Below are 72,089 nucleotides of genomic sequence, written 5' to 3' on the forward strand. Positions count from 1 at the left end.
TGTTGTAATATTTTTGAGATGTTTGTAACTTATTTTTTTATTTTTTGTAACTTAGCTTTTTTTATTTTTTGTACTTTAGTTAGTTTATGTAATTGTATTTAATTGTAGTTATTTGTATTTAATTTATTTAATTAATGTAATGATAGTGTAGTGTTAGGTTTAATTGTAACTTAGGTTAGGATTTATTTTACAGGTAATTTTGTATTTCTTTTAGCTAGGTAGTTATTAAATAGTTCATAACTATTTAATAACTATTCTAACTAGCTAAAATAAATACAAAGTTACCTGTAAAATAAATATAAATCCTAAGATAGCTACAATGTAATTATTAATTACATTGTAGCTATCTTAGGGTTTATTTTATAGGTAAGTATTTAGTTTTAAATAGAAATAATTTATTAAAGTATAGTGTAGTGTTAGGTGTAATTGTAACTTAGGTTAGGATTTATTTTACAGGTAAATTTTTCTTTATTTTAGCTAGGTAGCTATTAAATAGTTAATAACTATTTAATAGCTATTGTACCTAGTTAAAATAAATTGAAAGTTACCTGTAAAATAAAAATAAATCCTAAGATAGCTACAATATAATTATTATTTATATTGTAGCTATATTAGGGTTTATTTGATAGGTAAGTATTTAGTTTTAAATAGGATTAATTTAGTTAATAATAGAAATATTATTTAGATTTATTTAATTAATATTTGTTAGGGGGGTGTTAGGGTTAGTGTTAGACTTAGGTTTAGGGGTTAATAATTTTATTACAGTGGCGGCGGTGTAGGGGGGGCAGGATAGGGGTTAATAAATTTATTATAGGTGGCGACGGTGTAGGGGGGGCAGATTAGGGGTTAATAAGTTTAATATAGCTTGCGGCGGGGTCCGGGAGCGGCGGTTTAGGGGTTAAACTATTTATTTAGTTGCGGCGAGGTCCGGGATCAGCAGGATAGGGGTTAATAACTTTATTATAGGTGGCGACGGTATAGGGGGGGCAGGATAGGGGTTACTAGGTATAATGTAGGTGGGGGCAGTGTCTGGGAGCGGCGGTTTAGGGGTTAATACATTTATAAGAGTTGCGGCGGGGTCTAGGAGCGGCGGTTTAGGGGTTAATAACTTTATTTAGTTGCGGGGGGCTCCGGGGGTGCCGGTATAGGGGGTAGAACAGAGTAGTTAGTATGGGTGCTTAGTGACAGGCTAGCAATAAAGCTGTCAAAAAGCCGAAGAGCAGCGAGATCGGATGAGTGATAACTCTCACAATCCGCTGCTCATCGCCCCGTACTTGGTGCGTGGCTTTTTGACAGATTTTTTGATAACTTAGGCGAAATTTTGCAGGTCCGCGGCGGTGATGGTGGGAGAGCTTAGGCGGGCGTATTGGGCTGGCGAAGGCAGGTAAGTTGACACGTTGATAACTAGGCCTCATTATGTAAACTTAGCTATGGTTATACTAGTTATGTACAGTATGTGTGTGTGTGTGTATATATATATATACATAATGTAAACATACCTATGGTTATACTAGTTATGTACAGTATGTGTGTGTATATATATATATATATATATACACATAACGTAGACTTAGCTATGATTATACTAGTTATGTACAGTATGTGTGTGTGTGTATATATATATATATATATATATATATATATATATATATACATAACGTAGACTTAGCTATGGTTATACTAGTTATGTACAGTATGTGTGTGAATATATATATATATATATATATATATACATAATGTAAACATACCTATGGTTATACTAGTTATGTACAGTATGTGTGTGTATATATATATATATATATATATATATATACATAACGTAGACTTAGCTATGGTTATACTAGTTATGTACATTATGTGTGTGAATATATATATATATATACATAATGTAAACATACCTATGGTTATACTAGTTATGTACAGTATGTGTGTGTGTGTATATATATATATATATATATATACATAACGTAGACTTAGCTATGGTTATACTAGTTATGTACAGTATGTGTGTGTGTGTATATATATATATATATATATATATATATATATATATATACATAACGTAGACTTAGCTATGGTTATACTAGTTATGTACAGTATGTGTGTGTGTGTATATATATATAAAACAAAGAAGTATATCCAGAACAAGAATGTGAAAATCAGTTGTAGCTTTATTCTTTAAAATTGTATGATGACCACATACAGCAACACAGGGTTAGTGAAGACAAAACTTCTGACCGGTTTCGGTCGTATTGACCGTAATCATAGAATAACACCTGTTGGGAGGTGCACCCTTTTAAGTCTAACACTATATGTTGATTGGTTAAAAACAACAGGACTTCAAAATTTAACCCTATACATACCATAATAACATTCTGTGCAGATAATTAACATTTAGTGAGTGAATAAAATAGATGAAGATAAATAATACAAATAATAATTAACATAAAAACTGAGATCTCAAATATTATAGACTTATATACACATTATGTACATTTGGGATGCCAATGACCTTGGAAATTGAACAGAGCAGAGCAAGAAAACACATTATAAACACATTATAAAAGACTGGACACGTTAAATGAAATAACTACATCTTAAGTGTATATATATGTATGCATACATGCACATGCACACCAGTGCATGTACATACATACACACAAACATACACACTCATTCATACCCTTGTATATGCATATACCTGTATAAGCTTGCAAACAATGTTACTATCTATTCTGCACATAAGATACATACTATATGCCTAATAAAAATTATTATTAAACCCAATTTAAACTTTGGGTAATAAGGCATATATTATCCACAAACAGATCACCATCAAATAAAATTATCTTTAACAAACCTAGAAAAGGGGATCTGTCAGTCATATAATAACTGAACAAATTTGTGTATAAGGATATGTAATATCCTATGCAAAGAAGCGATACTTGGATGAATTTCATAACCAATGGGGAAACTAAAGATTAATTAAGTATATGTAGTTTAACTTAAGTGTCTTATAACTTGCCATATTTTAGTATCCTTTACAGCAATAAGTAAAGCAACTTAATTGCAGTGGGGTAGAAATAATGGACAGTATTCTATCATAACGGTTTATTTTTGCCAGTAGTTAATAACATCATACTCTGAGTTATACCCATTAGGCAAAAGACACTTTGTTTTAAAAATCCAATAGATTTCTTGTTTGCTTAGGATGGACAACTTATCTCCACCTCTTGGTGGTGTGCCAATTTGTTCGATGGCCTGCCATTTGAAAGTTGTGACATCCTGATTATGAAACTCAATAAAATGAGTGGAGAGAGCCGAACATGTTTTTTTGCTAGAGATATGACAAGTGTTCCTTTATGCGTTTGCCTACCTCCCTAGTAGTCCTACCTGTATATTGCCTCCTACATTGGGTGCATTCTATGATGTAAATGACATATTTGCTCCTACAATTTATGCATCCCCTAGTTTGGAACTCCTCACCTGTTACATGGGATTTAAATGTGGGAGAAATATTGATGTGATCACAGGAGGTACATACTTTTCTTCCACATTTAAAGGTGCCATTATGTTTTAACCAAGATGAGCCAGAGGTGCCTGCTGTTTGTAACATACTGGGAGCCAAAATATTCCCTATTGTCACATTTCGTTTTGGTACAAACATGCACCCTTGTTTTACTTCATCTTTTAGTTGTTTGTCTCCCATAAGAATGGGTAAGTTGTTTTTAATAATACGACATACTTCATCATATTGATTGGAATATGACGTAATGAATCTCAATTGTTTTTTTGTATCACACTGGTGTTGTTTTTGTGTTTGTTTTTGTGACTCATGTGTCTCTATTCCATCTTTGATTTCAAAGAAGGCCTTATCAATTACTTTGCTGGGATAACCCCTCTTGAGCATTCTTGATTTCAGATCTCTGCTCTCTCTCTGGAAAGTATCTTCTTTCGTACAATTCCTTCTTGCCCGCAGGAACTGACTTTTAGCAATTCCTTTAAAAACGTGCCGTGGATGGCAACTGCGTGCATGAAGGAGATTGTTACCTGAGATAGATTTCCGATAGAGGGCTGAGTTGACCCTGCCTTCCTGGATATCTCCAATAAGGGTAACATCCAGGAAATTAACTGTTTCTTTCTGCCACTCATACAGACACCACGCTCCTAAGACTGGTTCGCCAGTCTATCTGTATATATATATATATACATATATATATACATAACGTAGACTTAGCTATGGTTATACTAGTTATGTACAGTATGTGTGTGAATATATATATATATATATATATACATAATGTAAACATACCTATGGTTATACTAGTTATGTACAGTATGTGTGTGTGTATATATTTATATATATATATACATAACGTAGACTTAGCTATGGTTATACTAGTTATGTACAGTATGTGTATGAATATATATATATACATAATGTAAACATACCTATGGTTATACTAGTTATGTACAGTATGTGTGTGTGTATATATATATATATATATATATATATATACATAACGTAGACTTAGCTATGGTTATACTAGTTATGTACAGTATGTGTGTGTGTGAATATATATATATACATAATGTAAACATACCTATGGTTATACTAGTTATGTACAGTATGTGTGTGTGTATATATATATATATATATATATATATATATATATAAATATATACATGACGTAGACTTAGCTATGGTTATACTAGTTATGTACAGTATGTGTGTGTGTGTATATATATATATATATATATATATATATATATATATATATACATAACGTAGACTTAGCTATGGTTATACTAGTTATGTACAGTATGTGTGTGAATATATATATATATATATACATAATGTAAACATACCTATGGTTATACTAGTTATGTACAGTATGTGTGTGTGTATATATATATATATATATATACATAACGTAGACTTAGCTATGATTATACTAGTTATGTACAGTATGTGTGTGTGTATATATATATATATATATATATATACATAACGTAGACTTAGCTATGGTTATACTAGTTATATACAGTATGTGTGTGTGTGTGAATATATATATATATATCTATACATAATGTAAACATACCTATGGTTATACTAGTTATGTACAGTATGTGTGTGTATATATATATATATATATATATATACATAACGTAGACTTAGCTATGGTTATACTAGTTATATACAGTATGTGTGTGTGTGTGAATATATATATATATATCTATACATAATGTAAACATACCTATGGTTATACTAGTTATGTACAGTATGTGTGTGTATATATATATATATATATACATAACGTAGACTTAGCTATGATTATACTAGTTATGTACAGTATGTGTGTGTGTGTATATATATATATATATATATATATATACGTAACGTAGACTTAGCTATGGTTATACTAGTTATGTACAGTATGTGTGTGTGTATATATATATTTATATATACATAACGTAGACTTAGCTATGGTTATACTAGTTATGTACAGTATGTGTGTGTGTGAATATATATATATATATATACATAATGTAAACATACCTATGGTTATACTAGTTATGTACAGTATGTGTGTGTGTATATATATATATATATATATATATATACACATAACGTAGACTTAGCTATGGTTATACTAGTTATGTATACAGTATGTGGGTGTGTATATAACACACACATTATAGAGGTTTGTACATTTTAAAAATAAATATTTTTAGTGGTCCACGGGATTCAAAATTGTCAGTTTAGTGGTCCCTGAGGTCCGAAAGGTTGGCGACCCCTGCCTTAAAGGACCAATAAATACAGTTGATTTGCATAAACAACAAATGCATGATAAACATTTCTGCCAAATTTCAAAGTTATGTCTATTTCCACTCCTCCTATATCATGTGACAGCCATCAGCCAATCACAAATGCATATAGGTATATTCTGTGAATTCTTGCACATGCTCAGTAGGAGCTGGTGACTCATAAAGTGTAAATATAAAAAGACTGTGCACATTTTGTTAATGGAAGTAAATTGGAAAGTTGTTTAAAATGGCTGCTCTATCTGAGTCATGAAACTGAGTTTCCCTTTAAAGGAGCTTTGTGATGGGGCTCAGATTGCAGTTAAAAAGATATGAAACACAATTTTTTTCTTTCATGATTCAGATAGAGCCTGAGATTTTAAACTACTTTCTAATTTAATTTTTACATCAATTTGTCTTCATTCTATTGGTATCTTCTGTTAAAAAGCAGGGACGTAAGCTTAGGAGCCGGCCCATTTCTGGAGCACTATATGGCAGCAGTTTTGCAAGAACGTTAACCATTTGCAAGACAACTAGAGGGCAGCACTATTTCCTGCCATGTAGTGTGCCAGATGCCTACCTAGGTATCTCTTCAACCCAGAATATCATGGGAACAAAGCAAATTTGATATTAAAAGTAAATTGGATTTTTTTTTTTAAAGGGTATGCTCTGTCTGATTAACAAAAGAAAATGTTTGTGTTTCATGTCCCTTTAAGGCTAAATGCATTATGGGGTTTTTGTCAGTCATTATAGTTCATGGCTGTGAGTGTGATTGTTGTTATTCTTCATTGCAGTTTAAGGGCATTGACTTTGTCATCAAAGGTAAAAGCTGAGCGGTTATGTTGCATTAAGGGTTAAATGCCGCAGGGTACTGGTCAGCATTTATAGGTTAATGTTAAATTTGGTTCAGTTTAGGTATTGTGCATAGGGGGATATAGGGACATTATGGTTAGGTATTGTGCATAGGGGGATATAGGGACATTATGGTTAGGTATTGTGCATAGGGGGATATAGGGACAGTATGGTTAGGTATTGTGCATAGGGGGATATAGAGACAGTATGGTTAGGTATTGTGCATAGGGGGATATAGGGACAGTATGGTTAGGTATTGTGCATAGGGGGATATAGGGACAGTATGGTTAGGTATTGTGCATAGGGGGATATAGAGACAGTATGGTTAGGTATTGTGCATAGGGGGATATAGGGACAGTATGGTTAGGTATTGTGCATAGGGGGATATAGAGACAGTATGGTTAGGTATTGTGCATAGGGGGATATAGGGACAGTATGGTTAGGTATTGTGCATAGGGGGATATAGAGACAGTATGGTTAGGTATTGTGCATAGGGGGATATAGGGACAGTATGGTTAGGTATTGTGCATAGGGGGATATAGGGACAGTATGGTTAGGTATTGTGCATCGGGGATATAGGGACAGTATGGTTAGGTATTGTGCATAGGGGGATATAGGGACAGTATGGTTAGGTATTGTGCATTGGGGGATATAGGGACAGTATGATTAGGTATTGTGCATTGGGGGATATAGGGACAGTATGATTAGGTATTGTGCATTGGGGGATATAGGGACAGTATGGTTAGGTATTGTGCATTGGGGGATATAGGGACAGTATGGTTAGGCATTGTGCATTGGGGGATATAGGGACAGTATGGTTAGGCATTGTGCATTGGGGGATATAGGGACAGTATGGTTAGGTATTGTGCATAGGGGGATATAGGGACAGTATGGTTAGGTATTGTGCATTGGGGGATATAGGGACAGTATGGTTAGGTATTGTGCATTGGGGGATATAGGGACAGTATGGTTAGGATTTGTGCATTGGGGGATATAGGGACAGTATGGTTAGGTATTGTGCATTGGGGGATATAGAGACAGTATGGTTAGGTATTGTGCATTGGGGGATATAGGGACAGTATGGTTAGGTATTGTGCATTGGGGGATATAGGGACAGTATGGTTAGGTATTGTGCATTGGGGGATATAGAGACAGTATGGTTAGGTATTGTGCATTGGGGGATATAGGGACAGTATGGTTAGGTATTGTGCATTGGGGGATATAGAGACAGTATGGTTAGGTATTGTGCATTGGGGGATATAGGGACAGTATGGTTAGGTATTGTGCATAGGGGGATATAGGGACAGTATGGTTAGGTATTGTGCATAGGGGGATATAGGGACAGTATGGTTAGGATTTGTGCATTGGGGGATATAGGGACAGTATGGTTAGGCATTGTGCATTGGGGGATATAGGGACAGTATGGTTAGGTATTGTGCATTGGGGGATATAGGGACAGTATGGTTAGGTATTGTGCATAGGGGGATATAGGGACAGTATGGTTAGGTATTGTTCATTGGGGGATATAGGGACAGTATGGTTAGGTATTGTGCATAGGGGGATATAGGGACAGTATGGTTAGGTATTGTGCATTGGGGGATATAGGGACAGTATGGTTAGGTATTGTGCATTGGGGGATATAGGGACAGTATGGTTAGGCATTGTGCATTGGGGGATATAGGGACAGTATGGTTAGGTATTGTGCATTGGGGGATATAGGGACAGTATGGTTAGGTATTGTGCATTGGGGGATATAGGGACAGTATGGTTAGGTATTGTGCATAGGGGGATATAGGGACAGTATGGTTAGGTATTGTGCATAGGGGGATATAGGGACAGTATGGTTAGGATTTGTGCATTGGGGGATATAGGGACAGTATGGTTAGGCATTGTGCATTGGGGGATATAGGGACAGTATGGTTAGGTATTGTGCATTGGGGGATATAGAGACAGTATGGTTAGGTATTGTGCATTGGGGGATATAGGGACAGTATGGTTAGGTATTGTGCATAGGGGGATATAGGGACAGTATGGTTAGGTATTGTGCATAGGGGGATATAGGGACAGTATGGTTAGGTATTGTGCATAGGGGGATATAGGGACAGTATTGTTAGGTATTGTGCATTGGGGGATATAGGGACAGTATGGTTAGGTATTGTGCATTGGGGGATATAGGGACAGTATGGTTAGGTATTGTGCATTGGGGGATATAGGGACAGTATGGTTAGGTATTGTGCATTGGGGATATAGGGACAGTATGGTTAGGTATTGTGCATTGGGGGATATAGGGACAGTATGGTTAGGTATTTTGCATTGGGGGATATAGGGACAGTATGGTTAGGTATTGTGCATTGGGGGATATAGGGACAGTATGGTTAGGTAATTTGCATTGGGTGATATAGGGACAGTATGGTTAGGTATTGTGCATTGGGGGATATAGGGACAGTATGGTTAGGATTTGTGCATTGGGAGATATAGGGACAGTATGGTTAGGCATTGTGCATTGGGGGATATAGGGACAGTATGGTTAGGCATTGTGCATTGGGGGATATAGGGACAGTATGGTTAGGCATTGTGCATTGGGGGATATAGGGACAGTATGGTTAGGTATTGTGCATTGGGGGATATAGGGACAGTATGGTTAGGCATTGTGCATTGGGGGATATAGGGACAGTATGGTTAGGCATTGTGCATTGGGGGATATAGGGACAGTATGGTTAGGTATTGTGCATTGGGGGATATAGGGACAGTATGGTTAGGTATTGTGCATTGGGGGATATAGAGACAGTATGGTTAGGTATTGTGCATTGGGGGATATAGAGACAGTATGGTTAGGTATTGTGCATTGGGAGATATAGGGACAGTATGGTTAGGTAATTTGCATTGGGTGATATAGGGACAGTATGGTTAGGTATTGTGCATTGGGGGATATAGGGACAGTATGGTTAGGTATTGTGCATTGGGGGATATAGGGACAGTATGGTTAGGTATTGTGCATTGGGGGATATAGGGACAGTATGGTTAGGTAATTTGCATTGGGTGATATAGGGACAGTATGGTTAGGTATTGTGCATTGGGGGATATAGAGACAGTATGGTTAGGTATTGTGCATTGGGAGATATAGGGACAGTATGGTTAGGCATTGTGCATTGGGGGATATAGGGACAGTATGGTTAGGTATTGTGCATTGGGGGATATAGGGACAGTATGGTTAGGTATTGTGCATTGGGGGATATAGGGACAGTATGGTTAGGTATTGTGCATTGGGTGACATAGGGACAGTATGGTTAGGATTTGTGCATTGGGTAATATAGGGACAGTATGGTTAGGATTTGTGCATTGGGTAATATAAGGACAGTATGGTTAGGCTTTGTGCATTGGGGGATAAAGGAACAGTATGGTTAGGATTTGTGCATTGGGGGATCATGGAACAGTATGGTTAGGTATTGTGCATTGGGTGATATAGGGACAGTATGGTTAGGATTTGTGCATTGGGGGATATAGGGACAGTATGGTTAGGTATTGTGCATAGGGGGATATAGGGACAGTATGGTTAGGTATTGTGCATTGGGGGATATAGGGACAGTATGGTTAGGTATTGTGCATTGGGGGATATAGGGACAGTATGGTTAGGTATTGTGCATTGAGAGATATAGGGACAGTATGGTTAGGTATTGTGCATTGGGGGATATAGGGACAGTAGGGTTAGGTATTGTGCATTGAGGGATATAGGGACAGTATGGTTAGGTATTGTGCATTGGGGGATATAGGAACAGTATGGTTAGGTATTGTGCATTGGGGGATATAGGGACAGTATGGTTAGGTATTGTGCATAGGGTGATATACGGACAGTATGGTTAGGTATTGTGCATTGGGAGATATAGGGACAGTATGGTTAGGTATTGTGCATTGGGGGATATAGGGACAGTATGGTTAGGTATTGTGCATTGGGGGATATAGGGACAGTATGGTTAGGTAATTTGCATTGGGTGATATAGGGACAGTATGGTTAGGTATTGTGCATTGGGAGATATAGGGACAGTATGGGTAGGTATTGTGCATTGGGGGATATAGGGACAGTATGGTTAGGTATTGTGCATTGGGGGGTATAGGGACAGATGGTTAGGTATTGTGCATTGGGGGATATAGGGACAGTATGGTTAGGTATTGTGCATAGGGGAATATAGGGACAGTATGGTAAGGTATTGTGCATAGGGGGATATAGGGACAGTATGGTAAGTCTTTGTGTATTGGGGGATAAAGGAACAATATCGTTAGGATTTGTGCATTGGGTAATATAGGCACAGTATGGTTAAGTATTGTGCATTGGGGGATAAAGGAACAGTATGGTTAGGATTTGTGCATTGGGGGATCATGGAACAGTATGGTTAGGTATTGTGCAGTGGGTGACATAGGGACAGTATGGTTAGGATTTGTGCATTGGGTAATATAGGGACAGTATGGTTAGGCTTTGTGCATTGGGGAATAAAGGAACAGTATGGTTAGGATTTGTGCATTGGGGGATCATGGAACAGTATGGTTAGGTATTGTGCATTGGGTGATATAGGGACAGTATGGTTAGGATTTGTGCATTGGGGGATAGAGGGACAGTATGGTTAGGTATTGTGCATAGGGGGATATAGGGACAGTATGGTTAGGTATTGTGCATTGGGGGATATAGGGACAGTATGGTTAGGTATTGTGCATTGGGGGATATAGGGACAGTATGGTTAGGTATTGTGCATTGGGAGATATAGGGACAGTATGGTTAGGTATTGTGCATTGGGGGATATAGGGACACTATGGTTAGGTAATTTGCATTGGGTGATATAGGGACAGTATGGTTAAGTATTGTGCTTTGGGGGATATAGGGACAGTATGGTTAGGTATTGTGCATAGGGGGGGATATAGGGACAGTATGGTAAGACGTTGTGCATTGGGGGATATAGGGACAGTATGATTAGGTATTGTGCATTGGGGGATATAGGGACAGCATGGTTAGGTATTGTGCATTGGGGGATATAGGGACAGTATGGTAAGGCTTTGTGCATTGGGGGATATAGGGACAGAATGGTTAGGTATTGTGCATTAGGGGATATAGGGACAGTATGGTTAGGTATTGTGCATTGGGGGATATAGAGACAGTATGGTTAGGTATTGTGCATTGGGGGATATAGGGACAGTATTGTTAGGTATTGTGCATTGGGGGATATAGGGACAGTATGGTTAGGTATTGTGCATTGGGGATATAGGGACAGTATGGTTAGGTATTGTGCATTGGGGGATATAGGGACAGTATGGTTAGGTATTTTGCATTGGGGGATATAGGGACAGTATGGTTAGGTATTTTGCATTGGGGCATATAGGGACAGTATGGTTAGGTATTGTGCATTGGGGATATAGGGACAGTATGGTTAGGTATTGTGCATTGGGGGATATAGGGACAGTATTGTTAGGTATTGTGCATTGGGGGATATAGGGACAGTATGGTTAGGTATTGTGCATTGGGGATATAGGGACAGTATGGTTAGGTATTGTGCATTGGGGGATATAGGGACAGTATGGTTAGGTAATTTGCATTGGGTGATATAGGGACAGTATGGTTAGGTATTGTGCATTGGGGGATAAAGAGACAGTATGGTTAGGTATTGTGCATTGGGAGATATAGGGACAGTATGGTTAGGCATTGTGCATTGGGGGATATAGGGACAGTATGGTTAGGCATTGTGCATTGGGGGATATAGGGACAGTATGGTTAGGTATTGTGCATTGGGGGATATAGAGACAGTATGGTTAGGTATTGTGCATTGGGAGATATAGGGACAGTATGGTTAGGCATTGTGCATTGGGGGATATAGGGACAGTATGGTTAGGCATTGTGCATTGGGGGATATAGGGACAGTATGGTTAGGCATTGTGCATTGGGGGATATAGGGACAGTATGGTTAGGTATTGTGCATTGGGGGATATAGGGACAGTATGGTTAGGCATTGTGCATTGGGGGATATAGGGACAGTATGGTTAGGCATTGTGCATTGGGGGATATAGGGACAGTATGGTTAGGTATTGTGCATTGGGGGATATAGGGACAGTATGTTTAGGTATTGTGCATTGGGGGATATAGAGACAGTATGGTTAGGTATTGTGCATTGGGGGATATAGAGACAGTATGGTTAGGTATTGTGCATTGGGAGATATAGGGACAGTATGGTTAGGTAATTTGCATTGGGTGATATAGGGACAGTATGGTTAGGTATTGTGCATTGGGGGATATAGGGACAGTATGGTTAGGTATTGTGCATTGGGGGATATAGGGACAGTATGGTTAGGTATTGTGCATTGGGGGATATAGGGACAGTATGGTTAGGTAATTTGCATTGGGTGATATAGGGACAGTATGGTTAGGTATTGTGCATTGGGGGATATAGAGACAGTATGGTTAGGTATTGTGCATTGGGAGATATAGGGACAGTATGGTTAGGCATTGTGCATTGGGGGATATAGGGACAGTATGGTTAGGTATTGTGCATTGGGGGATATAGGGACAGTATGGTTAGGTATTGTGCATTGGGGGATATAGGGACAGTATGGTTAGGTATTGTGCATTGGGTGACATAGGGACAGTATGGTTAGGATTTGTGCATTGGGTAATATAGGGACAGTATGGTTAGGATTTGTGCATTGGGTAATATAAGGACAGTATGGTTAGGCTTTGTGCATTGGGGGATAAAGGAACAGTATGGTTAGGATTTGTGCATTGGGGGATCATGGAACAGTATGGTTAGGTATTGTGCATTGGGTGATATAGGGACAGTATGGTTAGGATTTGTGCATTGGGGGATAGAGGGACAGTATGGTTAGGTATTGTGCATAGGGGGATATAGGGACAGTATGGTTAGGTATTGTGCATTGGGGGATATAGGGACAGTATGGTTAGGTATTGTGCATTGGGGGATATAGGGACAGTATGGTTAGGTATTGTGCATTGAGAGATATAGGGACAGTATGGTTAGGTATTGTGCATTGGGGGATATAGGGACAGTAGGGTTAGGTATTGTGCATTGAGGGATATAGGGACAGTATGGTTAGGTATTGTGCATTGGGGGATATAGGAACAGTATGGTTAGGTATTGTGCATTGGGGGATATAGGGACAGTATGGTTAGGTATTGTGCATATTGTGATATACGGACAGTATGGTTAGGTATTGTGCATTGGGAGATATAGGGACAGTATGGTTAGGTATTGTGCATTGGGGGATATAGGGACAGTATGGTTAGGTATTGTGCATTGGGGGATATAGGGACAGTATGGTTAGGTAATTTGCATTGGGTGATATAGGGACAGTATGGTTAGGTATTGTGCATTGGGAGATATAGGGACAGTATGGGTAGGTATTGTGCATTGGGGGATATAGGGACAGTATGGTTAGGTATTGTGCATTGGGGGATATAGGGACAGATGGTTAGGTATTGTGCATTGGGGGATATAGGGACAGTATGGTTAGGTATTGTGTATAGGGGAATATAGGGACAGTATGGTAAGGTATTGTGCATAGGGGGATATAGGGACAGTATGGTAAGTCTTTGTGTATTGAGGGATAAAGGAACAATATCGTTAGGATTTGTGCATTGGGTAATATAGGCACAGTATGGTTAAGTATTGTGCATTGGGGGATAAAGGAACAGTATGGTTAGGATTTGTGCATTGGGGGATCATGGAACAGTATGTTTAGGTATTGTGCAGTGGGTGACATAGGGACAGTATGGTTAGGATTTGTGCATTGGGTAATATAGGGACAGTATGGTTAGGCTTTGTGCATTGGGGGATAAAGGAACAGTATGGTTAGGATTTGTGCATTGGGGGATCATGGAACAGTATGGTTAGGTATTGTGCATTGGGTGATATAGGGACAGTATGGTTAGGATTTGTGCATTGGGGGATAGAGGGACAGTATGGTTAGGTATTGTGCATAGGGGGATATAGGGACAGTATGGTTAGGTATTGTGCATTGGGGGATATAGGGACAGTATGGTTAGGTATTGTGCATTGGGGGATATAGGGACAGTATGGTTAGGTATTGTGCATTGGGAGATATAGGGACAGTATGGTTAGGTATTGTGCATTGGGGGATATAGGGACAGTAGGGTTAGGTATTGTGCATTGAGGGATATAGGGACAGTATGGTTAGGTATTGTGCATTGGGGGATATAGGGACAGTATGGTTAGGTATTGTGCATTGGGGGATATAGGGACAGTATGGTTAGGTATTGTGCATAGGGTGATATACGGACAGTATGGTTAGGTATTGTGCATTGGGAGATATAGGGACAGTATGGTTAGGTATTGTGCATTGGGGGATATAGGGACAGTATGGTTAGGTATTGTGCATTGGGTGATATAGGGACAGTATGGTTAGGTAATTTGCATTGGGTGATATAGGGACAGTATGGTTAGGTATTGTGCATTGGGAGATATAGGGACAGTATGGGTAGGTATTGTGCATTGGGGGATATAGGGACAGTATGGTTAGGTATTGTGCATTGGGGGATATAGGGACACTATGGTTAGGTAATTTGCATTGGGTGATATAGGGACAGTATGGTTAAGTATTGTGCTTTGGGGGATATAGGGACAGTATGGTTAGGTATTGTGCATAGGGGGGGATATAGGGCCAGTATGGTAAGACTTTGTGCATTGGGGGATATAGGGACAGTATGATTAGGTATTGTGCATTGGGGGATATAGGGACAGCATGGTTAGGTATTGTGCATTGGGGGATATAGGGACAGTATGGTAAGGCTTTGTGCATTGGGGGATATAGGGACAGAATGGTTAGGTATTGTGCATTAGGGGATATAGGGACAGTATGGTTAGGTATTGTGCATTGGGTTATATAGGGACAGTATGGTTAGGTATTTTGCATTGGGGGATATAGGGACAGTATGGTTAGGATTTGTGCATTGGGGGATATAGGGACAGTGTGGTTAGGTATAGTGCATTGGGGGATATAGGGACAGTATGGTTAGGATTTGTGCATTGGGGGATACAGGGAGAGTATGGTTAGGATTTGTGCATTGGGGGATATAGAGACAGTATGGTTAGGTATTGTGCATTGGGGGATATAGAGACAGTATGGTTAGGTATTGTGCATTGGGGGATATAGGGACAGTATGGTTAGGTATTGTGCATTGGGGGATATAGGGACAGTATGGTTAGGTATTGTGCATTGGGGGATATAGGGACAGTATGGTTAGGTATTGTGCATTGGGTGATATAGGCACAGTATGGTTAGGTATTGTGCATTGGGGGATATAGGGACAGTATGGTTGGGTATTGTGCATTGGGGGATATAGGGACAGTATGGTTAGGTATTGTGCATTGGGTGATATATGCACAGTATGGTTAGGTATTGTGCATTGGGGGATATAGGCACAGTATGGTTAGGTATTGTGCATTGGGGGATATAGGGACAGTATGGTTGGGTATTGCGCATTGGGGGATATAGGGACAGTATAGTTAGTATTGTGCATTGGGGGATATAGGGACAGTATGGTAAGGCTTTGTGCATTGTGGGATATAGGGACAGTATGGTTAGGTATTGTGCATTGGTGGATTTAGGGACAGTATGGTTAGGTATTGTGCATTGGGGGATATAGAGACAGTATGGTTAGGTATTGTGCATTGGGGGATATAGGGAGAGTATGGTAAGGCTTTGTGCATTGGGGGATATAGGGACAGTATGGTAAGGCTTTGTGCATTGGGGATATAGGGACAGTATGGTTAGGATTTGTGCATTGGGTGATATAGGGACAGTATGGTTAGGTATTGTGCATGGGGTGATATAGGGACAGTATGGTTAGGATTTGTGCATTGGGAGATAAAGGAACAGTATGGTTAGGATTTGTGCATTGGGGATATTGGGACAGTATGGTTAGGTATTGTGCATTGGGGGATATAGGGACTGTATGGTTAGGTATTGTGCATTGGGGGATATAGGGACAGTATGGTTAGGCATTGTGCATTGGGGGATATAGGGGCAGTATGGTTAGGTATTGTGCGCTGGGGTATATAGAGACAGTATGGTTAGGATTTGTGCATTGGGTGATAGAGGGACAGTATGTTAGGTATTGTGCATGGGGGGATATAGGGACAGTATGGTTAGGTATTTTGCATTTGGGGATATAGGGACAGTAAGGTTAGGATTTGTGCATTGGGAGATAAAGGGACAGTTTGGTTAGGTATTGTGCATTGGGGGATATAGGGACAGTATGGTTAGATATTGTGTATTGTGGATATAGGGACAGTATGGTTAGGTATTGTGCATTGGGGGATATAGGGACAGTATGGTTAGGTATTTTGCATTGTTGGAGATAGGCACAGTATGGTTTGGATTTGTGCATTGGGGATTATAGGGACAGTATGGATAGGTATTGTGCGTTGGGGGATATAGGGACAGTATGGTTAGGTATTGTGCATTGGGGGATATAGGCACAGTATGGTTAGGCATTGTGCATTGGGGGATATAGGGACAGTATGGTTAGGTATTTTGCATTGGGGGATATAGGGACAGTATGGTTAGGATTTGTGCATTGGGGGATATAGGGACAGTATGGTTAGGTATTGTGCATAGGGGGATATAGAGACAGTTTGGTTAGGTATTGTGCATTGGGGGATATAGGGACAGTATGGTTAGATATTGTGCATTGGGGATATAGGGACAGTATGGTTAGGTATTGTGCATTGGGGGATATAGGGATAATATGGTTAGGTATTTTGCATTGGGGGATATAGGCACAGTATGGTTAGGATTTGTGCATTGGGGAATATAGGGACAGTATGGTTAGGTATTGTGCGTTGGGGGATATAGGGACAGTATGGTTAGGTATTGTGCATTGGGGGATATAGGGACAGTATGGTTAGGTATTGTGCATTGGGGGATATAGGGACAGTATGGTTAGGTATTGTGCATTGGGTGATATAGGGTTAGTATGGTTAGGATTTGTGCATTGGGGGATAAAGGAACAGTATGGTAAGGCTTTGTGCATTGGGAGATATAGGGACAGTATGGTTAGGTATTGTGCATTGGGTGATATAGAGACAGTATGGCTAGGATGTGTGCATTGGGAGATAAAGGAACAGTATGGTTAGGATTTGTGCATTGGGAGATAAAGGAACAGTATGGTTAGGATTTGTGCATCGGGGGATATAGGGACAGTATAATTAGGCATTGTGCATTGGGGGATATAGGGACAGTATGGTTAGGTATTTTGCATTGGGGGATATAGGGACAGTATGGTTAGGATTTGTGCATTGGGGGATATAGGGACAGTATGGTTAGGTATTGTGCATAGGGGGATATAGAGACAGTATGGTTAGGTATTGTGCATTGGGGGATATAGGAACAGTATGGTTAGGTATTGTTCATTGGGGGATATAGGGACAGTATGGTTAGGTATTGTGCATTGGGGGATATAGGGACAGTATGGTTAGGTATTTTGCATTGGGTGATATAGGGACAGTATGGTTAGGTATTGTGCATTGGGAGATATAGGGACAGTATGGTTAGGTATTTTGCATTGGGGGATATAGGCACAGTATGGTTAGGTATTTTGCATTGGGGGATATAGGCACATTATGGTTAGGATTTGTGCATAGGGGAATGTAGGGACAGTATGGTTAGGTATTGTGCATTGGGGGATATAGGGACAGTATGGTTAGGTATTGTGCATTGGGGGATATAGGGACAGTATGATTAGGTATTGTGCATTGGGTGATATAGGGACAGTATGGTTAAGATATTTGCATTGGGGGATAAAGGAACAGTATGGTAAGGCTTTGTGCATTGGGGGATATAGGGACAGTATGGTTAGGTATTGTGCATTGGGGGATAAAGGGACAGTATGGTTAGGATTTGTGCATTGGGGGATAAAGGAACAGTATGGTTAGGATTTGTGTATTGGGGGATATAGGGACAGTATGGTTAGGATTTGTGCATTGGGGGATATAGGGACAGTGTGGTTGGGTATTGTGCATTGGGGGATATAGGGACAGTATAGTTAGTATTGTGCATTGGGGGATATAGGGACAGTATGGTAAGGCTTTGTGCATTGGGGGATATAGGTACAGTATGGTTAGGTATTGTGCATTGGTGGATTTAGGGACAGTATGGTTAGGTATTGTGCATTGGGGGATATAGAGACAGTATGGTTAGGTATTGTGCATTGGGGGGATATAGGGAGAGTATGGTAAGGCTTTGTGCATTGGGGGATATAGGGACAGTATGGTAAGGCTTTGTGCATTGGGGATATAGGGACAGTATGGTTAGGATTTGTGCATTGGGTGATATAAGGACAGTATGGTTAGGTATTGTGCATGGGGTGATATAGGGACAGTATGGTTAGGATTTGTGCATTGGGAGATAAAGGAACAGTATGGTTAGGATTTGTGCATTGGGGATATTGGGACAGTATGGTTAGGTATTGTGCATTGGGGGATATAGGGACTGTATGGTTAGGTATTGTGCATTGGGGGATATAGGGACAGTATGGCTAGGCATTGTGCATTGGGGGATATAGGGGCAGTATGGTTAGGTATTGTGCGTTGGGGGATATAGGGACAGTATGGTTAGGATTTGTGCATTGGGTGATAGAGGGACAGTATGTTAGGTATTGTGCATGGGGGGATATAGGGACAGTATGGTTAGGTATTGTGCATTGGGGGATATAGGAACAGTATGGTTAGGATTTGTGCATTGGTAGATAAAGGGACAGTTTGGTTAGGTATTGTGCATTGTTGGATATAGGGACAGTATGGTTAGATATTGTGCATTGGGGATAAAGGGACAGTATGGTTAGGTATTGTGCATTGGGGGATATAGGGACAGTATGGTTAGGTATTTTGCATTGGGGGAGATAGGCACAGTATGGTTTGGATTTGTGCATTGGGGAATATAGGGACAGTATGGATAGGTATTGTGCATTGGGGGATATAGGGACAGTATGGTTAGGTATTGTGCATTGGGGGATATAGGCACAGTATGGTTAGGCATTGTGCATTGGGGGATATAGGGACAGTATGGTTAGGTATTTTGCATTGGGGATATAGGGACAGTATGGTTAGGATTTGTGCATTGGGGGATATAGGGACAGTATGGTTAGGTATTGTGCATAGGGGGATATAGAGACAGTTTGGTTAGGTATTGTGCATTGGGGGATATAGGGACAGTATGGTTAGATATTGTGCATTGGGGATATAGGGACAGTATGGTTAGGTATTGTGCATTGGGGGATATAGGGATAGTATGTTTAGGTATTTTGCATTGGGGGATATAGGCACAGTATGGTTAGGATTTGTGCATTGGGGAATATAGGGACAGTATGGTTAGGTATTGTGTGTTGGGGGATATAGGGACAGTATGGTTAGGTATTGTGCATTGGGGGATATAGGGACAGTATGGTTAGGTATTGTGCATTGGGGGATATAGGGACAGTATGGTTAGGTATTGTGCATTGGGGGATATAGGGACAGTATGGTTAGGTATTGTGCATTGGGTGATATAGGGTTAGTATGGTTAGGATTTGTGCATTGGGGGATAAAGGAACAGTATGGTAAGGCTTTGTGCATTGGGAGATATAGGGACAGTATGGTTAGGTATTGTGCATTGGGTGATATAGAGACAGTATGGCTAGGATTTGTGCATTGGGAGATAAAGGAACAGTATGGTTAGGATTTGTGCATTGGGAGATAAAGGAACAGTATGGTTAGGATTTGTGCATCGGGGGATATAGGGACAGTATGGGTAGGCATTGTGCATTGGGGGATATAGGGACAGTATGGTTAGGTATTTTGCATTGGGGGATATAGGGACAGTATGGTTAGGATTTGTGCATTGGGGGATATAGGGACAGTATGGTTAGGTATTGTGCATAGGGGGGATATAGAGACAGTATTGTTAGGTATTGTGCATTGGGGGATATAGGGACAGTATGGTTAGGTATTGTTCATTGGGGGATATAGGGACAGTATGGTTAGGTATTGTGCATTGGGGGATATAGGGACAGTATGGTTAGGTATTTTGCATTGGGGGATATAGGGACAGTATGGTTAGGTATTGTGCATTGGGAGATATAGGGACAGTATGGTTAGGTATTTTGCATTGGGGGATATAGGCACAGTATGGTTAGGTATTTTGCATTGGGGGATATAGGCACAGTATGGTTAGGATTTGTGCATAGGGGAATGTAGGGACAGTATGGTTAGGTATTGTGCGTTGGGGGATATAGGGACTTTATGGTTAGGTATTGTGCATTGGGGGATATAGGGACAGTATGGTTAGGTATTGTGCATTGGGGGACATAGGGACAGTATGGTTAGGTATTGTGCATTGGGTGATATAGGGACAGTATGGTTAGGCATTGTGCATTGGGGGATATAGGGACAGTATGGTTAGGTATTTTGCATTGGGGGATATAGGGACAGTATGGTTAGGATTTGTGCATTGGGGGATATAGGGACAGTATGGTTAGGTATTGTGCATAGGGGGGATATAGAGACAGTATGGTTAGGTATTGTGCATTGGGGGATATAGGGACAGTATGGTTAGGTATTGTTCATTGGGGGATATAGGGACAGTATGGTTAGGCATTGTGCATTGGGGGATATAGGGACAGTATGGTTAGGTATTTTGCATTGGGGGATATAGGGACAGTATGGTTAGGATTTGTGCATTGGGGGATATAGGGACAGTATGGTTAGGTATTGTGCATAGGGGGGATATAGAAACAGTATGGTTAGGTATTGTGCATTGGGGGATATAGGGACAGTATGGTTAGGTATTGTTCATTGGGGGATATAGGGACAGTATGGTTAGGATTTGTGCATTGGGGGATATAGGGACAGTATGGTTAGGTATTGTGCATAGGGGGATATAGAGACAGTTTGGTTAGGTATTGTGCATTGGGGGATATAGGGACAATATGGTTAGATATTGTGCATTGGGGGATATAGGGATAGTATGTTTAGGTATTTTGCATTGGGGGATATAGGCACAGTATGGTTAGGATTTGTGCATTGGGGAATATAGGGACAGTATGGTTAGGTATTGTGTGTTGGGGGATATAGGGACAGTATGGTTAGGTATTGTGCATTGGGGGATATAGGGACAGTATGGTTAGGTATTGTGCATTGGGGGATATAGGGACAGTATGGTTAGGTATTGTGCATTGGGTGATATAGGGTTAGTATGGTTAGGATTTGTGCATTGGGGGATAAAGGAACAGTATGGTAAGGCTTTGTGCATTGGGAGATATAGGGACAGTATGGTTAGGTATTGTGCATTGGGTGATATAGAGACAGTATGGCTAGGATTTGTGCATTGGGAGTTAAAGGAACAGTATGGTTAGGATTTGTGCATTGGGAGATAAAGGAACAGTATGGTTAGGATTTGTGCATCGGGGGATATAGGGATAGTATGGTTAGGTATTTTGCATTGGGGGATATAGGGACAGTATGGTTAGGATTTGTGCATTGGGGGATATAGGGACAGTATGGTTAGGTATTGTGCATAGGGGGGATATAGAGACAGTATTGTTAGGTATTGTGCATTGGGGGATATAGGGACAGTATGGTTAGGTATTGTTCATTGGGGGATATAGGGACAGTATGGTTAGGTATTGTGCATTGGGGGATATAGGGACAGTATGGTTAGGTATTTTGCATTGGGGGATATAGGGACATTATGGTTAGGTATTGTGCATTGGGAGATATAGGGACAGTATGGTTAGGTATTTTGCATTGGGGGATATAGGCACAGTATGGTTAGGTATTTTGCATTGGGGGATATAGGCACAGTATGGTTAGGATTTGTGCATAGGGGAATGTAGGGACAGTATGGTTAGGTATTGTGCGTTGGGGGATATAGGGACTTTATGGTTAGGTATTGTGCATTGGGGGATATAGGGACAGTATGGTTAGGTATTGTGCATTGGGGGATATAGGGACAGTATGGTTAGGTATTGTGCATTGGGTGATATAGGGACAGTATGGTTAGGCATTGTGCATTGGGGGATATAGGGACAGTATGGTTAGGTATTTTGCATTGGGGGATATAGGGACAGTATGGTTAGGATTTGTGCATTGGGGGATATAGGGACAGTATGGTTAGGTATTGTGCATAGGGGGGATATAGAGACAGTATGGTTAGGTATTGTGCATTGGGGGATATAGGGACAGTATGGTTAGGTATTGTTCATTGGGGGATATAGGGACAGTATGGTTAGGCATTGTGCATTGGGGGATATAGGGACAATATGGTTAGGTATTTTGCATTGGGGGATATAGGGACAGTATGGTTAGGATTTGTGCATTGGGGGATATAGGGACAGTATGGTTAGGTATTGTGCATAGGGGGGATATAGAGACAGTATGGTTAGGTATTGTGCATTGGGGGATATAGGGACAGTATGGTTAGGTATTGTTCATTGGGGGATATAGGGATAGTATGGTTAGGTATTGTGCATTGGGGGATATAGGGACAGTATGGTTAGGTATTTTGCATTGGGGGATATAGGGACAGTATGGTTAGGTATTGTGCATTGGGAGATATAGGGACAGTATGGTTAGGTATTTTGCATTGGGGGATATAGGCACAGTATGGTTAGGTATTTTGCATTGGGAGATATAGGCACAGTATGGTTAGGATTTGTGCATAGGGGAATGTAGGGACAGTATGGTTAGGTATTGTGCGTTGGGGGATAAAGGAACAGTATGGTAAGGCTTTGTGCATTGGGGGATATAGGGACAGTATGGTTAGGTATTGTGCATTGGGGGATAAAGGGACAGTATGGTTAGGATTTGTGCATTGGGGGATAAAGGAACAGTATGGTTAGGATTTGTGCATTGGGGGATATAGGGACAGTATGGTTAGGTACACAATGCCACAGTGCAGCCAGCAAGGCCAGTCAAATGCTTGGTTGCATTGGAAGAGGTTTTAGTAGCAGAAATAACAAGGTTCTTATGCCACTTTACAGATCATTAGTTAGACCAAATCTGGAATACTGTTTACAATTCTGGAGACCGTATCTTCAGAAAGATATAAATAAACTAGAAGCTGTCCAAAGGAGGGCTACTAAAATGGTACATGGTGTAAAATATAAAACGTACAAAGAAAGACTCTGTGTTCTAAATATCTATAGCTTAGAGGATAGAACTAGAGAAAGAGGTGACATGATAGAAACCTTCAAATATATGAAGGGACCTAATAAAATAGAAGCTGAAAGCATTTTTCACAAAAAAATAAATGCCAAAACAAGGGGTCACAATCTAAAGTTAGAGGATAGCAGATTCAGGAGAAATTTGAGGAAGCATTTTTTTACAGAAAGGGTGGTGGATTCATGGAATAAACTTCCATTTGAGGTGGTAAACACAAAGACTGTAAAGGAATTCAAAAATACCTGGGACATGCATAAGGCTATCCTATGGAAAAAGTAACATGTAATATGGGTAGACTTGATGGGCCTTTTTGGTTCTTATCTACCGTCAAATTCTATGTTTCTATGTTTCTAAATCAGGTTCAGAGTGAGTTTTCCTTCAGACATGCTCAGCAGTATGGGAGCATTTTTGCAAACAGTATGGTTAGGTATTGTGCATTGGGGGATATAGGGACAGTATGGTTAGGTATTGTGCATTGGGGGATATAGGGACAGTATGGTTAGGTATTGTGCATTGGGGGATATAGGGACAGTATGGTTAGGATTTGTGCATTGGGGGATATAGGGACAGTATGGTTAGGATTTGTGCATTGGGGGATATAGGGACAGTATGGTTAGGTATTTTGCATTGGGGGATATAGGGACAGTATGGTTAGGTATTGTGCATTGGGGGATATAGGGACAGTATGGTTAGGTATTGTGCATTGGGGGATATAGGGAAAGTATGGTTAGGTATTGTGCATTGGGGGATATAGGGACAGTATGGTTAGGTATTGTGCATTGGGGGATATAGGGACAGTATGGTTAGGATTTGTGCATTGGGGGATATAGGGACAGTATGGTTAGGATTTGTGCATTGGGGGATATAGGGACATTATGGTTAGGTATTGTGCATTGGGGGATATAGAGACAGTATGGTCAGGTATTGTGCATTGGGGGATATAGGGACAGTATGGTTAGGTATTGTGCATTGGGGGATATAGGGACAGTATGGTTAGGATTTGTGCATTGGGGGATATAGGGACAGTATGGTTAGGATTTGTGCATTGGGGGATATAGGGACATTATGGTTAGGTATTTTGCTTTGGGGGATATAGGGACAGTATGGTTAGGATTTGTGCATTGGGGGATATAGGGACAGTGTGGTTAGGATTTGTGCATTGGGGGATATAGGGACATTATGGTTAGGTATTGTGCATTGGGGGATATAGGGACAGTATGATTAGGATTTGTGCATTGGGGGATATAGGGACAGTATGGTTAGGATTTGTGCATTGGGGGATATAGGGACAGTATGGTTAGGTATTTTGCTTTGGGGGATATAGCGACAGTATTGTTAGGTATTGTGCATTGGGGGATATAGGGACAGTATGGTTAGGTATTGTGCATTAGGGGATATAGGGACAGTATGGTTAGGTATTTTGCTTTGGGCGATATAGGGACAGTATTGTTAGGTATTGTGCATTGGGGGATATAGGGACAGTATGGTTAGGTATTGTGCATTGGGGGATATAGGGACAGTATGATTAGGTATTGTGCATTGGGGGATATAGGGACAGTATGGTAAGGTATTTTGCATTGGGGGATATAGGGACAGTATGGTAAGGATTTGTGCATTGGGGATATAGAGACAGTATGGTGATGTTCAACACAGCCAATAGGATTTCAGTAGCTCTCATCCTATTGGGTGATTTAAACATTTCAGCCAATAGGAATGCAAGGTACCCCAAATTTAAAATGGCTACCTTGCTTTCAATATTCAGTGTGTGGCAACAATCGCATGAAGAGTATCCTCAACACTGGATGCCTCTGCGGCCGCTGTTTCTGCTCCGTGGCTGCCTTTGCCCCGTGCCACCTTCGCTCCGGATGAACAAATAAGATATCCCCACGATGGATGAAGATGGAGCTGCCTGGAAGAAGACGTTCGCCGCCGGATTTCAGGAATGGTACCTATTTCGGGGTTAGTATAATAATTATTTTTATTTTTCTGGGGTGTTTTTTTTTAGATTAGGTTTTTTTATTTTAATGGTCAGCAAAAGTGCTGATTGCCCTTTTAATGACAATGCCCTTACAAATGCCCCTTTGGGGCAACCGGTAGCATAGGTTTTTTTATTTTGAGGGGTTGGGTGGGTATATGGTTTTAGTTTTAGGGGGTAATTTGTAATTTATTTAGGTAAAAGAGCCGTTTGCCTTAGGGCAATGCCCTACAAAAGGCCCTTTCTCTTGTTAAGTGTAGTCAGTCCACGGGTCATCCATTACTTATGGAATATATCTCTTCCTAACAGGAAGCTGCAAGAGGATCACCCAAGCAGAGCTGCTATATAGCTCCTCCCCTCACATGTCATATTCAGTCATTCTCTTGCAGCCTAACTAAAGATAGGTCGCTGTGAGAGGTCTGTGGTGTTTTTTAACTTAGTTTATTTCTTCAATCAAAAGTTTGTTATTTTAAATGGCACCGGAGTGTGCTGTTTGTTCTCAGGCAGCATTAGAAGAAGAATCTGCCTGCGTTTTCTATGATCTTAGCAGATGTAACTAAGATCCACTGGCTGTTCTCATCTGAGGAGTGAGGTAACTTCAGAAAAGGGGAATAGCATGCAGGGCCCCCTGCAAACGAGGTATGTGCAGTAAATTATTTTTCTGAGGAATGGAATTGACTGAGAAAATACTGCTGATACCAATGTAACGTAAGTTCAGCCTTAAATGCAGTGATAGCGACTGGTATTAGGCTGATGAGTGTGTGTACACTGAATGTATTTTTCTAAGGAATGGAATTGACTCTGAAAATACTGTTAATACTGAAATAATGTATGAGCCTTAACTGCAGTAAAAGCGACTGGTAGCAGGCTTATTAATAACACTTCATAACTTTTCAAATGTATGTTTAAAACATTTACTGGCATGTTAATCGTTTTTTGTGAGGTACTTGGTGATAAAACTTATTGGGGCATGATTTTTACCACATGGCCATCTTTGTTTTCTGCATAGAAACAGTTATCTGAGCTTCCCCACTGTTGTAATATGAGTGGGAGGGGCCTATTTTAGCGCTTTTTTGCGCAGTAAAAATTCAGTCACAATCTGTCTACTTCATCCTCCATGATCCAGATCGTCTCTAGAGAGCTCAGGGGTCTTCAAAATTCATTTTGAGGGAGGTAATCAGTCACAGCAGACCTGTGACAGTGTGTTTTGACTGTGATAAAATCGTTAATTATTAAATTGTTATCCGTTTTTGGGTATTAAGGGGTTAATCATCCATTTGCTGGTGGGTGCAATCCTTTGCTAACTTAATACATTTACTGTGAAAAATTGGTTGCTATAACTATTTTGGTTCATTGTTATTTCAACTGTGACAGCTTTTTGTGCTTCTTAAAGGCACAGTAGCGTTTTTTTATATTGCTTGTAAATTTATTTAGAAAAGTATTTCCAAGCTTGCTAGTCTCATTGCTAGTCTGTTTAAACATGTCTGACACAGATGAATCTCTTTGTTCACTATGTTTAAAGGCCAATGTGGAGCCCAATAGAAATTTGTGTACTAATTGCATTGATGTTACTTTAAATAAAAGTCAATCTTTACAGGTAAAGAAATTATCACCAGACAACGAGGGGGAAGTTATGCCGACTAACTCTCCTCACGTGTCAGTACCTTCGCCTCCCGCTCAGGAGGTGCGTGATTTTGTGGCGCCAAGTACATCAGGGAGGCCCTTACAAATCACTTTGCAAGACATGGCTACTGTTATGACAGAAGTATTATCTAAATTGCCAGAATTAAGAGGCAAGCGCGATAGCTCTGGGTTAAGGACAGAGCGCGCGGATGAGGTGAGAGCCATGTCAGATACTGCGTCACAGTTTGCAGAACATGAAGACGGAGAGCTTCATTCTGTGGGTGACGGATCTGATCCAGGGAGACTGGATTCAGAGATTTCTAATTTTAAATTTAAGCTTGAGAACCTCCGCATATTGCTAGGGGAGGTATTAGCGGCTCTGAATGATTGTAACACGGTTGCAATTCCATAAAAATTATGTAGGTTGGATAGATACTATGCGGTACCGGTGTGTACTGACGTGTTTCCTATACCTAAAAGGCTTACAGAGATTATTAGCAAGGAGTGGGATAGACTTGGTGTGCCTTTTTCCCCTCCTCCCATATTTAGGAAAATGTTTCCTATAGACGCCACCACACGAGACTTATGGCAGACGGTCCCTAAGGTGGAGGGAGCAGTTTCTACTTTAGCTAAGCGTACCACTATCCCGGTGGAGGATAGTTGTGCCTTTTCAGATCCAATGGATAAGAAATTAGAGGGTTACCTTAAGAAAATGTTTGTTCAACAAGGTTTTATCTTACAGCCCCTTGCATGCATTGCGCCTGTCACTGCTGCGGCGGCATTCTGGTTTGAGTCTCTGGAAGAGGCCATTCGCACAGCTCCATTGGATGAAATTATGAACAAGCTTAAAGCACTTAAGCTAGCTAACGCATTTGTTTCTGATGCCGTCGTACATTTAACCAAACTTACGGCTAAGAACTCCGGATTCGCCATCCAAGCGCGCAGAGCGCTATGGCTTAAATCCTGGTCAGCTGACGTGACTTCTAAATCTAAATTGCTTAATATTCCTTTCAAAGGGCAGACCTTATTCGGGCCCGGCTTGAAAGAAATTATAGCTGACATTACGGGAGGTAAGGGCCATGCTCTACCTCAGGACAGGGCCAAATCAAAGGCCAAACAGTCTAATTTTCGTGCCTTTCGTAACTTCAAGGCAGGAGCAGCATCAACTTCCTCCGCTCCAAAACAGGAAGGAGCTGTTGCTCGTTACAGGCAGGGCTGGAAAGTTAACCAGTCCTGGAACAAGGGCAAGCAGGCCAAGAAACCTGCTGCTGCCCCTAAGACAGCATGAAGAGAGGGCCCCCTATCCGGAAACAGATCTAGTGGGGGGCAGACTTTCTCTCTTCGCCCAGGCTTGGGCAAGAGATGTCCAGGATCCCTGGGCGTTGGAGATCATATCTCAGGGATATCTCCTGGACTTCAAAACTTCTCCTCCACGAGGGAGATTTCATCTTTCAAGGTTATCAGCAAACCAAATAAAGAAAGAGGCGTTTCTACGCTGTATACAAGACCTCTTACTAATGGGGGTGATCCACCCAGTTCCGCGGACGGAACACGGGCAAGGATTCTATTCAAATCTATTTGTGGTTCCCAAGAAAGAGGGAACCTTCAGACCAATCTTGGACTTAAAAATCCTAAACAAATTCCTAAGAGTTCCATCATTCAAAATGGAAACTATTCGAACCATCCTTCCCATGATCCAAGAGGGTCAGTACATGACCACAGTGGACTTAAAGGATGCCTACCTTCACATACCGATTCACAAGGATCATTATCGGTACCTAAGATTTGCTTTCCTAGACAGGCATTACCAGTTTGTAGCTCTTCCCTTCGGATTAGCTACGGCTCCAAGAATCTTTACAAAAGTTCTGGGCTCACTTCTGGCGGTACTAAGACCGCGAGGCATAGCGGTGACTCCGTACCTAGACGACATTCTGATACAAGCGTCAAGTTTTCAAACTGCCAAGTCTCATACAGAGATATTTCTGGCATTTCTAAGGTCGCATGGGTGGAAGGTGAACGTGGAAAAGAGTTCTCTATTACCACTTACAAGGGTTCCCTTTCTAAGGACTCTTATAGATTCTGTAGAGATGAAAATTTACCTGACAGAGGCCAGGTTATCAAAACTTCTAAATGCTTTCCGTGTCCTTCATTCCATTCCACACCCGTCAGTAGCTCAGTGCATGGAAGTAATCGGCTTAATGGTAGCGGCAATGGACATAGTACCATTTGCGCGCCTGCATCTCAGACCGCTGCAATTGTGCATGCTAAGTCAGTGGAACGGGGATCAGATTTGTCCCCCCTACTAAATCTGGATCAAGAGAGCAGAGATTCTCTTCTATGGTGGCTTTCTCGGCCACATCTGTCCAAGGGGATGACCTTTCGCAGGCCAGATTGGACGATTGTAACAACAGACACCAGCCTTCTAGGCTGGGGCGCAGTCTGGAACTCCCTGAAGGCTCAGGGATTATGGACTCAGGAGGAGAAACTCCTCCCAATAAATATTCTGGAATTAAGAGCAATATTCAATGCTCTCCTAGCTTGGCCTCAGTTAGCAACTCTGAGGTTCATCAGATTTCAGTCGGACAACATCACGACTGTGGATTACATCAACCATCAAGGGGGAACCAGAAGTTCCCTAGCGATGTTGGAAGTCTCAAAGATAATTCGCTGGGCAGAGTCTCACTCTTGCCACCTGTCAGCGATTTACATCCCAGGCGTGGAGAACTGGGAGGCGGATTTTCTAAGTCGCCAGACTTTTCATCCGGGGGAGTGGGAACTTCATCCGGAGGTCTTTGCTCAACTGATTCATCGTTGGGGCAAACCAGATCTGGATCTCATGGCATCTCGCCACAACACCAAGCTTCCTTGTTACGGATCCAGGTCCAGGGACCCGGGAGCGGTGCTGATAGATGCTCTGACAGCCCCTTGGGTCTTCAACATGGCTTATGTGTTTCCACCATTTCCGATGCTTCCTCGTTTGATTGCCAAGATCAAACAGGAGAGAGCTTCGGTGATTCTGATAGCGCCTGCGTGGCCACGCAGGACCTGGTATGCAGACCTAGTGGACATGTCGTCCTGTCCACCGTGGTCTCTGCCTCTGAGACAGGACCTTCTAATTCAGGGTCCTTTCAACTATCCAAATCTAATTTCTCTGAGGCTGACTGCATGGAGATTGAACGCTTGATTCTATCAAAGCGTGGCTTCTCGGAGTCGGTTATTTATACCTTAATACAGGCTAGGAAGCCTGTTACCAGAAAAATTTACCATAAGATATGGCGTAAATATTTATATTGGTGCAAATCCAAGTGTTACTCATGGAGTAAGGTTAGGATTCCTAGGATATTGTCCTTTCTACAAGAGGGTTTAGAAAAGGGCTTATCTGCTAGTTCGTTAAAGGGACAGATTTCTGCTCTGTCTATTCTTCTACACAAACGTCTAGCTGAAGTTCCAGACGTTCAGGCTTTTTGTCAGGCTTTAGCTAGGATTAAGCCTGTGTTTAAGACTGTTGCTCCGCCGTGGAGCTTAAACTTAGTTCTTAACGTTCTTCAAGGCGTTCCATTTGAACCCCTTCATTCCATTGATATCAAGCTGTTATCCTGGAAGGTTCTGTTTTTGATGGCTATTTCCTCGGCTCGAAGAGTCTCTGAGTTATCTGCCTTACATTGTGATTCTCCTTATCTGATTTTTCATTCAGACAAGGTAGTTCTGCGTACTAAACCTGGGTTCTTACCTAAGGTAGTTACTAACAGGAATATCAATCAAGAGATTGTTGTTCCATCACTGTGTCCTAACCCTTCTTCAAAGAAGGAACGACTTTTGCATAATCTGGACGTAGTCCGTGCCCTGAAGTTCTATTTGCAGGCAACTAAAGATTTTCGTCAAACTTCTTCCCTGTTTGTCGTTTACTCTGGACAGAGAAGAGGTCAAAAGGCTTCGGCTACCTCTCTCTCTTTTTGGCTTCGTAGCATAATACGTTTAGCCTATGAGACTGCTGGGCAGCAGCCTCCTGAAAGGATTACAGCTCATTCTACTAGAGCTGTGGCTTCCACCTGGGCCTTTAAAAATGAGGCCTCTGTTGAACAGATTTGCAAGGCTGCAACTTGGTCTTCACTTCACACTTTTTCAAAATTTTACAAATTTGACACTTTTGCTTCTTCGGAGGCTATTTTTGGGAGAAAGGTACTTCAGGCAGTGGTTCCTTCTGTTTAATGTTCCTGCCTTGTCCCTCCCTTCATCCGTGTACTTTAGCTTTGGTATTGGTATTCCATAAGTAATGGATGACCCGTGGACTGACTACACTTAACAAGAGAAAACATAATTTATGCTTACCTGATAAATTTATTTCTTTGTAGTGTAGTCAGTCCACGGCCCGCCCTGTCTTTAAGGCAGATCTAAATTTTAATTAAAACTCCAGTCACCACTGCACCCTATGGTTTCTCCTTTCTCGTCTGGTTTTGGTCGAATGACTGAATATAACATGTGAGGGGAGGAGCTATATAGCAGCTCTGCTTGGGTGATCCTCTTGCAGCTTCCTGTTAGGAAGAGATATATTCCATAAGTAATGGATGACCCGTGGACTGACTACACTACAAGAGAAATAAATTTATCAGGTAAGCATAAATTATGTTTTTAAGGGCTATTGGTAGTTTATTCTTAGATTAGGGGGTATTTTTATTTTAGGGTGACTTTTTATTTTTATAGGGGTATTAGATTAGGTTTAAAAATGTATTTTGGATAATTTTGTTTATTTTTTTCTGTAATTTTTTTGTAATATTAGATTTTTTTTAATTTTTTGAATCTTAGTTTTTTTTAATGTAATGTTAGAATTTTTTATTTTAATTTATTAGTAAGGTAGTCTTTTTTATTTTATGTAATTGGTCTTAATTTAGGGTGTGTTAGGTTAGGGGGCTTAGTGATTAGATTAATTATTTGCGTTGTGGGTGAATGGCGGATTAGGGGTTAATCACTTTCAGCTAGATTATGAGTTTTGTGTTATGAGTCAAATAGCATCGGTATGGCCCATAATGCTTCATTTTCCCTAATGCTGCTATTACAAGTCTTGTCGGTATAGGTGTACCGTACACCTTTTAGCCCGTCACGTAACGTTAGTGCCGCACTTTAAAAAAAATACTTTTTCAATGGGACTCCCATAGCACCGGTATTACGAGTTTGCCTGGGAGGCCAAAAAGTGAGCGGTACACTCTATAACCACAAGATCCGTAACCCCCATCTAAAGTCAGTAGTTATGAGTTTTACAAAGCTTTACCATAAAACTCATAAATAAAGTGTTACAAAGTACACTAACACCCATAAACTACCTAATAGCACAGAGGTAGGACCAGCACACCTGCTCTCATCAAGTGTCCATAAACAACATGGTAGGTGCAAACATATAGAGCCAAATCCCATAAGCTCAAAGTAAATATCCAGAACAAAGAATGTTGCACTCCTAAATGTGAAAGAACTTTTATTGAGTGAACAGCAACGTTTCGGGGCTTCTGCCCGTTTGTCAAGCTTGACAAAGGGGCAGAAGCCCTGCAACCTTGCTGTTCACTCAATAAAAGTTCTTTCACATTTAGGAGTGCAACATTCTTTGTTCTGGACCCATAAACTACCTATTAACCCCTAAACCGAGGCCCTCCGGCATCACAAACACTATAATAAAGTTATTAACCCCTAATCTGCCGCTCCGGACATCACGCGACTATTAAAATGTATTAACCCCTATTCCGCCGCTCCCCGACATCCTCGCCACTATAATAAACCTATTAACCCCTAAACCGCTGCCCTCCCACATAGCAAACACTATTTGAATATAATTAACCCCTAATCTGCCGTCCGCCTACACCGCCGCTATAATAAACCTATTAACCCCTAAACCGCAAGCCTCCCACAACGAAATATACTTGAATAAACTATTAACCCCTAAACCGAAAGCCCCCACAACAAAATATACTAAAATAAACTATTAACCTCTAAACCTAACAACCTAATGCCCCCCCTAACTTTATATTAAAAATACAATTTCACTATCTTAAATTAAATTAAAATTTACCTGTCAAATTAAATTAATTAATTTTAAACTAACAATTAAACTAAGATAATTATTAACCTACAATTAAACTAACTACCAATTAAATTAAACTAAACTACACATTAAAAAAATTCTAACACTACTCTAAAAATAACAAAAAGTATCTAATTACAAAAAAATAAAATAACTAAATTACAAAAAATAACAAACACTAAAGTACGAAAAATAAGAAACAAATTATCAAAAATAAAAAAGAATTACACCTAATCTAATAGCCCTATCAAAATAAAGAAGCCCACCCAAAATAAAGAAAACAAAGGTGGATATTTATCAAAGCCTTAACTATGCTGCATTCACCGGCACCAATACGCTCGCCTAACATTGCGGCCGCGGACCTGAATACGATCTCCATATTTATAAAAAAAGCCGGCAAAAAGCCACGCACCAAGTATGGGGCAATGAGCATCGGACTGTTGTTAACTAACAGTCATCGATCTCGCTGCTATTCGGCTTTTTCCCAACTTTATTTATATCCTGTCACTTAACACCGCCACTATACTAAAATGTTTAACCCCTATGTCGCCACTCCCGGACCCCGACGCAACTTTAATAAAGTTATTAACCCCTATTCCACCACTCCCGGACCCCGCCACCACTAAATAATTGTGTTAACCCCTTTTCCGATGCTCCCGGACCCTGCCGCCACTAAATAAATGTATTAACCCCTATTCCGCTGCTCCCGGACCCCGCCACAACTAAATAAAGTTATTAACCCCTATTCCACCGCTCCCGGACTCCGCCTCCACATAAATAAACATGTTAACCCCTAAACCTCTGGCCTCCCACATCACTACCACTAACTAAACGTATTAACCCCTAAACCGCCAGCCCCCCACATCGCCATAAACTAAATTAAGTTATTAACCCCTAAACCTAACAACCCGCTAACTTTACATTATAATTACAAAATCCCTATCTTATAATAAATTAAAACTTACCTGTAGAATTAAAATAAACTATATTAAACTATTATTTAACCTACCCTAACAATTATACTAAAATTACATTAAACTAGCAATTAAATTAACTATAATTATATAAACCCTACTCAAATTATTTAAATCTACTATTAAAAATTACTAAATTACTAAAAAAAAACACTAAGTTACAAAAAAAACCCACAGTATCAAAAATAAAAATGAATTACACCTAATCTAATAGCCCTATCAAAATAAAAAAAGCCCCCCGCAAAAAAAAAACAAAAAAACTAGCCCACAATAAACTACCAATGGCCCTTAAAAGGGCCTTTTGTGGGGCATTGCCCCAAATAAATCAGCTCTTTTACCTGTAAAAAAAAAATACAAACACCCCCCAACAGTAAAACCCACTACCCAACTACCCCAAATAAAAAGCCTATCTAAAAAAACCTAAGCTCCCCATTGCCCTGAAAAGGACATTTAGCTCTTTTACCTGCCCAGACCCTACTCTAAAAATAAAACCCACCCAAAAACCCTTAAATAAACCTAACACTAACCCTTGACGATAGACTTACAGTTTTTGAAGTTCTGCTTGAAGGATCCATCCAGCCGGCAAGAAGTCTTCATCCGGGCGGCCTCTTCTATCTTCATCCATCCGGTGAAGTCTTCATCGATGCGGCCTCTTCTATCTTCATATATCTGGCGTGGAGTGGGTCCATCCTGAAGACATCCAGCGTGGAGCTCCTCTTCAATATGGTCACCGCCGTAAACTGGAACTTGAATGCAAGTGACGTCATCCAGATGGCGTCCCTTGCATTCCTGTTTGCTGACAGATTCCAATCAGCCAATAGGATTAGAGCTGCTAAAATCCTATTGGCTGTTTCAATCAAATAATGGGATTGATCTCTCATCCTATTGGCTGATTGGAACAGCCAATAGGATTTTAGTAGTTCACATCCTATTGGCTGATTGGAACAGCCAATAGGATTTTAGCAGCTCTAATCCTATTGGCTGATTGACGTCACTTGCATTAAAGTTCCAGTTTACGACGGCGACCGTATGAAGAGGATGCTCCGAGCCGGATGTCTTCAGGATGGACCCGCTCCGCGCCGGATGGATGAAGATAGAAGATGCCATCTGGATGAAGACTTCTTTCCGCCTGGATGAGGACTTCCCCGGCTGGATGAAGATGGAAGAGGCCGTCCGGATGAAGACTTCTTGCTGCATGGATGAGAACTTCGCTGGCTGGATGGTTCTTTCAAGCAGGACTTCAATAACTGTAATTGGATCGTCGGGGGTTAGTGTTAGTTTTTTTTAAAGGGTTTTTTGGGTGGGTTTTATTTTTAGTTTAGGGTTTGGGCATGCAAAAGAGCTAAATGCCCTTTTAAGGGCAGTGCCCATACAAATGGGGTCGTGGGTTTTATTGTTGGGGGGTGTTTGTATTTTTTTACATGTAAAAGAGCTGTTATCTTTGGGGCAATGCCCCACAAAAGGCCCTTTTAAGGGCCATTGGTAGTTTATTGTAGGCTAGGTTTTTTTTTATTTTGGGGGGCTTTTTTATTTTGATAGGGCTATTTGATTAGGTGTAATTCTTTTTTTATTTTTGATAATTTGTTTCTTATTTTTTGTAATTTAGTGTTTGTTTTTTTATGTAATTTAGTTATTTTTATTTTTAGTAATTTTAGTGTTTATTTTTTTTTGTAATGTTAGCTTTTAGTGTAAGGCAGGTTAAGTTTTATTTCACAGGTAAGTTTGTATGTATTTTAACTAGATAGTTAATAAATAGTTAATAACTATTTACTAACTAGTTAAAGTAAATACAAACTTACCTGTGAAATAAAAATAAAACCTAAGCTAGCTACAATATAACTATTATTAGTTATATTGTAGCTAGCTTAGGTTTTATTTTACAGGTAAGTTTGTATTTAGTTTTAAATAGTTATTATTTAGTTAATAATTGTAACTTTAGTTTAGCTCTATTTTAATTATGTTAAAGTAAGGGATTGTTAGGTTTAGGGTTAGGTTTAGGGGTTAATGGATTTATTTAGTGGTAGTGATGTGGGAGGCCAGAGGTTTAGGGGTTAATAACTTTAGTATAGTGGCGGCGACATTGAGAGTTGCAGATTAGGGGTTACTAGTTTTATGTAGGTGGCGGCGATGTTGGGGGTGTCTGGTTAGGAGTTAATAACTGTATGTAGGTGGCGGTGATATCGGAGGCGGCAGATTAGGGGTTAATAACTGTATGTAGGTGGCTGCAATATCGGGGGTGGCAGATTAGGGGTTAATAACTGTATGTAGGTGGCGGCGATGTCAGGGGTGGCAGATTAGGGGTTAATAACTGTATGTAGGTGTCGCAATGTTGGGGGTGGCAGATTAGAGGTGTTTAGACTCAAGGTTTATGATAGGGTGTTAGGCTTAAATGTAACTTTTTCTTTCCCAATAGACATCAATGGGGCTGCATTACGGAGCTTTTCATTCCACGATCGCAGGTGTTAGGCTTTTTTTTTTGCCAGCTCTCCCCATTGATGTATATGGGGAAATCGTGCACAAGCACGTCAAAGCAGCGCTTGATTTCAGTGCGGTATGGAGTTCAACTCAACCATATCGCCCGCACAAGCCTGCTTTTTTAAAACTTGTAATACCAGCGCTATAGGGAGGTGAAATAACGCCGCTTTTGTGGCGGTCTTTAAAATCCCTATAACGCTCAAAACTAGTAATCTAGCTGTTTATTAGGTAGATTGCGATGTGGGGGGTTGGCAGTTTAGTGGTTAATAACTGTATTAGGAAGATTGCAATGTGGGGAGTTGGCGGAATAGTGGTTAATACTTTTGTTAATAGTTGCGATGTGGGGGGATAGCGGTTTAAAGGTTAATACACTTTAATATTAGTTGCGATGTGGGGGGGATGGTGGATATAGGGGTTTTGATGTGTCAGGTTTATTTTTGGGAGTCGGGTTAGACTGTTATGTGCGATACAAAATTCTTATGGTTTTTTTTTCTCACGCGCCGGCAGATCATAAACTGCCGTAAGTCACTGGCAACTCCAGAAATGTGTATTTCCGCACATTTCTGAACATCTCCAGTTTATCCAACTTATGGCAGTTTATCATCTGACGGTGCCGTATATGTGATTCACCCGATGTGCGAGGTGAACTTACGGGCAGCGTGGGTTTCAGCAGTTGCGCTGAAGCCTGCGCCGTATATGTAATCTCGCCATGGTGTTTTACATTTTTGTTATTTAGCTCCCCTCAGCAGAAATAGGACTATTGCACCTTAAGTGGATGAGACTCTGTGACAGAGGAGGATTCTCAGGCCCAAAGACAGCTATTCAACCCTTCATTGGTTCATTGGTTTTAATTTGCTTTCATTAACCAAAGTGTATAGATTATATACATATAAATACAGTGTGTGTGTGTGTATATAAAACCATATTAATTGTGAGGGGGTGGAAGTCTTGGTGAGTTTCCACAATTTTTTTTGGAGGATTTGTGACCCCTGTTGTGCAATATTACATGCGGACAGTGGATGTACAGTATTCGCTGCCCATTTGCCAGAAAGATGAACAAACGGGCCTAGTCAAAAAGGATGATCTTCCTGGAGTCATTCTGAAGTAATCGATAACTCCAGACTAGTCATTACAAGCCATCCTGAAGTATGCCCACAGGCCCAAATATGTAGATGAGATGACTCTCGAGTCATTCACTGGGTGTTCATGCTTGTGAAGTAGCCAATAAGGTCATCTGCTAATCATTCTGAAATCATCACCAAGAATTTGTTTACCTTAGCTGATGACTTTACAAGCCTTATGATGTCTGATGATGTACAAATGAGTAGTGAGATGATCATCAAATTACTCCAGGATGGTCTCTAAAGTAATCCTGATTTTCTTGGGTGGTTCCCAAATTAATAACCTTGTACCCTGCTCAATACAAGCCCCATGCTGGCTTTCTGAGCTGGCGCAGTGTTTAAATGCTGGTGCACACGGCATGAGCAACTTATTAGCCAAAACAGTCATAGCTTTTACCAGAAGCCTTTATGCTAATACAAGTATACTGGAAAAGTAGTTCTAATCGAAACCGAAAATCACTTTTGCACATTTTTGACTGTAATGTCTCTTTAAAACAGATACACTACTTAGGTATGTCACTTCAAATACTGTAGCTATTATCTCTGGTTCTTCTATAGCAATCAGTGTTATCTGGGAGCTGGCGCACAAATTGTGACTGGATCTACAGTGATAGGTTATAACCTGCAGCGCTCTTGCACAACTGTACCAATAGCGCGTCACATAGTTTTTCCTATAAGGCATTATGAATATTTTAAAATTAGGTTTCTAATGGAAGTTATTTTCAAGCTACTCTGCATTCTGTGTAGTCACAATATATTTCTAGAGCAATAAATCACTTGCTTCATCTTACATTATTCTGCATTCCCACGCACCTCTACGCATTTCCATTCACACTAGTTTGGTTTATGGATATCACTTTCATAAATATTCTTATGGCTATAAATTAATAATAACAATAATATATGAGTTGGTTATAGACCAAAAGTAATAAAAAAAGTAAAATAAAAGGGTACGTGCCTATTTGTAAAGATAATGTACTGTCACATACTGCTTGAGAACATAGTGTTGCTGGAGAGCAGAGCAGTTAAAAATGAATATTCATTTATTTCCAAATTTATGTCAGTAATTTGCATGACTCTGTGGTAGTTTTTTTTAAGCACATATAAAATATGGGACTAGATTACATGGGGATTAGTGCTTTTTAATTCACAACATAATTGCTTTATATATGATGTATACAGATAGCATATACTGAAAGCGAACATATATTGTTATATTTGTTATCATTTTAAACGCAATTCACAAAAAACGGAACAATAAGTGCTTACAGAAATCTACAACTTTGGACCTCAAGTTTTTTTCATGATGTATATGGTCACATGACATATGATATCACCAATGACATCATCACGATTGTATTGCCAAAAGCATTCTTTGCTACAGGGCTGTGCTCTTGCGGCTTGTTTGATGCCTAAGAGTAAAACATAAAGCTTATAAAAAAAAAAATAGTATTACAAAAAATAATAAAACCTAACATTACAAAAAATAAATAAATCTAAAATAACACAAAATAAAAAAGCCAACAATACAGAAAATAACAGCGGACGATCGCATGAAGAGGATCTCTTCATTGCCGAGGATCTCCGCTCCGCCGTCCGCCAAGAAGATAGAAGATGGACCCCGCGATGAATGAAGATAGAGCCGCCTGGATGAAGATGGATCGCCAGATTTCAGCAATGGTGAGTACCTATTTTGGGGTTAGTGTTTTTTTTTGGGGGGGTGATTTTTTTTTTAATAGATTAGGGCTTTTTATTTTTTATGGACTTAAAAAGAGCTGGATGCCCTTTTAAGGGCAATGCCCATATAAATGCCCTTTTCGGGGCAATGTTTTTTTGTATTTTTTTTTTTATTTTTGGTAATGTAGGTTTTTTATTTTGGTATTTTTTTTAAATAGGTAACGTTAGTTTTTTTTAGTTTAAGCTTAGGTTTTATTTTTTTTCACAGGTAAGTTTTTTTTTTTTTTAAGGTAGTTAGTATATTGTAACTTTAATTTAAAGTTAGGGGGTGTTAGGTTTAGGGGTTAATAGTTTAATTTAGGTAGTCGCGATGTGGGGGAACAGTGGTTTAGGGGTTAATAGTTTTTTTAGTAGTCGTAATGTGGGGGATGACGTTTTAAGGGTTAATAGGTTTATTTTAGTAGTTATGATGTGGGGGGATGATGGTTTAGGGGTTAATAGGTTTATTTTAGTAGTCCCGATGTGGTGGGACAACAGTTTAGGGGTTAATAGGTTTATTTTAGCAGTCACAATGTGGGGGCGGCTGTTTAGGGGTTAATACTTTATTTTTGTTGTTATGATGCGGGGGGTGGTGGTTTAGGGGTTAATAGTGTCATTTATGGGTGTAAGTGTACTTTGTAACATATTTTTGATGTGATTTGTGAAACTTTTTTGTTTGCAAAACACATAACTACAGGTCTTTGAGTGAGGAATGGATTGTTGCGGTATAGGCCATAATGATCGCGGTAAAGCCATACCGTGCGACTTGTAATACCGAATCGGTGACCATTCCGCATGCAAAGGCCCTTTTTTAAGCAGTAAAGTCATACAGCACAACCTACAATCTGGGCCATTGTGTCCCTTTATTATTATTTGTTAGGGCAAACGTTATTTAGATTTGTTGCAGGACTAGTTGCTATATGTGTGGTGGATCAGAGTCAGCTCAGCTATTTTACTGTGTTAGTTTCTAGATTTGACTGAACAGCCACCATTTCTAATATGAAAAGTGCAAGAGAGTGTGAAAATGTTGCTAAAAGTTCACTTTGAAAAAGTAGAAAATGTAAAGAATGGAAGTTGGTGAGACACAAGCTAATGAAGTATAAAATTGTCTCCCTCAACTGTGACTACAATAATGAAAAATGCAGATAAATATGAGTGGATGCACAATGCTATGACAGTGTGGTACAAGCAACTTATAGCAGAAATAAATCAAAATGATTACCTTGTGGGAATTAAAAAAAAACATTTTTGAAAATGAAAGAAAATTTTGAATGAAAACAAAATTTATGCTTACCTGAAAATTAATTTATTTCATGGTGGTGAGAGTCCATGAGCCATTACTTCTGGGATTCAACTTCAATTCCCACAGCTCTAACAGCACTTAATCCCCGCCTCTCTGGTAGCCAAGAAGGATAAGTAGAAAGGTAGGAAAGGACAAAGAATGGAAAATGCGGTGCAAACGAAAACTGTCGCCAGAAAAAAAAATAGTCTAGAAAAAAGGGCAATGGTGCATTTTGAACAAGGCTATCGGGCCTCAAAGTAAACCTTTTAATTCAAGAGATTAAGCCAAAAAGCTAAAGAAACTGATGTTAAAGGATTGTCTAAAAACCATTGTAATTTGAAAGTAGAATTCTAATTCTTTTACAATATCTAAATGAAGTACAAGACCATGAAACAAGCTGTTTGTATTAGGACAAGAAGAGGGGCTATAATCTTTTGATTTATGATATCCAAAAAAATCATTTTAGGTAAAACAATCAGAAAGTCTTCCAGCAGAAAATATTGCTAAAATCAACAAAAAAACTTCCAAGACAGAAACTAAGGCCCGGATTACAAGTTGTGCAGTTAAGCCGTTGCATACACACCACGCACAATGAAGTTGTACCGCTATTTCCAAAGCCCCGCCATTACAAGTCTCCATCAAACTTTCTTTTCTCATGCGGTATGGTGCGGTAAGCCGCATACCAAACAAAAAGTTCTGACTTGGCGTGCACGTATTACCCCATAGAGATCAACGGAGAAAAATGTAGGAAAAAAACACCTGCAATTGCGAAATTGCTATGACATTTTCTCATTCCCCATTGAAGTCTATGGAGAAAAGAAAGTTTTTCAAAAACCTAACAACCTAACACAAGCCCCTAGTCTAATAATCCCTAACCCCCCCACATCACCAACACTAAATAAAGCTATTATTCCCTAAACCGCCGTCCCCCCACATCGCCAACACTAATTAAAGCTATTAACCCCTTAACCGCCACCCCCACATCACGACTACTAAAATAAAGCTATTAACTCCTAAACCACCACCCCCCACATTGCGACTACCTAAATGAAACTATTAACCCCTAAACCTAACACCCCCTAACTTTAAATTAAAGTTACAATATACTAACTACCTTAAAAAAATAAAAGCTTACCTGTGGAAAAAAACACCTAAGTTTAAAAGGGACATTAAACCCCAGTTTTCTTTTATGATTCAAATAGAGAATACAATTTTTAAAAAGTCTCCAATTTACTTCTATTATCAAATGTATTTCCTTCTCATGTTATTCTTTGTTGAAGAGATACCTAGGTAGGTAGCATGCGCATGCCTGAAGCACTACATGACAGGAAATGGTGCTTCCATCCAGTGCTCATGCTAATGTATAACATTGGTGCAAAACAGCTAGTATATAGTGTTGCAGACACGTGCACACTCATGAGCTTACATTTCTGCTTTTCAGCAAAGGATAACAAGAAAACAATCAATAAATAAAAAACAACAAAGTAAAAAACCTACATTACTAAAAAAAAAAAAAAAAAAAAAAATCTAAAATTACACAAAATAAAAAAGCTAACATTACAGAAAATAACAAAACGAAATTATCCAAAATAAAAAAAAATATTCCTATTTTAAAAAAAACTACAAGTAAAAATTACACAAAATAAAAAATGTAAAATTACTGAAAAAAATAGACTAAGCTGTCCAAAATAAAAAATGTAAACCTAAACTAATACCCCTATAAAAAGGGCTTTTGTAGGCCATTGCGCTAAGTTAAACAGCTATTTGACCTAAACAAATGACCAATTACCCCCCAACAGTAACCCCCCCCCCCATCGAACCTGTTCAAATCAGCCAATAAGATTTTAGTAGCTCTCATCCTATTGGCTGATTTCAAATTTTCAGCCAATAGGAATGCAAGGTACCCCAATAAATATGGGGTACCTTGCATTCAATCTTGAGTGTGCGACGGACGATCGCATGAAGATGAACCTCCACGCCGCTGAGGATCGGATGATGCATTGGGGAAGCCGCCTTCGCTCCGGATGAAGATAGAAGATGATGGCGCCGTCTGGAAGAAGACCTTCTCCGCCGGACTTCAGGAATGGTGAGTACCTATTTGGGGCTTAGTTTTAGGATATTTTGCCCATACAAATGCCCCTTTAGGGGCAATGGGTAGTTTAGGTTTTATTTTGTGTTAGGTTTTTTATTTTGGGTGGTTTGGTGGGTGGAGTTTTTTTACTGTTAGGGGGGACTTAGTATTTTTTAAATGTAAAAGAGCTATTTAACTTAGGGCAATATCCTACAAAAGGCCCTTTTAAGGGCTATAGGTAGTTTAGGAGGTGATTTTATTTTAGGGGGGCTTTTTTATTTTCATAGGGATTAGGATTAATTTCTTTCATGTAATTAGCAAGAGTCCATGAGCTAGTGACGTATGGGATATACATTCCTACCAGGAGGGGCAAAGTTTCCCAAACCTTAAAATACCTATAAATACACCCCTCACCACACCCACAATTCAGTTTTTCCCATGGAGGTGGTGAAGTAAGTTTGTGCTAGATTCTACGTTGATATGCGCTTCACAGCAGGCTGAAGCCCGGTTTTCCTCTCAGAGTGCAGTGAATGTCAGAGGGATGTGAAGAGAGTATTGCCTATTTGAATACAATGGTCTTCCTCTAGGGGATCTATTTCATAGGTTCTCTGTTATCGGTCGTAGAGATTTCTTCTCCTACCTCCCTTTTCAGATCGACGATATACTCTTATATACCATTACCTCTACTGATTCTCGTTTCAGTACTGGTTTGGCTATCTACTATATGTAGATGAGTGTCCTGGGGTAAGTAAGTCTTATTTTTTGTGACACTCTAAGCTATGGTTGGGCACTTTATATGTAAAGTTCTAAATATATGTCTTTAAACTTATATTTGCCATGATTCAGGATAATCAGTATTCCTTCATTCAGACTGTCAGTTTCATTATTTGGGATAATGCATATGAATAAATATTTTTTTCTTACCTTGAAAATTTTCAATTGACTATTTTTCCCTGCGGGCTGTTAGGTTCGCGGGGGCAGAAAATGCTTCATTTTATTGCGTCATTCTTGGCGCAAACTTTTTTTGCGCAAAATTTTGTCATTTCCGGCGTCGTAGTTAAAGCCGGAAGTTGTTTGTAGTTGCGTAATTTTTTTGACGCATGTGTATTCAGACGTTTTTTTGCGCCAAAAAATGTGGGCGTCGGTTTCGACGTCAGAGGATGTGGCGTCATACTTGGCGCCAAAAAATATGGGCGTTGTACTTAGCGTCAATAATGTGGGCGTCATACTTGGCGCCAGAAATGTGGGCGTCATACCTGTTCCACTTTTTTCTCACATTATTTAAGTCTCACTTTTTTGTTGCTTCTGGTTGCTAGAGGCTTGTTTATTTTGCATTTTTTCCCATTCCTGTTTCCCATTAAGGAATTTGATAATTTTGCTTTATATGTTGTTTTTTTCTGTTACATATTGCAAGATATTCAAAACATTGTTCCTGTTTCAAGAGATGCTGAGGGATTCCCGTTGACTGATATCAGTCCTACCAAAGCTAAGTTCATTTATTTTAAGGTTATGAATGTTTATCTTTAGCTATGGTTTGTAATAAGTTATCATGATAAACTTTTACATGCAGAATCCATTAGTATTTATGCTTTATATATTGCTATTCTTTTTATATCTTTTGTACAAGATATACTTAGAAATTTATAAGAATATTTTTCTGATTCTATTTTAAAGGCTTTGTCTGACATCCCGCCTTCTAATAAAATTTCTAGGTCTTTTTCAAACTTCTTTTAGTTGATGAAGTTTCAAATGACCAACAACATAATGAATTATCCTTCTCTGATGGTGCTTTTTTTCTCATTCAGAATTTTTCTTCATCAGATATTGACACTAACAAATCTACTTTTTTATTCTTTAATAGAGTACACTTGTTCCTTGTTCAAAAGGTGTTGATTATTTTGGATATTGAAATATCTAGTTCTTTTGATTTTAAAGACTAGCTAACATTTAAATTCTGCTTGTTTGTCCTGATACTAGGGAATGGAATAGGCTGAGAATTTTCTTTTAGTCCTTCTTTAAGGTTTTTAAATGGTATTCTTTGCCGGCAGTTAGTTTTCAGTTTTGAGGAAAGATTCCCCAAGTTAATGGGGCTGTCTCTATTCCTGCTAAATATACTATTATTCTTATAGCAAATAGTATTTATTTTTTTCCTTCAGATGGTCGTATCTTATTTAAGGAAAATTATTTTCAGGTACTTTTCTTAGACCTGTAATTTATTTGGTTGATGTTGCTATTGCTGCATCTTTCTGGTTGGATACTTTAAGATCAAGTATCGGATTATGATTTGTTTTAGCATTGTTAAAAGGACAAATCTTCTACTTTTTTGAAGTTCAGACTAAGTGCTATTGCATTGTCTTGTTATCTTGCATTTGTTGATTATGCAAGTCCAGTGTGTTGTCTGATCCTTTAACTTGATTAACATGCTAATAATTTCATTTGTGTTGTCATTTTATTAAAATATTTCGCAAATGAGGTTTAATCTATGTCTTTGGCTATTTTAGCTAGAAGAACTTTGTGATTTCAATCTTGGAATGCTAATTTGATTTCTAAAATCCATATTCTTTTTTTCCAAGATATTCAATTATTTGGTTCATAATTGGATTCAATTATTTATCTGTTACTCTGGGCTTCAAGATTGAGTTCTAAGACTAAAACTTTAAGCTTATATTAGTTTTCTGTTCTTACTAAGGAACGGAATCCTGTATTCTTCCCCAAGTAACATGTTTATAATTGAAGTGTTTTGTTCTTCATTTAATTAAGCCTTTTAAAAATTTAAAGTCAGCTCCCTAAATTTGCATGTAGGTGCGATTCTTATTCCAGCTTGGCTGGTAAGGGGCAGGTTAAGACTTTTTTGAAATTTGTTTGGTTCTATTCGGTCCAAACTTCTTAAACTTTGGGTACAGAATAAGTTTCAGAGTAAAACCGTCTGTGAGAAGTCTTTTTTCTCTATCACATTCCAGCTATTCCAGTAAGACTATCACTTTCCTGAAGTGTGTCTCAGACCTGGAGTTTTCTGGGGTATTTTTTCCAGTTTCATTTTAGGAACTGGGTTTTGGGGTTTTATTCAAGACTATTCATTGTTCCAAAGATAGAAAATCTTTTTGAAATTGTCATATAAATGTACCATCTTTTAGAATGGTGTTTATATGGTCTATTCTGCCTTTTTGGTCAGTGATGACATTATTTGTTTACAATAGATACAATAGATGCATATCTTCATTTTCTGTTTTCATTCAGATTATTTTTATTTTCTGAGATTCTCTTTTTTTGACAAGCATTACCAATTTGTTGCTTTTCCTTCTGGTCTAGCGACAGCTCTAAGAATCTTTTCAAGGTTCTCAGTGTTCCTTTTTTTGGACGGTATCGTGGTACTGGCTCAGTCTTTTTCGTTCTGTGGAATCTCATACAATTCAACTTTGTTGTTTCTTCAAGACATGGTTAGAGGATCTTTTTATCAAAAGCTCCTTGATTTCTCACACAAGGGTCACCTTTTTTAGGTTTCCAGATAGATTGTGTCAATGTTTTTGTCTCTAACAGACAAGTGACAAGTTTATTGGGTTCCGTTTGTCGGAACCTTCAGTCTCTATTATTTCCTTCAAGTTGCTATATATGCATGGAAGTTTTAGGTTTCATGGCTGCAGCATTTGGATTCGATTCCCTTTGCTCATTTCATAGGAAACCTTTCCAGTTTTTTATGCTGATTAATGGTGCAGGGATTCTAGGATATCACTTTTTATATCTTTGAATCCTAATGTTTAACTATCTTAGATTCAGTGGTTAAGATCACCATCATTTAGTTCTACAGGTCTCTTCGGTTCTTTCAACCTGGACCATGATCTTTACACATGCGAGTCTTTTAGGTTGGGAGGCTGTCTGAGGATCTCTGTCAGCACAAGGGGTTTGGAAATCTCAGGAGGCGAGATTACCATTTGATATTTTGGAACTCCGTGCATTCTCAGAGTTCTTCAGTTTGGTTTCTTTTTGAAGAAGAGACGTTTTTTTCAGACAGACAATGTCATGACTGTGGCGTATGTCAATCATCAGGGTGGGAATATCAGTCTTTAGGCTGTGACAGAAGTATCTCGATTATTTGCTTGGACTAAATCCAGCTCCTATCTAATTTCTGTGGTCTTTTTTTTATAGACAATTGGGAATCGGATTATCTCTGTTAATCAAGCTTTACATCCAGGAGAATGGTCTCTTTACCCAGATATGTTTTTCAATTTTTCAGATGTGAGGGCTTCCAGAAATAGATCTGATGGCATCTCATCTAGACAAGGAACTTCCCAGGGGCCTATTCAGGTTCTGGGATCTTCAGGCGGAAGTAGTGTATGCATTAACACTTCCTTGGAATTATCAATCTGCCTATATTTTTTCATCTCTGGTTCTTCTTTTTAGAGTGATTTTCTAAATCATCAGAGTCCAATCTTTGGTGTGGCTGATGGCTCCAGCATGGCCACACAGGTTTTGGTGTATGGTTCTTGTTCGGATGTCCAGTTGCCAATCTTGGTTACTTCCATTAAGGCCAGACCTTATATCTTAACATTCGTTTTTTTCATCAGGAATTCAAACTATTAATTTGATGGTATGAAAATTTAACGCTTGGTACTTAGTCATAGAAGTTTCTCTGACTCAGTGTTTAATACTATGTTGCAGGCTCGTAAATCTGTGTCTAGTAGGATTTATTATCGAGTTTGGAAGATTTACATCTCATGATGCTCTTCTTATGAATTCTCTTGGCATTCTTTTAGAATTCCTAGGATTTTATAGTTTCTTCATAAGGTTTTGTCTGCATGTTCCTTGAAAGGACAAATCTCTGCTTTTCTGTGCTGTTTCACAGTAAGAATTGCTAAATCTTTCTGATATTCAGTGTTCAGGCTTTGGTTCGTATCAAGCCTGTCATTTAAGCCAATTTCTCCTCCTTGGAGTCTTATTTTGGTTCTGAAGGCTTTTCAGACTCTTCTATTTTGAGCATATGCTTTCTTTGGACATTAATTACTTTCATGGAAAGTATTGTTCTTTTTAGACATCTCTTCAGCTAGAACAGTTTTTTGAACTATCTGTCCTTTCTTGTGAATCTCCTTTTTCTGATTTTTCATCAGGATAGGGTGGTTTTTGCTGTCCTCATTTCAATTTTTACCTAAAGTTGTGAATTCTAACAACATTAGGAGGAATTATTGTCCCTTCCTTGTGTCCTAATCCTAAGAATTCTTTGGTAAGATTCTTACATTCTTTGGATGTGGTAAGAGTTTTGAAATATTATGTTGAAGCTACTCAGTTTTCAGACAGACTTCTAGTCTTTTTGTTATCTTTTCTGGTTTTAGGAAAAGTCAGAAGGCTTCTGCCTTTTCTTTGGCATCTTCGTTAAAGCTTTTGATTCATCATGCTTATTTGGAGTCGGGTTAATCCCCGCCTCTGAGGATTACGGCTCATTCTGCTAGGTCAGTTTCTACTTCCTGGACTTTTAAGAATGAAGCTTCTGTTGATCAGATTTGCAAAGCAATGACTTGGTCTTCTTTGCATACTTTTACTAAATTCTACCATTTTGATGTTTTCTCTTCTTCAGAAGCAGTTTTTGGTAGAATAGTACTTCAGGCAGCTGTTTCAGTTTGATTCTGCTTATATTTCAGTTTTTTTCATTATAAAAATTGAAACTCTTTGATTTGGGTAGTGGATTATTTTTTTTCAGCGGCATTGGCTGTCTTTATTTTATCCCTCCCTCTCTAGTGACTCTTGCGTGGAAGATCCACATCTTGGGTAGTCATTATCCCATACGTCACTAGCTCATGAACTCTTGCTAATTACATGAAAGAAAACATAATTTATGTAAGAACTTACCTGATAAATTCATTTCTTTCATATTAGCAAGAGTCCATGAGGCCCACCCTTTTTGTGGTGGTTATGATTTTTTTGTATAAAGCACAATTATTCCAATTCCTTATTTTTTGATGCTTTCGCTCCTTTCTTATCACCCCACTTCTTGGCTATTTGTTAAACTGAATTGTGTGTGTGGTGAGGGGTGTATTTATAGGCATTTTAAGGTTTGGGAAACTTTGCCCCTCCTGGTAGGAATGTATATCCCATACGTCACTAGCTCATGGACTCTTGCTAATATGAAAGAAATGAATTTATCAGGTAAGTTCTTACATAAATTATGTTTTTTTTAATTTTTGATAATTTTGTTTATTTTTTTCTGTAATTTTAGAGTTTATTATTTTTTGCAATTTAATGTTAGGATTAATTATTTTAATTGTAAATTAGTATTGGGGTTAATTTAGGGCGTTAGGTTGGGGGCTTAGTAATTAAATTAGTTATTTGTGTTGTTTAGGGGTTAATAGGTTAATAAGGTTTACTGCGATGTGGAGGGTTGGCGGTTTAGGAGTTAATAGGTTAATAAGGTTTATTGCGATGTGGTAGTTTGGTGGTGCAGGGGTTAATAGGTTAATTAGGTTTATTGCGATGTGGAGGGTTGGCGGTTTAGGGGTTAATATTTTAATTATGTTATTTGCGGATTAGGGGTTAATTACTTTATTATTTTGCGATGTGGGGGATTCTGGTTTAGGTGTTTGTTAATACTTCATGCGGTAGGTTAGTTTTTTTTGTAATACTTCATTACGGGCGGTTAGGTTTTTTTGTTATTTCGTGCGGGCAGTTATGTGTTTTTCAATTATTTTCGTGCGTTTGCGTGGTTTTTTTTAAGGCTTTGGGTTTGCCTACGCTGCATCCAGGTGGATTCCGAAAATCCACCTTCGAATCCACCTTCACAGCCAACATTCCTTTGAGGATGCGTGCACAACTGGCGACAGCGATGGACGTGTTACAAACGGGATTATAGTATAGATAATAAAAATATCATACCCTTTAGTAATAAGACATTTGAATAATGGCTGTTGCACTCAGAAACAAAGGAGCAGTTGAGGAATTTAAACAATGAGAGGGAAATAGCCCAATAACTATCTGTAACTGCCGTGTTAAATTAGTGCACAAAAAACATACAGGACCAGATTATGAGTTAGAAGTTACGTGCAAGTGAAAAGTGTTTGAGTACGTTGGGTTTAGCACTCGTATTGCAAACTCAAAGTAAATGTGATAGCTTAAGCACAATTTACGCTAGAATGATTACCACGTCTTCAGTGCTCTGGTTAACTATTTCACAAAACAAAAAGTGTCACAAAACACTTGAAAATACATTACACAGTACAGTTACACTCATAATAACACTATCTAATAAATATTCATTACACAGTCCATTTACACTCATAACACCATCTAATAAATATACATTACACAGTACAGTTACACTCATAATAACACCATCTAATAAATATACATTACACAGTACAGTTACACTCATAATAACACCATCTAATAAATATACATTACACAGTACAGTTACACACATAATAACACCATCTAATAAATATACATTACACAGTACAGTTACACTCATAATAACACCATCTAATAAATATACATTACACAGTACAGTTACACACATAATAACACCATCTAATAAATATACATTACACAGTACAGTTACACTTATAATAATACTATCTAATAAATATACATTACACAGTACAGTTACACTTATAATAATACTATCTAATAAATATACATTACACAGTACAGTTACACACATAATAACATCATCTAATAAATATACATTACACAGTACAGTTACACTCATAATAACACCATCTAATAAATATACATTACACAGTACAGTTACACTCATAAAAACACCATCTAATAAATATACATTACACAGTACAGTTACACTCATAATAACACCATCTAATAAATATACATTACACAGTACAGTTACACTCATAATAACACCATCTAATAAATATACATTACACAGTACAGTTACACACATATAAACATCATCTAATAAATATACATTACAAAGTCCAGTTACACTCATAATAACACCATCTAATAAATATACATTACACAGTACAGTTACACTCAAAATAACACCATCTAATAAATATACATTACACAGTACAGTTACACTCATAAAAACACCATCTAATAAATATACATTACACAGTACAGTTACACAAATAATAACACCATCTAATAAATATACATTACACAGTACAGTTACACTCATAAAAACACCATCTAATAAATATACATTACAGAGTACATGTACACACATAATAACACCATCTAATAAATATACATTATACAGTACAGTTACACTCATAATAACACCATCTAATAAATACATTACACAGTACAGTTACACTCATAATAACACCATCTAATAAATACATTACACAGTACAGTTACACTCATAATAACACCATCTAATAAATATACATTACACAGTACAGTTACACTCATAATAACACCATCTAATAAATACAGATTACACAGTACAGTTACACATAATAACACAATCTAATAAATATACATTACACAGTACAGTTAAACTCATCATAACACCATCTAATAAATATACATTACACAGTAAAGTTACCCTTATAATAACACTATCTAATAAATATACAATACACAGTACAGTTACACTCATAATAACACCATCTAATAAATACATTACACAGTACAGTTACACTCATAATAACACCATCTAATAAATATACATTGCACAGTATAGTTACCCTCATCATAACACCATGTGATAAATCTACATTACATTACATAGTACAGTTACACTCATAATAACACCATCTAATAAATATACATTACATTACATAGTACAGTTACACTCATAATAACACCATCTAATAAATATACATTACACAGTACAGTTACACACATAATAACACCATCTAATAAATATACATTACACAGTACAGTTACACTCATAATAACACCATCTAATAAATATACATTACATTACATAGTACAGTTACTCATAATAACACCATCTAATAAATATACATTACACAGTACAGTTACACACATAATAACACCATCTAATAAATATACACTACACAGTAAAGTTACACTTATAATAACACTATCTAATAAATATACATTACACAGTACAGTTATACTCATAACATCATCTAATAAATATACATTACACAGTACAGTTAAACTCATAATAACACCATCTAATAAATATACATTACACAGTACAGTAACACTCATACTAACACTATCTAATAAATATACATTACACAGTACAGTTAAACTCATAATAACACCATCTAATAAATATACATTACACAGTATAGTTACACTCATAATAACACCATATAATAAATATACATTACACAGTACAGTTACACTCATAACATTATCTAATAAATATACATTACACAGTACAGTTACACTCATAATAACACCATCTAATAAATATACATTGCACAGTATAGTTACCCTCATCATAACACCATGTGATAAATCTACATTACATTACATAGTACAGTTACACTCATAATAACACCATCTAATAAATATACATTACACAGTACAGTTACACACATAATAACACCATCTAATAAATATACATTACACAGTACAGTTACACTCATAATAACACCATCTAATAAATATACATTACACAGTACAGTTACACTCATAATAACACCATCTAATAAATATACATTACACAGTACAGTTACACTCATAATAATACTATCTAATAAATATACATTACACAGTACAGTTACACTTATAATAATACTATCTAATAAATATACATTACACAGTACAGTTACACTTATAATAATACTATCTAATAAATATACATTACACAGTACAGTTACACTCATAATAACACCATCTAATAAATATACATTACACAGTAAAGTTACACTTATAATAATACTATCTAATAAATATACATTACACAGTACAGTTACATTCATAATAACACCATCTAATAAATATACATTACACAGTACAGTTACACTCATAATAACACCATCTAATAAATATACATTACACAGTACAGTTACACTCATAATAACATCATCTAATAAATATACATTACACAGTACAGTTACACTCATTATAACACCATTTAATAAATATACATTACACAGTAAAGTTACACTTATAATAACACTATCTAATAAATATACATTACACAGTACAGTTACACTCATAATAACACCATCTAATAAATACATTACACAGTACAGTTACACTCATGATAACACCATCTAATAAATATACATTGCACAGTACAGTTACACTCATCATAACACCATCTAATAAATATACATTACACAGTACAGTTACACTCATAACACTGTATAATAAATATACATTACATTACATAGTACAGTTACACTCATAATAACACCATCTAATAAATATACATTACATTACATAGTACAGTTACTCATAATAACACCATCTAATAAATATACATTACACAGTACAGTTACACACATAATAACACCATCTAATAAATATACACTACACAGTAAAGTTACACTTATAATAACACTATCTAATAAATATACATTACACAGTACAGTTATACTCATAACATCATCTAATAAATATACATTACACAGTACAGTTAAACTCATAATAACACCATCTAATAAATATACATTACACAGTACAGTAACACTCATACTAACACTATCTAATAAATATACATTACACAGTACAGTTACACACATAATAACACTATCTAATAAATATACATTACACAGTACAGTTAAACTCATAATAACACCATCTAATAAATATACATTACACAGTATAGTTACACTCATAATAACACCATATAATAAATATACATTACACTGTACAGTTACACTCATAACATTATCTAATAAATATACATTACACAGTACAGTTACACACATAATAACACCATCTAATAAATATACATTACACAGTATAGTTACACTCATAATAACACCATCTAATAAAAAATATTGAAAAAAAATTTGCACAAAAATGTTATAGAAAAAAAAAGACAGACAAAGGGCTTTAACATAGAGATAAATACGTATACATGTCTAAATATGTTCATGTGTATATATATATATATATATATATATACAGTACATATGTTTGTATGTGTGTACATAGAGTCATGGGAAGAATAAAGTACACCCTATTTGAATTCTATGGTTTTACGTTTTAAGGACGTTCCTTACCAGGTCTTAAAATTCGGTAAACACAAATAAAGCCAAAATGGAGAAGCCATGTGTGAAAAATGAAGTAGAACTGTTATGATTCAATAGGCTGTAGAACCACCTTTAGCAGCAATGACTTGAAGTAATCGTTTTCTGTATGACTTTCTCAGTCTCTCACTTCGTTGTGGAGGAATTTTGGCCCACTCTTCTTTACAACATTGGCTCAGTTCATTGAGATTTGAGGCATTCGTTTATGCACAGCTCTCTTAAGGTCCAGCCACAGCATCTGGACTTTAACTAGGCCATTGCAACACCTTCATTCTTTACTTTTTCAGCCATTCTGTTGAAGATTTGCTTGTGTGCTTGGGATCTCCGCCTTCAGCTGTCTGCCAGTACCTAGTTTATTGCTATTTTTAAAAAAGTTTAATTATTTATTTCTTTTCTTTTAGTGTAGGGGTCCTCTCCCACCTCCACACAATTGTTAAATGACACCCCCACCTTCTCTTATAGCCCCTTTTTTTTGTAGTATTATTATACTATCCCCTCCCACTGCCTTTACATTTTTTCTGCACTATAGGGCCCCTTCTTCTCCCCTCCCCTCCCTCCCCCATCTGCAGCTGGGGCTCCCACCGGCCTACCGTCTTCTCTCCCCCACCTCTCGCCAGCACCAACAGAGATCTGGCAATCTGCCTTCATCTGCCAATCATGCTGCTTTACCATACGAAGACAGACGCTAGAAGCCCACACGCAGCATGTATTGATTTTCACTTGACAACCAAGACTGATTGGGCTTCAGCATGTCGTACGTAGATTTATGTTATGCAGTACGATGGGCTATGTACCGCATGATGTAGATCTATGTCCGAATGGCACAAGGGATTAAAGGGACATAAACCCAAATCTTTTCTTTTATGATTCAGAGAGAGAATACTATTTTAAAAAAGTTTCCAATTTACTTCTATTATCAAATTTGCTTTGTTCTCCTGTTATTCCTTGTTGAAGAGATATCTAGATAGAAAGCGGGCACATGTCTGGGGCACTACATGACAGGAAATAGTGTCTAGTGCTCTTGCAATGTTGCAAAACTGCTGTCATATAATGCAGCAGACACGTGCACGCTCCTCTACTTGCTTTTCTGCTTTCCAACAAAGTATAACGATAAAATGAAGAAACTTTCGGCTAGATCACAATTTTTGTCGGTAAGGCTGTGCGGTGCTAACGCTCCTTTTTTTTTCTAACATTACCTTAAGCCAACGCTGGTATTTCAGGTTTTTTAAACCTGGCGTTAGCCGCAAAAAAGGTGAGCGTAGAGCAGAATTTATCTCCACATCTCACCTCGATACCAGCGTTGCTTACGGTAGTGGTAAGCTGGCTAAAAATGCTTGTGCACGATTTCCCCATAGGAAACAATGGGGCTGAGCTGGCTGAAAAAAAAAAACACCTGCAAAAAAGCAGCGTTCAGCTTCTAACGCAGCCCCATTGTTTCCTATGGGAAAATAAAAAATATGTCTGCACCTAACACGCTAACATGAACCCCGAGTCTAAACACCCCTAATCTTACACTTATTAACCCACTAATCTGCCGCCCCCGACATCGTCGCCACCTGCATTATACTATTAACTCCTAATCTGCCGCTCCGGACACCGACACCACCTACATTATAGTTATAAACCCCTAATCTGCTGCCCCCAACATCGCCGCCACCTACATTATAGTTATTAACCCCTAATCTGCCCCCCCAACGTCGCCGCAACTATATTAAATTAATTAACCCCTAATCTGCCGCCGCCGCCAACGTCGCCGCCACTATAATAAAGTTATTAACCACTAAACCTAAGTCTAACCCTAACACCCCCCTAATTTAAATATAATTTAAATACATCTAAATAAAATAACTACAATTAAATAAATTATTCCTATTTAAAACGAAATACTTACCTATAAAATAAACCATAAGATAGCTACAATATAACTAATAGTTACATTGTAGCTAGCTTATGATTTTTTTAATTTTTTTTTAATTTTACAGGCAACTTTGTATTTATTTTAACTAGGTAGAATAGTTATTAAATAGTTATTAACTATTTAATAACTACCTAGATAAAATAAATACAAATTTACCTGTAAAATAAATTCTAACCTAAGTTACAATGCATGACCTCGCATTCTATTGGCTGATCCAATCAGCCAATCGGATTGAACTTCAATCCGATTGACTGATTAAATCATGTAATCAGATTTTTCCTACCTTAATTCCAATTGGCTGATAGAATCCTATCAGCCAATCGGAATTCGAGGGACGCCATCTTGGATGACGTCATTTAAAGGAACCATCATTCGTCGTTAGTCGTCGTGCTGGAAGGATACTCCGTGCCGGTGTCTTCAAGATGGAGTCGCTCCTCGTTGGATGGATGAAAATAGAAGATGCCGCTTGGATGAAGCCTTCTCCCGGTCCGGATGTCCTCTTCTGCCCGGATAGGATGAAGACTTCTGCCGGTTTGGATGTCCTCTTCTGCCCCATCGGATGAAGACTTCTGGACGGATCGGATGACCACTTGTGCCCGGCTGGGTGAAGATGGCTCAAGGTAGGGTGATCTTCAATGGGGTAGTGTTCGGTTTTTTAAGGGGGTATTGGGTGGGTTTTAGAGTAGGGGTGTGTGGGTGGTGGGTTGTAATGTTGGGGGGGTATTGTATTCTTTTTTTACAGGTAAAAGAGCTGATTACTTTGGGGCAATGCCCCGCGAAAGGCCCTTTTAAAGGCTATTTGTAATTTAGTATAGGGTGGGGCATTTTATTATTTGGGGGGGGGGGGTTATTTTATTAGGGGGCTTAGATTAGTTTAAACTTCTTGCAAAAAAATTATTTTCTGTAATTTAGTGTTTTTTTTTTTCTCGTAATTTAGTTTATTGAATTTAATTGTAGGTAGTTTAGGTAATTTATTTAATGATAGTGTAGTGTTAGATGTAATTGAAACTTAGGTTAGGATTTATGTTACAGGTCATTTTGTACTTATTTTAGCTAGGTAGTTATTAAATAGTTAATAACTATTTAATAACTATTGTACCTAGTTAAAATAAATACAAAGTTGCCTGCAAAATAAAAATAAATCCTAAAATAGCTACAATGTAATTATTAATTATATTGTAGCTATCTTAGGGTTTATTTTACAGGTAAGTATTTAGTTTTAAATAGGAATAATTGGTTTAATTTTGTTAAATTAATTTCCTTTAATTTAAATTATATTTAAGTTGGGGGGGGTTAGGGTTAGGTTTATACTTAGGTTTAGGGGTTAATACTTTTAGTATAGTAGCGGCGACGTTGGGGGTGGCAGATTAGGGGTTAATAAATGTAAGTATGTGTCGGCGATGTTAGGGCAGGCAGATTAGGGGTTAATAAAATTTAACTAGTGTTTGCGAGGCGGGAGTGCGGCGGTTTAGGGGTTAATACATTTATTAAAGTGGCGGCGATGTCTGGTCGGCAGATTAGGGGTTAATAATTTTAGGCAGGTGGCGGCGACGTTGGGGGCGGAAGATTAGGGGTTAATAAATATAATATAGGTGTCGGTGATGTTAGGGGCAGCAGATTAGGGGTTCATAGGTATAATGTAGGTGGCAGCGATGTCTGGTCGGCAGATTAGGGGTTAAAATAATTTATTATAGTGTTTGCAATGTGGGGGGGGGCTCGGTTTAGGGGTTAATAGGTAGTTTATGGGTGTTAGTGTACTTTATAGCACTTTAGTTAAGAGCTTTATGTTCCGGCGTTAGCCCATAAAACTCTTAACTACTGACTTTTATATGCGGTAGAAGTCTTGACAGGAGAGGGTCTACCGCTCACTTCTTCCAAGACTCATAATACCAGCGTTAGGCAAATCCCATTAAAAAGATAGGATACGCAATTGACGTAAGGGTATTTGCGGTAGCCGCGAGTCGCGGAAGAAAAGTGAGCGGTACACCTGTACCTGCCAGACTCGTAATACCAGCGGGCGTTAAAAAGCAGCGTTGGGACCTCTCAACGCTGCTTTTTAAGGCTAACGCCAAACTCGTGATCTAGCCGTTTGATAAAAGCAGTAAATTGGAAAGTTGTTTAAAATTAAATCATAAACGAAATATTCTGGGTTGTATATCCCTTTAAGCACTTGATGTCCGTATATAGAGAACAAAAAAAGTACAGAAGAACTTTTAAAACAAAGAATTTTATAGATATGTAAAAAATTACAATCATTGCAGGTATAAATGATTAATGATTTGGTGGCTTAAGAAAGTAATATTACAATTTTTTGGGGATAAAATATTCTTTTTAAAATTGGCAGCGCCAGCAGGAACAAATGAAAAAACATGTGTAGCTTCATTCAAATATTAAAATCATTTTTCTCTTGTGATACTAGGCTATTATATTTAAATTTCCCTTTGCCTACAGATAAAAGAGAAACTTCTTAAATGTGTATAAAATTTCTGGGGGGTTTTTGAGTTATTTATTAATTCAAATTGAAGAACTGATTAATAATAATTTGCTTATTTAAATATATGCCTGTAGGAGTCCACAAATATTTGTGGTGGGTATTTAAAATCTTTGTATGTTTTGTTATCCCCGTAAAATCTCTATTACGTGTTTTTATGCGACATGTTATTGAATTACTTAGCTGGTATCCTTCCTAAACTAATTTACGATTTTCAAACATTTAAGCCAGGTGGGATCTGCAAGCAAATAAAAGTATCTATGCAAACAGTAATGGTGGTTCGGGGGGTAAAAAAAAGAGAGAAAGTTATTTTAAAACAAATTAAAAAAAATGAATAAATAAAGGTCTAATTTCCATTGAGGTGGGAACGTTTGGAAACTGGTGTTAAAAACATAATCTCCATTAATGTCTATAGAGAAGGGTTTTGTTACCACAAGTTTCCAAACTTTACCACCTCAATGAAAACTTGGCCAAATTTGGGGTAGTTTGTAGACAATGAGGTTCCTAGCTATACTTTTATTATAAACACCTACAACTCATTCAGTGTTACTCGTAGATATAGATAAATGAAGACTGACATTACTATTTAAAAATGTGCATGTTGGATCATTAGTCTAGTAATTACAGTCAGCAAAGAGAAGCGACGCACTCATAAACATGAAACATATGGAGAAACTCTAGTAACTATAACTTATACAAAGTGGACTTTATGGGTCTCCAGCTATCAATTTACAGGGTGAGGGAAGTTGTCACAACTCTCTAGATGTCATTCATAACTGTATCTTATTCACTACCCAACATGCCAAGTGTTGTCAGATCTGTACATGCTCCTTCTAAGAGAGATGCTCGCTTCTCTTCCCTCTTTATCATTATGGCAGTGGGTCTCTCACTATAGGTTGGTTACTCTTTGCGCTACATGCTGGTACCTTTGTTCCCTTGACAATAGCTACCTGGCTATCTTGCTAGTCTCTTGCCTTGCCATCCAACTGTTACCGTAATGGCTATTACCTCTATATTTTGCTGCTGGCAAGTATTTAGATATTGTGACCTGTTAGCCACTGGCACTGTATATTGTCCTGTTGGCCATGACTTGTTCTGCTGGCTACTAACTATTTATAGCATCATGCTGGCCATATCTGTTAAATTATTTGCGCTCCCCCCCCCCTTCTCTCTGCTCCTCCTGGATCATTCCTGGTATTAACAACGATCAATTATATCCGAAAGATGCTATTTCATTACTTAACGTACCTTTAACCTTTGTAACTTAACCATCACTTTAAGGAGGTGAAGTGATTTATGAGAAACAATAGAAGAAAATGTTTATATATACAGCAGATTTATTGTATGTTTGATAAGCATCAAAGGGACAGTCTACTTGAAAATTGTTATTGTTTAAAAAGATACATAATCCCTTTATTACCCATTTCCCAGTTTGCATAAGCAAAAACTGTTAAATTAATATACTTTCATTCATATAGGTTGTGAGAGTCCACAACCATTACTCATGGGAATTACTCTTCCCTACCACAAGGAGGCAAAGATTCCCAAACCTCAAGAGCTCAATTAAACCCCTCCCACCTTACTGGAAACTCACTCTTGTCTACGCTTCAGGAAGGTGAAGAATGAAGATGTGCATGTTATTCCTCAGTGAGAGGGTTTCTAAGACTGAGTTGAGACTCATTACCCCTCAGAGTGTGTTGTTTGTTGAAGGAATATATTTGGAGTAGTGACATATTTTTCCCCTCATGGGAACAAGTGTCCTTTGCATCCTCCTGTGGTTTACAATCTTGCATTTTAACCAATCAGTGCTGGTTCTTGTATAGCCATTATCATTATTCACAGGAGTGAGCACAATGTATCTATTTGGCACACATGAACTAGGACTGTCTGGCTGCTGTGTAAGATTTAAGAAGAAGTGAGATAAGGGGCATCTTACAGGTTATAACGTATATTAATATAACAATGTTGGTTATGCAAACATGGGGAATAGGTAGTAAAGGTGTTATCTATCTTTTAAAACAATAAAAAAGCAAGTAGACTGTCCCTTTAAGCAATAAATGAAAACTTGATAGTTTGTGATAAACGTGGTTGTAATTATATTAGGATGTCAATGAACTTTAAAAGAATAATTATTATAAATTATTGGTGAAGAACCAGGTACACATTGGCCTGATAAAACTTACTGAACATTATTTATGGTCTTATGTATCTACTTTATGTTCAGCTCATATACGGCTAGATTTAGAGTTTGGCGTTAGCCGTCAAAAGCAGCGTTAAGGGGTCCTAACGCTGCTTTTTACCGCCCACTGGTATTTAGAGTCAGCCAGGAAAGGGTCTACCGCTCACTTTCTTTCCGCGACTCCAGACTACCGCAGATCCCCTTACGCCAATTGCGTATCCTATCTTTTCAATGGGATTTGCATAACGCTGGTATTTGGAGTCTTGGAAGAAGTGAGCAGTAGAACCTCTACCAACAAGACTCCTACCGCCAAAAAAAGTCAGTAGTTAAGAGCTTTATGGGCTAACGCCAGAACATAAAGCTCTTAACTACTGTGCTATAAAGTACACTAACACCCATAAACTACATATGAACCCCTAAAACGAGGCCCCCCACATTGCAAACCCTCTAATACATTTTTTTAACCCCTAATCTGCCGTGCGGACACCGCCGCCACCTACATTATAGCTATGAACCCCTAATCTGCTGCCCCTAACATCGCCGACACCTACATTATATTTATTAACCCTTAATTGCCCCTATCTAATTACAATTATTAACCCCTAATCTGCCGACCGGACCTCGCCGCCACTATAATAAATGTGCAAAGAAAATCCAGCAGCACAACAGTGGTAAATCTTTTCAAATTTATTTGGTACCTGGAGGTAAAGCAATGACGTTTCGGGCTCAGTAGCCCTTAATCATACTATAATAAATGTATTAACCCCTAAACTGCAGCACTCCCACCTCCAAAACACTATAATAAATTGTATTAACCCCTAATCTGCCTTCCCTAACATCGCCGCCACCTACCTACAATTATTAACCCCTAATCTCCCGCCCGCAACGTCACCGCTACTATAATAAATGTATTAACCCCTAAACCTAAGTCTAACCCTAACACCCCCCTAACATAAATATTATTTAAATAAAACGAAATAATATTACTATAATTAAATAAATTAATCCTATTTAAAACTAAATACTTACCTATCAAATAAACCCTAATATAGCTACAATATAACTAATAGTTACATTGTAGCTATTTTAGGATTTATATTTATTTTACAGGCAACTTTGCATTTATTTTAACTAGGTATCATAGCTATTAAATAGTTATTAACTATTTAATAGCTACCTAGTTAAAAAAATTACAAAATTACCTGTAAAATAAATCCTAACCTACGTTACAATTAAACCTAACACTACACTATCATTAAATTAATTAAATAAATTAACTACAATTACCTACAATTACATTTAATTAAATAAACTAATCTATAATACAAAAAAACCCTAAATTACAGAAAATAAAAAAATATTACAAGAAGAATTACACCTAATCTAAGCCCCCTAATAAAATAATAAAGCCCCCCAAAATAAAAAAAAAATGCCCTACCCTATTCTAAATTACAAAGTAATCAGCTCTTTAACCAGCCCTTAAAAGGGCTTTTTGCGGGGCATTGCCCCAAAGTAATCAGCTCTTTTACCTGTTAAAAAAAATACAACCCCCCAACATTAAAACCCACCACCCACATACCCCTACTCTAACCCACCCAATCCCTCCTTAAAAAAACCTAACACTAACCCCCTGAAGATCTCCCTACCTTGAGCCATCTTCACCCAGCCGAGCCGAATTTTTCATCCAATCCGGGTGATGTGGTCCTTCATCCGGGCGAAGTCTTGATCCAAGCGGCAAAGAAGAGGTCCTCCATCCGGGCGATGTCTTCCTCCAAGCGGCATCTTCTATCTTCTTTCTTCCGGCTCCATCTTCAGACCGCCGACGCGGAACATCCACATTCACCGACGGACTAACGACGAATGACGGTTCCTTTAAGGGACGTCATCCAAGATGGCGTCCCTCGAATTCTGATTGGCTTAGGATTCAATCAGCCAATCGGAATTAAGGTAGGAAAAATCTGATTGTCCGATTCAATCAGCCAATCAGATTGAAGTTCAATCTGATTGGCTGATCCAATCAGCCAATCGGATTGAGCTCGCATTCTATTGGCTATTCCAAGAATTTAGGGACATGTTAAAATGTTTGCAAAAGATTATATAACAAACACACACTATAATATTTATTTATGTATATGTATTTATATATAATTATGTGGAAAGATATATGTACAAATTCTAGCATTAATAATCATTTAAAAAAAGAAAAAAATATGAGATAGGCATTTCATGATTTCTAGAAATACAAATAAACATTAATTTATGTGAAAATATCATATATCAGATTTTTTGTATAACAAATAAATAAAAAAATAACTTTCTATGAGATATTATTGTTTGTTCAGGTACAAATCTAGCTATTTCTTGGACATTAACAGATGAATAATAAAAGACTAGCTTTAGAGAAATGTGCATGTTCATGGACAGTAATGAAATGATATAAATAAAGTTGGAAAAAACAGAATATCCGCTACATCGATAGATCAGCCCCACGGCATTCTTTAAATGCAGACCTGTCAACTCCCACGTGTGATAAACGATCTTCTCTCATCTCACTGTCACCCAGTGATCTCCGTAAGATCACACAATTGTTGCTGTAGGAGCTGCTGACGTGTGCTACATATAGTATTAGCTTATCAGGAACCCTTCACCATGTATTTAATGTTCATTTGATTAATAAACACAGTGGAATAAATTGCAAGTGTAGTGCCAAAATGTTAGCTCTAAAGTGTGTTATCATTGTTCCACCACTATCAATAGCTTTTCTATTTTTGTGCTCATATTATATTCCGAAGTTATTTTTCATGGCTTAAGCAACAGCCAAGGGTGGGCTAGCATGTGTATATCAGATAGCGCGGGAACACTAGATTGCTCACATAAAGGAATTCTATGGGGGAGTGCAGTGAAATTCATGTCAGATATCGCTCGAGCTCTAAACTGTGGGTGCTCTAACAAGATGGTGCGTAAGTACTTATGTAGTGTACTATTAATAATAATAATTTGTTTCAGATCTTCAAAAGTGGTCCATTTTACAGCAGTATTTCAGATTGCGCTTAACCTTAACACTTAAAGGGACAAGTAACCCCAACATTTTCTATAATCAATATTGCTTCATTTTCTTGTTATCCTTTGCTGAAGGAACAGCATTGCACTACTGGCAGCTAGATGAACACATCTAGTTAGCCAATCACAAGAGATAAATGTGTGCAGGCACCAATCAGCAGCTAACTCCCACTGGTGTAGGATATGTGCGTATTCTTTTTTAACAAGAGATACCAAAAGAACAAAGCACACTTTCCCATACCTTTAACTCATCACTTGCAATACAAGCTTAAAGATTGCTATAAAAGCACTCCCTATGCTAGTCATTAATAGATAGACAATGTTTTATTCTTTGCATGATGTCGCTCACAAAATAACACACCTTGTGCTATCTATTTACTTGTAATGTAGCCCAGTATATTACAGAACTTATGTTTAGCATTCTAGAAAAAATCTCCTTGACCGTGTAACATATAACAAATTCAAAGAATTGTAAAACAGTAATTGCTACTTATCAATTAATCTCTTGTTTTTTTTAAACCTATAGTTATTTTCTACTTTATTTGATCTTCAGATTTTTTTCTTCTGTCATGTAAATATATGTGATTTATTTTTGGCTTCTCTGATAATTGGTTATTCTCTATTCTTCAAGCAAGACCTTATTTCTTATTTATTGCTCTAGAGCATTAAATTAAAAAAAAAAAAAAATACCTTCCAGGAGTGTAGGATTTTTATAAATATTACTTATTGTGTAAATCATTTTATATATTAACAAATTTTCTGTGATTCACAGTCCATTTAAAAAAAAAAAATTACAGTTAGAATATTGCATTCATAAACATCATTGATGCTTCTTATTGCTAATATATGGTTAGCTGTTTGTCAACTCATACTTGGCAACCATCACAGATAATTTACTTTATTGTTTTTTTATTCTGTTTATGATACTGGATATAGGGTGTTTAAATTGTACGTTTTGTAGCAAAATTTTTAATTTCAGCGCGCACTGATCTTATGAAGGGCTATTAAAATGATCTATTGGTGATAAAAAGTCAAGTGCTTGTTTCACTTTCGGTAAATTTACGATAGGAGGGTGAGGAATAAGTATTGTTTGCTTTTCACTGTCATCTAGTTTTGACTTTTCCGGCGACCTCGCCATAACTCAGAGGGGACGAGGCGAGTAATGGCAGGAAGATGGGAAATCTCTTTTCATGCTACTAATATTCCAGCAAATGCATATATAATAACTTATCCTGTACATTTTATTTTATATCAACACTGTAATCACTTTTCTCTGGGCTGCAATAATTCTTTCCTCTCTGCAGACAGGGCCAAATAGCCAGAAAAGGACAAAGGAAACTGGTTGCTGTAACTGCAAAAATAAAAGGACACATTTCCCAGCACGGTGAACACAGGATTTTTTCCTGGGCAACAGGCAAAATAATGTCCCCAATAAAATTATTTTACAAACAGATACATTATATTTATAGATTTAACACATCACCTTTTAAAGGGAAATTGCACTGTAAATCTGTTTTTCCCTTAATATGTTTCCAAGGACTTGTTATACTAGCTACAGAGTATAAAATGTATGAGACATTGATGTTTAGGTTAATTTTGTATATGAAATAGACAGTTTGTTCTTTAAAACCACAACCCATTAGATTGAGCTTGCAGGGAAAAAAGATTTCCATATTTTTTCAATATCTGTACACACGCATGCTTCTTTATATTATATTATCTCGGTTTGTACACCAATGCCCAATACATAACACTTTATTACTTATTTCTCCTAACCCCCACTGGGAGAGTATTTTTTTCTGTGGGCCGTGTTTACATAGCTTTTCTATACCCAATACCTAAGTATAGAAACTTTCAGTATAGGCAAGGATATCACAGGCAAATCCACTAATTAAAATGCTGAAATAAAAGTAAAGGAGTTATTTGTAAACAATCTATTACACTTCAGCAGGCAAAATTAATTATTGTGAACAAATTAAGAACCGGATTACAAATGGAGAGCTAAAGGGACAGTCTAGGCAAAAATAAACTTTCATGATTCAGATAGGGCATGTAATTTTAAACACTTTTCCAATTTACTGTTATCACCAATTTTGCTTTGTTCTCTTGGTATTCTTAGTTGAAAGCTTAACCTAGGAGGTTCATATGCTAATTTCTTAGACCTTGAAGGCCACCTCTTTTCAGAATGCATTTTAACAATTTTTAACCACTAGAGGGTGTTAGTTCACATATTTCATATAGATAACACTGTGCTCGTGCACGTGAAGTTATCTGGGAGCAGGCACTGATTGGTTAAACTGCAAGTCTGTCAAAAGAACTGAAATAAAGGGGCAGTTTGCAGAGGCTTAGATACAAGATAATCACAGAGGTTAAAAGTAAAAGTATATTAATATAACTGTGTTGGTTATGCAAAACTGGGGAATGGGTAATAAAGGGATTATCTATCTTTTAAAACAATAAAAATTCTGGTGTAGACTGTCCCTTTAACTGCACTAGAAGTAAGCTTTTTGCATGCGTATTGGGTTGCACTCATATTATTAGTTGAAAGTAAACAGTTATCACTGGCGCACTAACCGGACACGCATAAAAAGACAAACTTAGAATATCACGTCATTGAAGTCAATGGAGCAAAAAAAGTGAGGGAGAAAACACCCTACTCGCGCGCAAACACGATTACATATTCTCAAGTGCGCTAAACCCGACATGAAAATATAAATACAGGCATACCTCATGTTTTTGCGCCCCACTTTATTGCGCTTCGCAGATATTGTTCTTTTTACAAATTTGTGGCAACCCTGAGCAAGTCTATTGGCACCTTTTTTCTAACATACATACAAATATAAACATATACAGTCTCATTAATACACATATACACATCTATATATATACACACACACACACACACATCACCAGCAGCGGATGCTTCTTTCTACGTCCAGCATTTCAGGATCGCCTGCTCCTTAACGTCTCCTAAGTTCTCCTTAACTTCTCCGCATAGGGGAGTTATTAGTGTGTAAGATAGGATAAGTGTTAATACCAAATGTTGTTCTATCAGTTGGTTTTAAGCTGGAGCACAGTGATATTGCATTGCTATTCACAGTAGTAGATAGGATAATGTCAGAAAGATTATTTATTATGATATTATATTCCCATGTACTTGTGCCGTGTTGGAGTGCTCTACAGGTTGAATATATAGGTGTTTTAATTTTTACATACAAATTTAATGTGATCGTAGTAGAAGAAAACACCCCTGCATCTACAGTACAATGACACTGAGTCAACACAGCTTATATACCGTTCAATCGGGAGTTGAAACCAATAGTAGAGGTGTGACCGTGTTCTCAGATATTGTTGTTCCGTTAAATGAACATACCAGTTTTATAAACTGACCCCTATGACTCACTGAAGGCTCAGATGATGGTTAGCAGTTTTTAGCAATAAAGAATTTTTAAAATTAAGGTCTGTACACTGTTTTTTTAGACACAATTCTATTGCACACTTAATAGATTACAGTATAGTGTAAATATAACTTTTATATGCACTGGGAAACAAAAAAATGAGTGTGACTCACTTTATTGCTATATTCGCTTTATAGCAGTGGTCTGTAACTGAACCTGCAATATCTCTGAGGTGCGCCTGTATTTCACATTTCAATGTTCTTCACATAGAAAATATGTTCTATTCATTGATAAATACATATTTCTACATACAGTATATCTGATAGTATTTTGGTACAATATACATCTATACCTAGAGATACAAATGATTATATATACTGTAGGTATAGATCTATACATATAGAAATATCTATTTACAAATACATAGAACACATTTTCTTATGTGCAGAACATTGGAATGTTAAATATATACAGTAAATACACAGTGTAACACTATATTAAATATGAATATTGCATAAATATGTTTTTACATGTTTTCATGTACTTAACTGACTGCAAAGGGTTCCAATGTGTATGTAATATATATTATATATATATATATATATATATATATATATATATATATATAATATACAGGGAGTGCAGAATTATTAGGCAAGTTGTATTTTTGAGGATTAATTTTATTATTGAACAACAACCATGTTCTCAATGAACCCAAATAACTCATTAATATCAAAGCAAATATTTTTGGAAGTAGTTTTTAGTTTGTTTTTAGTTATAGCTATTTTAGGGGGATATCTGTGTGTGCAGGTGACTATTACTGTGCATAATTATTAGGCAACTTAACAAAAAACAAATATATACCCATTTCAATTATTTATTTTTACCAGTGAAACCAATATAACATTTCAACATTCACAAATATACATTTCTGACATTCAAAAACAAAACAAAAACAAATCAGTGACCAATATAGCCACCTTTCTTTGCAAGGACACTCAAAAGCCTGCCATCCATGGATTCTGTCAGTGTTTTGATCTGTTCACCATCAACATTGCGTGCAGCAGCAACCACAGCCTCCCAGACACTGTTCAGAGAGGTGTACTGTTTTCCCTCCTTGTAAATCTCACATTTGATGATGGACCACAGGTTCTCAATGGGGTTCAGATCAGGTGAACAAGGAGGCCATGTCATTAGATTTTCTTCTTTTATACCCTTTCTTGCCAGCCACGCTGTTGAGTACTTGGACGCGTGTGATGGAGCATTGTCCTGCATGAAAATCATGTTTTTCTTGAAGGATGCAGACTTCTTCCTGTACCACTGCTTGAAGAAGGTGTCTTCCAGAAACTGGCAGTAGGACTGGGAGTTGAGCTTGACTCCATCCTCAACCCGAAAAGGCCCCACAAGCTCATCTTTGATGATACCAGCCCAAACCAGTACTCCACCTCCACCTTGCTGGCGTCTGAGTCGGACTGGAGCTCTCTGCCCTTTACCAATCCAGCCACGGGCCCATCCATCTGGCCCATCAAGACTCACTCTCATTTCATCAGTCCATAAAACCTTAGAAAAATCAGTCTTGACGTTTCAGCTTGTGTGTCTTGTTCAGTGGTGGTCGTCTTTCAGCCTTTCTTACCTTGGCCATGTCTCTGAGTATTGCACACCTTGTGCTTTTGGGCACTCCAGTGATGTTGCAGCTCTGAAATATGGCCAAACTGGTGGCAAGTGGCATCTTGGCAGCTGCACGCTTGACTTTTCTCAGTTCATGGGCAGTTATTTTGCGCCTTGGTTTTTCCACACGCTTCTTGCGACCCTGTTGACTATTTTGAATGAAACGCTTGATTGTTCGATGATCACGCTTCAGAAGCTTTGCAATTTTAAGAGTGCTGCATCCCTCTGCAAGATATCTCACTATTTTTTACTTTTCTGAGCCTGTCAAGTCCTTCTTTTGACCCATTTTGCCAAAGGAAAGGAAGTTGCCTAATAATTATGCACACCTGATATAGGGTGTTGATGTCATTAGACCACACCCCTTCTCATTACAGAGATGCACATCACCTAATATGCTTAATTGGTAGTAGGCTTTCAAGCCTATACAGCTTGGAGTAAGACAACATGCATAAAGAGGATGATGTGGTCAAAATACTCATTTGCCTAATAATTCTGCACACAGTGTATATATATATATATATATAATATATATATATGTATATATATATATATATATATATATATATATATATATATACTGTATATATATCTTTATATGTGTACATTTGCATTCTGCGATCGGCTGCTAGCAATCAACCCGATCGTTCTGTTTCCGGCAGATAAATATGCCCCATATAAACAAATATACTGTATCTTTTTTTTTTGCTTTTGGAAATTAAATAAATATCTAAGGCCTAGATTTAGAGTTGGGCGGTAGCCGTCAAAACCAGCATTAGAGGCTCCTAACGCTGGTTTTTATCGCCCTCTGGTATTTGGAGTCAGTCATTAAAGGGTCTAACGCTCACTTTTCAGCCGCGACTTTTCCATACCGCAGATCCCCTTACGTCAATTGCGTATCCTATCTTTTCAATGGGATCTTTCTAACTCCGGTATTTAGAGTTGTGGCTGAAGTGAGCGTTAGAAATCTAACAACAAAACTACAGCCGCAGAAAAAAGTCAGTAGTTAAGAGCTTTCTGGGCTAACGCCGGTTTATAAAGCTCTTAACTACTGTGCTCTAAAGTACACTAACACCCATAAACTACCTATGTACCCCTAAACCGAGGTCCCCCCACATCGCCACCACTCGATTACATTTTTTTAACCCCTAATCTGCCGACCGCCACCTACGTTATACTTATGTACCCCTAATCTACTGCCCCTAACACCGCCGACCCCTATATTATATTTATTAACCCCTAACCTGCCCCCCACAACGTCGCCGCCAGCTACCTACAATAATTAACCCCTAATCTGCCCTCCCTAACATCGCCGACACCTAACTTCAATTATTAACCCCTAATCTGCCGACCGAATCTCGCCGCTACTGTAATAAATGAATTAACCCCTAAAGCTAAGTCTAACCCTAACACTAACACCCCCCTAAGTTAAATATAATTTAAATCTAACAAAATAAATTAACTCTTATTAAATAAATTATTCCTATTTAAAGCTAAATACTTACCTGTAAAATAAACCCTAATATAGCTACAATATAAATTATAATTATATTATAGCTATTTTAGGATTTATATTTATTTTACAGGTAACTTTGTATTTATTTTAACCAGGTACAATAGCTATTAAATAGTTAAGAACTATTTAATAGCTGAAATAGTTAAAATAATTACAAAATTACCTGTAAAATAAATCCTAACCTAAGTTACAATTAAACCTACCACTACACTATCAATAAATTAATTAAATACAATATCTACAAATAACTACAATGAAATAAACTAACTAAAGTACAAAAAATAAAAAAGAACTAAGTTACAAAAAATAAAAAAATATTTACAAACATCAGAAAAATATTACAATTTTAAACTAATTACACCTACTCTAAGCCCCCTAATAAAATAACAAAGACCCCCAAAATAAAAAAATGCCCTACCCTATTCTAAATTACAAAAGTTCAAAGCTCTTTTACCTTACCAGCCCTGAACAGGGCCCTTTGCGGGGCATGCCCCAAAGAATTCAGCTCTTTTGCCTGTAAAAAAAACACATACAATACCCCCCCCCAACATTACAACCCACCACCCACATACCCCTAATCTAACCCAAAAACCCCTTAAATAAACCTAACACTAAGCCCCTGAAGATCTTCCTACCTTATCTTCACCATACCAGGTTCACCGATCGATCCAGAAGAGCTCCTCCGATGTCTTGATCCAAGCCCAAGCGGGGGGCTGAAGATGTCCATGATCCGGCTGAAGTCTTCATCCAAGCAGGAGCTGAAGAGGTCCATGATCCGGCTGAAGTCTTCTATCAACGGCATCTTCAATCTTCTTTCTTCCGGATCCATGTTCATCCCGCCGACGCGGAACATCCATCTTCACCGACGACTTCCCGACGAATGAAGGTTCCTTAAAGGGACGTCATCCAAGATGGCGTCCCTCGAATTCCGATTGGCTGATAGGATTCTATCAACGGCAATCGGCCAATCGGATTGAACTTGATTCTGATTGGCTGATTCCATCAGCCAATCAGAATTTTCCTACCTTAATTCCGATTGGCTGATAGAATCCTATCAGCCAATCGGAATTCGAGGGACGCCATCTTGGATGACGTCCCTTAAAGGAACCGTCATTCGTCGGGAAGTCGTCGGTGAAGATGGATGTTCCGCGTCGGCGGGATGAACATGGATCCGGAAGAAAGAAGATTGAAGATGCCGTTGATAGAAGACTGCAGCCGGATCATGGACCTCTTCAGCTCCCGCTTGGATGAAGACTTCAGCCGGATCATGGACATCTTCAGCCCCCCGCTTGGGCTTGGATCAAGACATCGGAGGAGCTCTTCTGGATCGATCGGTGAACCTGGTATGGTGAAGATAAGGTAGGAAGATCTTCAGGGGCTTAGTGTTAGGTTTATTTAAGGGGGGTTTGGGTTATATTAGGGGTATTTGGGTGGTGGGTTGTAATGTTGGGGGGGGTATTGTATGTGTTTTTTTTACACGCAAAAGAGCTGAATTCTTTGGGGCATGCCCCGCAAAGGGCCCTGGTAAGGTAAAAGAGCTTTGAACTTTTGTAATT

This window comes from Bombina bombina, chromosome 6 (assembly GCF_027579735.1).
Source record: "Bombina bombina isolate aBomBom1 chromosome 6, aBomBom1.pri, whole genome shotgun sequence".
Taxonomy (NCBI): Eukaryota; Metazoa; Chordata; class Amphibia; order Anura; family Bombinatoridae; genus Bombina; species Bombina bombina.